The 72,089-nt window shown below is 41.7% G+C and overlaps 1 protein-coding gene across 1 annotated transcript; it reads left to right on the top strand.

Annotated features, from left to right (window-relative positions):
- Window positions 1-26,418: 26,418 nt before the first annotated feature.
- Window positions 26,419-48,231, top strand: ANXA5 (annexin A5; the record flags this gene model as incomplete). The annotated part of the gene is made up of 12 exons (XM_081999602.1): window positions 26,419-26,427; window positions 33,636-33,720; window positions 34,822-34,916; window positions 35,740-35,853; window positions 37,664-37,754; window positions 38,706-38,785; window positions 39,243-39,299; window positions 42,133-42,226; window positions 44,051-44,146; window positions 44,692-44,750; window positions 46,899-47,021; window positions 48,169-48,231. 12 exons carry the CDS (start codon window positions 26,419-26,421, stop codon window positions 48,229-48,231), a joined length of 966 nt encoding a protein of 321 aa, XP_081855728.1.
- Window positions 48,232-72,089: the final 23,858 nt, after the last annotated feature.

Genomic DNA, 72,089 nt, shown 5'->3' with positions numbered 1-72,089 from the left:
GTGCGTTTGTCCCTTACTTATTAGAAGGAAGGTGTTGCGGCTTGCATGGCTAAAATTTAGAAAAGTACTTGCCTAATACATATGCTAAAGTAATTTTTTTCTGAAAAAGGGACTGTCAGCAAATCATCCAAATACCAACTTAAAGGAAGTTGGTAGTAACTTCTGCTTCATCTACTTGCTGGATGTTTGCTTGATCATCTTTCATAGGCTAGATTTCTGAGTAAACCCCAAAATATTCTTCTTGTTTCCACCCATACTTAGCATTCACATAATCTCCTGGGTTTTATTATTCTTGTAAAAGAAGTGTTTTGCACCAAAGAGACCCGCCAAAAGTTCTGATCCTGTAGACAGTGCTGCATTCAGCACTTCCCAGCTGTCAGCAAATCCTTTTGGGAAAGTGGGAAGTATTCGTAAGGCTGGTTTCTAGACAAGCAGCAAAGTTGGGGGAAAAGAAATTACACCCCTTATTTTTTTGCTGCTGCTGCCTGTTTCGCTTTGTTGTCTTCTGAAGAGCTACTGAAATGGCCAAAATGCTGTCCTGCCACTGTGTGAGTGCCATTAATTAATCTGCATCTTTGAGTCTCAGCACAATAGCTAAATACTGAGAGGTCTGCTGTCTCTACATCCTGCAATTTCTCTGGCTCCAGACAAACTGCGTTCATGATTTCTATCCATTCAAGTGAAAACAGTTGCCGAGTTAAGTGTCATGTTAAGCCCAAATTGTTACAGCTATAGTTAAAGGCTCCGAACGTACAAAAGCAATGTCTGGATTAACATTTTAGTGTTGTTTAAAGTTTTCAAACATTTTAGAAGCATCCAAATTATCTTAAAAAGGAACAAATGTTCGTGTTAAAGTAGAAACTATAGTTTGCTTTCAAGTAGAATAGGCAAAAATAAATCAAAATTGTTGTTAAAAAAAACCAACAAACACTTTCTCGTATCCTGTAAATATTCATCTCCAAGTAAGTATTACTTGGCAGACGGGTTAAATACTGGCTTGCTACAGGAATTCCGGAGTGTGAAACTGAAGTGAATATTGATTTGGAAACTTATTTTTTGTCTATTGGAAAAGAAGACAGAAGATATTTGCAGATACCACATACGTGTGATCTCATTCCACATACTGATACTTCTACAACACAGAGGAAATTCAGAGTAGTGAAAAGCTTAAACGTCACAGCTGATCCGTAACAGATCACAGCATAGAATTGGGGGACATTTTTCTCTCTTGAAACCTGGATTATTTTGAAAAGTTCAGTTTTGTGCTACCCTTGTCACAGTCCACAGTACTGTTAGTCTTGAATGCCAGATCACGCTGCTGCTGGTGTACTGGTGGAAAAAGTATCTACGGAGCGCTCGGCTAACATGATCTGGATTTCTGCTGCCAATTAATTGAATCTGCCCAGTTTGCAGGTCCGACAAACCAGTGTCATCCCCATTCCCAGGTTCTCCAACGTACCATTGCACCTTGAGTGATAACTGAATGAATATGTGTGTTTGGTTACAGGCGTGAGGAAAATCTGACTGTGCACATGCAGCATGGCCAGCTGTAACCATGTTAGAACAGCGTGTCTTGATGCAGTTCCAGGAGGGGTGGTATCAACCCCAGGATAAGCAGCATAGATAAGAAATGATTGAGTTAAACCAATAAAGCAGAACAGCTCTTTTCAGTTATTTCTCCTGCTTATTCAGCTTCCAATTATCTGTTACAAACCAGAAATTAATCTTGAGTGCCTGGTTACTTGAAATGCTGAAAGTCATAACCTTTTCTAGGCAAGTCTTTTTCTTGTTCTATGTGGACAATGCAAAACTGAACTATTCAAAATAATCCAGGTTTCAAGAGAGAAGAATGTCCCCCAGTTCTGAGACTAATAACTCTTCATACTAAAATGTTTCTTTTAAATCAGGAGATAGATTTAGAAAATTTAGTTGCCATTGTTCCCGGGAGCCTGACTGCTGCTTTACATGAGGAGTAAGGCCTGGGGAGGAATTCTAGCATTCCCGCTTATTCAGGTTGCGTGTTATACTTTCCTGCTCAGACTGTCAGAAACAGCCTGCATTATTTAGTTATAGGATTCAGCAAAACATTTTAATAATAAAGGATGAACTATTTCTCTTCTGTACAGCTTTAAGAATTGTCAGAATTCTGTTTTGGTCATAAAACCCACAAACCACCCCAAAACCTATATATCTTTTTGTTGATTCAGCTGATTTTAAATACAATTTCACATTTATAGTTATATCTTAAAACACAGTCATTGTTAAAGGTTAAAAGCCTGGTTTAGAAATACCTGCTCTTGTGTACAATCACAAGGTGTCGTATCGCCAGTGTCTGTGCACAAGAGCAGACTGTCTCTCATGGAGCTTCTGATCAATATTCTATGCATATCGAGTTCAAGGGTTAATCTTGCCACATTTCCCAAAGATCCTAATTCTCAATTCCTCGTGAATCAATGCTGATAAGAAAACTGTGTTTTGAGTAGTTCAATTCCTCACTAGTAATACAAGTGAAATGGGGAAGTACTAATTATTGTGCCTGAGAGAACAGAGCCGGCATGCGTGAGCACTGGAGGATGATGGATGATGGCCTTTCCTTCTTCCGCCAGATAATGTTTTGTTTTCTACAGTATTGATGAAGATGTCTGAATGAACTTTTGCTGCTTCAGTGATCATTTTCCCAAATTGCTTCAAATTGTTTATTGAATGTTATTACGAAGCATTATTCTAGAGGTTCAATAAGGATAGAAGTTTCGGTGTAAAATGGTAACCCAGTACATTATTATCTCCTTAGCTCAAACTTGCCGTAATGCATATTAAGAATTTGGGAGGCTTTCTGAAGTAGAATTTATGCAATTTTTTGGATGTTTTTCTTCACAAAGTATGGCACGTTCTACAGCCCTGACAAAATTTGCAATATATGCTGCCTTCAGCAGTGCTTATGCTCACTCTGTGAAATTTCAGTTCCGATGCTTATAAATCCATGGAGGCATTGGGGATATGACTTGAGCTGAGATGAATCACGTGGGCAAGTGGACAGATGGTACCCAAAAAGTGAAAGTAGGGTTTTCGCGGAGGGTAGCAGAAAGCTGACATCTCTCCACCCCCTTCGTCTCATCTGCTCTCCTGCAGCTTCCGTGCACTAGTGGTCTTCAGGGAGCGGGGAGGAGTAGAGGGAGATTAGATGCAATAGTTTGAGAGTGTGAAATATGTCTTCATTTTGTTTTTTTCCTGATTGGTGCCACTGTCGCGAGGGGGCCAGCGAGCCACTGCTGCAATTGCGCTCCTCAGTAACCCGCCTGTGAAGTCTGGAGGCTCATGCACTGATCAGAGCATCTCTGAAAGCGGCTGCGGGAGCCACCGGCTCGTGACAGATTTAACCCTGGTGTGTCCCCTGGCTTTAAGGGTGGTGGCTCCATTACCTGACCAACAGCCAGATGTTAGCAATGACGAAGAGCATACGGTATTTTTAAAGTGTGTTTTTTCATTGCCTCCAAAGCAAAAGTCAGGGTGGGTCCATCACAATTATTTTGTTCACCAAAATCCGAGTCAAGTGGCCAAAAATCTGAGTAACTTTTCTATTCCCATGGCAATATCTGACAAGTGTTTTAGCTCCCGGCCAAGGGGATGGTTCTCAAATGTCTTCAAGGAGTGAGGCATTCTGTGATACCACCAAAGTTCAGAGCTGGTCGGCCTGTGCTGGTGGATGTGTGTGAAACGTGGGATGAGGAGGCAAGGAGGATGGATGCTGTCTGTGGGTACCACTACCTGGGTGCTTTGGTTTGGGTCGGAGGCACAGTTTTGAAGCCAGTCGCCACAGAAAGCTTCCCTTGGGGCGACGGGTGCTCTTGGAGCATCGCTTCTGTAAGAGGGGACCTGTGCCCAGCGAGCATGGCCAACGCGCCCCGGCTCGGACCACCGGCCCAGAAGTCGCAGGCGCGACGCCGCGGCCCGGTGCCCTCCTGCTGCCCGGTGCGGCAGCGGCGGGGGCTGCAGGCAGGAGCTCCGCGAGAGCCCGGCCTCAGCCCCTCCGCCCGGTGCCCCCCTCTCCGCCCGCTGGCCGCTCTGCCGCAGGGGAGGAGGCTCCGGGCGGCACCGGCATCAGCACCGGGCGGTCCGCGGGGAGCCGAGCCGTGCCGGGGGCGGCATGGAGTGGGAGCTCAACCTGCTCCTCTACCTGGCTCTCTTCCTCCTCCTGCTGCTGCTGCTGCTCCTGCTGCTCTGCCTGCTCCTCCGGCAGCTGCGGGGCTCCGCGGGCAGCGCCCCCGCCGCCCCCCCCCGCCGCCGCCCGCCGCCCCGGCAGCCCTGGGCTGCCTGCCGGGAGCTGTGAGCCGCCCGTCGCCGCCGCCGCCTCGGGCCGCCCCGCAGGTGAGTCCGCCGCTTCTCCAGGCGGCGAGAGGCAGGGAGGGACGGGGGGACGCCCTCGGGGCGCCCTCGGTTCGCCACATCCCCTGGGAAGGCACCGGCCGGACGCGCCCCGCGGCTCCTGCTCTGCCCGCTTCCCGCGCTGAAGCGCTCCCTCCCCGCGGCCCCCACCGCCCTCTGGCCCTCTGCTCTCTGGAGAAGCTTCGTTAGCAAAGCAAATTTCGGGAGAAATTTGAAGGTGAGCTGCCCTGCAGCTTTTACTCGGTAACAAAGTAGTATAAAACTCCTCTTTGGCCGGCACTCTTTGCAGAAGAGGTTTTCTTGGCTTTACTTTGGCATACGGAGATCTGAATTTGACCTGATTAGAGCATTTTTAAATTTAGTGGTTTCCAACACGGAAGATGACACTCACCTTTTTAAATGACTTTTTTCTTTTTTACTTTACCCAGATTTAATCCAGTTTTGCTCCTTTTATTCCACAGGAGTTATTCCCTCATATGACTAAAATGCTAAGTCGGCTTCACTCCCTGTAGGTGGGAACAGGCCTGGCAACATCCCAAGGCTGACCTCTCCCCATCCCCGATGTCCCCTGCGCAGCAGCTGCTCTTCCCCAGGTGCTCCCCAGTGTCCATGCGGTGTGGCCGAGGAGCCCTGAGGCATGGTGCACCCTCCTGCCGGCTGCCCCACCCTGTGCTGGGCGTCGGGGGGGGGGGGGGGGGCGGGCATGGAGGAAGCAACTCGGCCACTGGGCCTTTAGGAAACTTGCGCTTGAGGCAGACTTTTGCTTGCGCTCTCACATCATCATTTTTGATACTTCTCTTGTACCATAGTGACTTTCAGAGAGAGAGCTCAAGCAAGTGTGAGTTCTGTGGTTGTGTATGACCTGCGCAAAACAAAAGTTTTGATCCAGTCATTTATTTGTGAGAGCCTCTCACCATTCCCATGTTTATCAGTACAAAAATCGACGGGAAGAGGATTTAGGAATGACTTTTGATGGGTGGAATGGCATGTTGGATACCTGCTGGGACTGTGAGGCAAAGGCAAAGTGCTCGGTAATGCACTATGTTAGGCTTGAGGTTTCTGAGCCATCGGGGTTGCAAGTGGCAGACGCCAAAGTGAAACACTTTGCACTTATGTGGGGCAAGGAGGTAAAGCTCTCTATTGAGTTTCTGCGCCACGGCAAAGTGTGGACACAGCTATGTCCTTACAGGAAGGACACATGGAGAAGTTATGGATAGGTGCTAACAGCTATGTAGTAAGCTTGGCAAAAGAAAAATATTTTAGAAGTACTGTAGAGCTGATGTTCTTGTTTAAATGTGTGGGGTTTGGGTGGGGTTTTTTTACGTCACATTAGATGGCAGCTGTTGGGGTCGGTCTGGCTGCGGAAGAGCAGGCAGCTGGGTCTCCAGCGTTGCCGTGGAATGTATTTTACAGGGCAGAATGCTGCTAACTCAAATAAGCGCCTCTCAGTACACGGTCTGCCTTATTCACGCCTGCTGTGCATTTCTCTGTTGCAAGGCAGTGCGCTGCAAGGATGAGGCCACTGTTAGAGGCCGCAGCGCCCATACGATATTCTGGCTTCCCAGCCCTTGCTGCAGTATATCTGAGCCCTCTTCTTCTGCTTACTGCTGGGTAACTTGGCATGGGGGGAAGAATCTGTTGAGGGTGTAGGGGTAATGTTAAAAGAAAGTAGAAGAGACCTTCCTCCAGAGGGTGTTGGCATTGCTCTGGCTCTTCTTCCAGCTGGCTGTCCCTGGCTTTTCATTGCAAGCTTTTGAAACTGTTGCATACTATGTGATTTATGTTAGTCTCTTACTTGCATTATTATAGACCCTGTCATCTCCTATACAGACTGTTCCAACATGCAGTTCTGCTTGCCAGTGACTTTGCGAGACATACGATGTTTTATTTGGGCTGCTAGTACGGGAGGCTTGGAGCTGATGCCATCCTGCCTCACACACCTTAGGCCGTGAGGATTTGCTGTCTGTAGCCAGCTGGTAGGAGCTGGTGAAGTCAGGACTGTGGCTTCCACTGCCCATGGCAGCCCTTCTGTGGTTTTTGGACCCTGGGGCCATAACCAGGTCACACAAGCAGGAACAGCAGCGCTCCCATGCCCAGCATGCTCCTGCACCAGGAGGATTTCAGTATACAGGGTAACACAGACAAATTCGTCTCAGTTGAAGGAAACTGTATCTGTCAAATTGCAGATTTGGGTGCACGGGTGAGGGCTAGAGCCTCAATTCTCTCTAGTCCTGACATGCCTCCTCCTAGTGCCCCAGTTGCCTTTCTGCAATCTTGGGCGGGCTTTTTCAGAGTCATGGGAAAATGATGAGAAAACAGTACCGTGTAGGGTATTCTGCCTGTGACTAGTCAACCTCGTATCTATATGGTTTTCTTGTTCTTCCTCTGTGAAAATAGTGGGAATGACTTTGGCCTCATGTCAGTGATTAGAAAGAAGAGCGGCTAATGGTTTTTCTCAATTAATACAAGTAGCCATAAAACTGTAAAGCATATTCAGTATAAGCACAAAGAGATTACCTTTATTCCCAGCTGCCTTGCAGATGAGTAGCCCTGAAGTATTTCAAATCATGCACTTGGGGCATTGGTTGGGGCACTTTTGATAAGTTGATTTGCAGAAGCACTTCATACTTACTGTATTGCATGGAATAGATATAATCTGTTTTTTATAATGGCTCTTCACAAGCGTGACTGATAGGGCACAGGCTGAGTTACCTTTATTTGGAAAATTGAAACTAATAGATGATTTTTCTCTGACATAAATGCATTTTATACCAACACAATGCAACAGAAAACTTGGGGGGGGTACTCAGTTAAACATTTGGAAGTCAGGGGATTATCAGTTCTTTGCTTTGTCTTGTTTTGGTACTAGTACTGCATCTCAAATGTCCTAATTTCACAAATACCTGCGGTGTAGGAATAAATACCCCAAACTTCCAATGCAAGTAAGATGAGTGCTTGTTGTAAGTAATCTCCATATTTCAATGCTGTCACCTGCAGTGTAATTTGGGAGGACAAGCAGAGGAGTTGTTTGGCATCACACACACAAGTGGCATCAAACATCTGCACCATTCAAACAGATTTCCATTTCTTAATATGGATTTTAGGGGACAGCTGTTGAGGCAACACCTTCCCCACTGGTGGTATGGTCACAAGGGCAGAAAGGTGAATGGATGTCAGGCTCTTCTGTGCTGATGTTGTATCTGATTATTTGTCCAAATGAAGACTGATGCTGCTGATAGCCCCTTGTCCTTTTGCTCAGAGGAGGGCAGGTCACCTCTTGCGCAAAGAGTGCCTGTCCCACTGTCCAGAGCTCTTCTGGGAAATTTCTAAATTCTCAGTGTCCAGCTTCACAATAAAAGACAAGTAATTTTCTTTAATCAGTGACAGAAGTCAGAAGTAAGCCAAAAGCTCTGCAAGATTAGCCAGATGAATCATCTTGGGAAGACGTAAACAAATAAACTGCAGGGCAAGAGAAATACAAGGTGTGATCACTAGCAGTAAATTAATCCTGAGTTTGCAGAGCAACAAAACTGTCCTGTGTGTTGCTGAACTGCATAGGCATAGATATGCTGTCCTAGGAGGGTGTAAGGTCTCCTTTCTGTTCAGCCCTAACCTGCCAGGAGCTGTCAGCTCACTACTAGGCCATTGTTGACAATCAGAGGGAATTAAGATAAGAGCAATGAAAAGCCTTTTGGGGAATTCAGAAGGAAGGAATAAAATAGTTAAATATGTATGCGTTTGTTAGCTGGCAACTATAGGGGAATGCGATCATCGGCAAATACTTGAAAGATATGAACACTGAAGAAGACAATGACTTATTTAGCATAATCTGTAACTAGGCATAACGACACAGTACAGATAAGGACTAGTAAAACTAACAGCAGGAGAACCTTGATGATAAGGTTTGTTAAGTCAAGAAACAATCTCTCAAGGAAAACACACAAGGCTCAATGTTTGTATGTTGAAAACTAGACGGTGCACAAGAGGGAATAAAGCTGTGCTTTTATTAAGAGGCACTGACTATGTAATCACCTCTTTTCCCATCTCTAGATTAAAAGACACAAAGGCTCAGTGGACCAAAATCGTTGCCGGTGAGGCCTGAAGAATTATGCCAGAAATGTCTTACTTTGGGCATTTGCAAATGCTCTAAAAGAAATACAACAACCTGTTTCTTTTTCTGATTGTTAATCTGGTATGACTATTTTCCCAGTGACATGTAGCATAGCTCTACTCACAGCCACAGCTGTGCAAGACCTGCTCAGGAGATTTCATTTCTCAGCATTCCTGACAAACTCTTTATTCTTTTGCTTCCCTTCAAATGTTGTTGCATCTCTCAAATTTTACTTTGAAAATCCACTTCTGTGGAGGGCTATCAAAACAGTAATTTAAGACCTGTTTTGAGGTGCCTTGGTGGGACTTCAGCCAAACAGGTTTTCTGCTCAGGCGTGCTGGCACGTCTGAGCTGTGACACCTGCTCCTGTAGCTGGTGTCATGCTCAGAAGAATCCATGCTGGTTTGAGAGTCCCCACTCCTGGACTCGGGTGGGTGGATACAAATCTGTTTCCACTTTCAGAAAGCTGTCTAGATCCCATGATACAAGGAAGACGTCTGAAAGGGAAGAAGGTCATCAACCAAGGTCTTGTGGTTGCATCTTACTCCTCCTGCAGAAAAGACCTGATCCTTTTTTCAGAGAGCTGGAAAGCACTCTGAATGCACAAAGCTTTCAACAGAATATGACGGTCCATCAGATTTTGGTTTACAGAAGACTTTTTGTTGTTGTTGTTGTTAGATTGATATTTTAGCTTCCCTCATGGTAATGATTGAAAGTTTTAGAAAATGGGGAATATGTTACTTGATGTGATTCAGTTCTGTGAGAGACCTAGATAATTATTGGAGGAATTGTTTACAGAAAGCTTCACTAATCCCAATGTTGCATATTTTCAGTGTGACTTTTAGTAAAATTCAGCAGCATATGCTTCAGGCGACTTGTCTCTGAAAATGCATGTACTTTATTTTTTATTTCAGGAAAATAAACTTATTCAGAACAGCATGTCAATGGTCTTAAAATGACACTCCACTTTTTCTGGATTTCTTTTTAAGAATCAAGGATAAAATGTACATCATCAGTCTACTTAGTTTATTATTTCTGTCTTTATGGGTGTTTCTTAGAAATTAATTTTGTACTCTTTTTCTGAACCTGTCTTGACAGAAACAGCACTCTGCAAAAAGGGTTAAAAGAGTGAGTCCCTGCCTGCTGAAGATACCAGATGACAGAGAAAAACAAATTACTTTTCATTCCAGTCTTTGTACACAAGGCTTTACTTAATCTCTATGTTAGTAAATGGCACTTCTGCTCTTCCAAGAAGATTCAATATAATGTTTTCAATGTCTTTAAATGCTGAGTTAACTGTGAGTCTGCTGTGATCACCAAGGCATACTCACACCTATTTAACATCTGGAAATTGATGTGTGGTAGCATGCATCTCCTGTTGAAGTTTAAATCTTGCTTTCCTTGCTGTAAATACTATTTTTCTTGAGCTTATATTTTCTAAAGCAGTTAGTGAAATGCCTCCTAACACAACCTCTCTCTCCAGACTGCTGCAATGGGGTGATCACAAGCTTGAGGTGTTCCCATGCCAGAGGGATGCTCTGTTTAAGATAAACGGATGTAGAGTAAAAAGTACTCAGTTGCCTGCCTTTGATTTCATTTTCAATAGCACAGCTGGGAGACAGACTATGAACTGGAATCATTGTTAAAAGATGATAACAGGAAACGTGACGACTTACTTCATTGCCTGTCTCCCACCACCTGATTGGTGCTTCGGACTGGTCTCATCCAAGGGTCTTTCTCTCATCTTTAGCTTTTTGTGACCCTAGACTGCATCTGACCTGGGACATGAGTCTCCCCTGTTGAGGCTGGAGCCCTGTATGTGCTGAAATGGTATGAACTGCTGAATCGCCCACGCTGGGAGGCCACTTTCTTCTAGTACCCCAGCGGTCATGCAGAAACTGCTTAATGGTCTTCTCAGGGTGCAGGCAGTCCCTCCAAGCCACAGTGACTAAAAGCAATGCACCTTATTTTGGTTTGTTAAACAGGAACTGTGTTTAAAAAATTATCCGTTGCTTCTGACCATAATACTATCCCCTTTTAATAGTATTTTAGGTGTCCAGTTAATGATTCAAAAAAGCAATTCGGATTGTTTAAGTGAATTCTGTAGCAGCTAATGTGAGACAAGTAATTATTGGAAAGAGCATGATGGATGTAAACTGAAAACCAGACACAGAGCCTGCACACGCATGCTGCTGTTTCCCCCACATGTGATTAGCAGGAGAGATTTCCAGCGATACCAGGGCAGGAGGTAAAAAGGAGCTGTAGAGAATTGTTTTCCTAAAGCTCAGCAGTCTGTGAGCTGCACTGTAGCTGGTGGTTTGTGCGTGCCTTATTAAAATTTATGCTGCATTAAGGACACTGTCAAGAGGCAACTCCTTGTCTTAACGAAGTTTGCAGAGGTGTCCATTCTTTCACAAAAGATCATCTATCTTTGGTAGAACAGGTTTTGCTGGAGCCTTGATTGATTGCTGAAGACAAGTTTAGCTATTCTGCCTAGCGAGAAAGGATCGCTGGTGTATACTTTCCCTCTTTTGTTTTCTCTTTCTTTGGGGTGATTGATGTACTCAAACCAGTCCTTTCTACAGGACGTGAATGCCATGTAACATCAAACATGTGATGACAACTCAATATTCCCATGCTGACATTGATAAAAGCCTCCCAAAACCCAGCTCAAACCTTCATATTATGACAGTGTCACTGGCTTGCTGATTCTTTGGGATAGCCCAGGGCTGCTTCTGTGAGCCCTGCAGAATGCTGCCAGCCAGAGAGAGCCATGTAGGGACCAAGGGGTGGGCAGGAGGTGGAAGGGAGCAGGATGAAGCACAGGAGTTGCCAGTAGAGAAGAGAGGGTGGAAACAGAAGTTAAGAGGAGTGGGACAGGCACCTGGGGGGGTTTGCTGGAGAGAGATGAGGGCTGGAGAGGGGTGTCCCAGGTCTTGCCTGCTGACCTGGGCAGTAGCGATGTCCTCTGGAGTGCCTTGGTGGGTGTCTGTCTACAGAAGCAGGTAAGGATGCAGGGAGATGGAGGGGCCCAGGGCAGAGGAGATCCAGGAAGAGCAGATGGCATATATATGTATTTTGCTGTACTTGGTTTCTGATGTGTAGGACACAGCAGAGGCCCTGTATGGTGAAGTACCTCTGTGGTGGGAAGGGAAATGTGTTTGCAGGTTTTTGTTGTCTTCTTCAGCCAAATAATTTTTAGGAGAACAGTGAGATTTTGCAGAAGCATTAGATAATGAGGCCTCTTACGCTTTGTCAAATCTGGTCATGAGACAGACCCTGGGGCTGCGCAGAAGACTTGCTGCCTTCATCTTCACCCCCAGACCCTCGAAGAGGAATCGGCCACCTCGTGCCAGGAATGGGAAGGGAGGCCCTCAACACCCCTGCTGGCACATGGCGAGATATGAAGGGTTCCGTTAACATACTCCCTAGCACTCTATAGGGGTTTCGGTGCCTGTACAGAGGTTTTTCTGTCTGTCTGCGAGCACAGCTCAGCACTCTCCTGCCTGAGGGAGCTGTGTCTCGCCCTAGGGTGAGGTGTCCTCTTTTACTTTAAAACTATGGAAAAAAGAGAGTATAACTTTATGGTCTTTTTTATAAGTTTTTTGTAAGTCCCTAATGAAACAATCTCATTAAGAGTGATGTGGTAATTTGTCAGCACTTGAAGTGATGTAAACCACTTCCATGTTAAAATGCACAGTTTGGTTAAAATAGAAGTCTTTAAATTTTATAACTCTGAATTACTCAAATGTGCCTTAACTGACCTGTCTCTGTCTGTTGCCCTGATTCAAATATGAAATCCCTGGAGAATATTCAGCTGTCAGAAGATTATAGATGTTTAGCAGAGGAATTAGAGGTCTGCAATACATTATTGTGCAAAGAATAAGCATGGAGGAAAAGATGATTCATCACTGCTCTACACCAGCCCTGTACTCATTTAACTCATTCAAACTCAGCTGAATTCAGTCACCTTGTACATGGCTAAAAAAGCTGAGAGGGAAATGTGTTGCCCCTGGTCTGTGTGCACACTGCTCATCCTCTCCTGGCTGCTGTGTTTGGCAAAACCCTGTGACCCTAATCCCTTCGGTGGGGAAAGTGAGGCATAAACTAGCTCTGAGCATGCAGAAACTCAGAGTTACCGGCAGGAATACAACGCAAGCCTCTGGTGTGGATCACCAGTGTGGAGATCGTGTGCCTCCCAAAACCTGAGTGTGGGCTGAGGTGACCCACCTGCCTCGAGCCTCTTGGTGGCTGAAGCCAGAATTTTGGATCCCTGGAGACAAACTGGATTAGGCTCAGAGTTGTGCCTGCATGCACTGCTATCTGCCGCTTAAATGCCGGTCAGAAACTGGAAAGACTGACAGAACGGGCTTTATAATGCCGGTAAACAAAGCTTGCAGTTTGGCTTTCCGTTCAGGGAAAACGCAGCATTTTTTCCCCTTGTCCTTTTGCTGTGTGAAAGGCAGGTGAAATTGGTCCGGGGGGAAAAGGAGTGTTTGCTGTGATGAAGGCTTGTTTTGCCATGTGGGTGGCTGGTTACTAGGAGGTGTGTTGAGGAAACTTGCTTAAGGAACCCACAAAAGTCCCCATCTTTGATAGCAAGTTGGTGGCTTTTACTGGTAGCATTAAGCCCCCAAACAAATTTCCTTTTCAACCTCCCCTTTCTGCTGCCAGCACCATGAGTAATGGCAGGCTCCATGGAAAACCTGAAGGTAACAGGGTTTTAGAAAGTAGAAGACCTCAAGCATCAACAAATGCTTATGACAGAGCAGAGCTGTTTGATGTGAGATGATGTGTAACAAACTAATCTGTTTGCTTGTCTCAGCCTGCAGCTCTGAGAAACAAAATATTACCTGGGAGCTTCTGTAGAAATACTTCAACTTTTAAAGTAAATGCATAATCCTGGAACTGTGCAATGTTAATTTAAAGAGAAATTAAATTAAAAATAGTCTTTTTTTTTTTTAAATCTGGTATCGCCAGTTTAGTCCAGTCCTTTGAGCATAGTCAGTGCATGACAGGATTTCTCATTCACCGTTTGAAAGCAGTTTTCTTGATGTCTTTTACGGATATGAAATTAAAAAAGGTTTGCTTGACCAACCTCTGTCCCAACTGTACAGACAGTTCACTGTGGTGAAAATCCTTCCCCTTTCAGCTTTCCTTTGAAGGGAGTTATTTGAGTGCTAGAATGTAATGAAACTCTATTCAGTGCTAGTGCAGAGGGAGAAATGAAACGCTTTTATGAATTGTGGTGGTTTTGGTTGCAGTCTGTGCTGAAGTAACCTGACTGATCTATAGGCTTTACTGGTTTCTCCTTATTTGTTCACCACTACTGTGGGGTTTGCTAGTATGCAGTTTCTCAGGCATGAAGTCCATTTCCTCAATGTGTAACATATAATCCAAACTTAAATGCAAAATCTTATTAAGGACTGATGACAAAAAAATCAAAAACCTCAGGACCTTTTTTTTCCTCTCCATTGGCCCTACTGCATCTGTACTGGGCTCACTTCCAGCTCAGAAATCAGCTTTCCTGTGTTAAAGACAAACTCTTGGCATGAGATTATCTATCAGTATGAAGCGTTTTACTTACAGAAACCTGCTCATGGTTTCATACTGAAAAGAGCTGAGCTATCAGGGGATCTGCCTACAGTTGCTGGGAATGCTGAATAAACCAAAGTATTCTGGGATCAAACACTAGGATGTGTAGGGGATAGTGTAGGTAAACAAAGCCTTTCTTTTTTCCCCAACACCAGAGCTCTCCACTTTAACTTACTACAGATAACAGCAAAACCATGGTGTTTCAAAATGTGACTCCATAATTCAGATGCAGTGGGATGGCATCATGTAAACCTTTTGACTGTTTTGGGGCAGAAAGGGAAGCAAAGAGCAAGTGTGTGATATAAGAAAAACCCATCAAGTGGAATACCTGCCTGATCACTTGATGGTATTTTTTTTTATTTATTTAGAAAGGAAAATTGTTGCATGAACTCCTGAAAGGAAATTTTGCCAGGATTATTGCAGGAGGATTTATGTGCCGTCAATGTTATTCCTCAACTTTGTCATGGTCTTCATGGAAGAGGGTTTGAGGAGACGTCTCTCCTCTTTGCCGCATTTCCCATTTAGTGCCACTAGATGTCCTGTTTTCTATAAGGTTTGTGCTGCTTTCAAAATCACTGGTATTATTTTGTGTTTGAAATATGGGAAGGGATTTCAGCAAGTCAGCATTTACATTATTCATGTTTTCACTTCCCCTTTGGCTATTACCGTAGCTATTTTTGAAAAATTTGCCATTGAAAGTGGTTTAACATGGTTTAACTAAAATTCCCGAGGCTGGGAATGTAAGTCTGACAAAATGCAGGCATCCTTCTCTGTCACTGTATTCAGCAGAATAACTTGTGATACTTTGGTTTTGAATTGTTGTATGGCAGCACTGTTATACTGGGGTACACATCTTAATAAAATTCTTGTACAAAACCCAAGCCTTTGGCTCTGCAGCTACTAACAGTGGGAGGTATTTGGCATAAAGTAATTTTTTGTGGATTCCTTTGATTTAAAAATAATTCTGAGGCAAAGTTATGCATGAATTGTGCTGTGTGTTGCATCTGTGTGCAGGTCTGAGCAGAGGATTTGTGCCTCTGTGGAGCAGTATATGAACTGTACTGTGAAATACCACCAGTGCACATTCAGGTGGTGATATTCACCACTGCCTTCATGCAGATTGTATACACTAGGGCTCCAAAACTAGGCAAGCACAACCAATACAGGTTTCTGGTCTCTAGATCCCAAAGGACTGTTTCTTGATCTTCTTGCTGTAAGCCCCTGGAAGTTTGTCCTGAGACCTCTTGTAGCGAGTGCTGCAGCTATCTCTGCAGCTCTGACCCACAGAGCCACGACGTGGAGCAGGAGGAGTTGTTGCTTGCCCTTAATGACTGTGCAGATAGAGGCTGGTGTTGCTATGAAGTTTGTGTGTTTACCGATTTCCTCCTGTGGTTAGAGGCACAGCAGCTGCTACCAGTTTCTGGGATGTTCGGTTTCACAGAATCACTAAGGTTGGAAAGGACCTTTAAGATCATCAAGTCCAACCATTAATCCAGTGCCACCATGTTCCCTAAACCATGTCTTGAAGTGCCACATCCACACGTTTTTTGAACACTTCCAGAGATGGTGACTCCACCACCTCCCTGGGCAGCCTGTTCCAATGCCTGACCACCCTCTCAGTGAAGAAATTTTTCCTAATATCCAATCTAAACCTCCCCTGGCGCAACTTGAGGCCATTTCCTCTTGTCCTATCGCTCGTTACTTGGGAGAAGAGGCCAACACCCTTGTCGCCACAACCCCCTTTCAGGTAGTTTTAGAGAGCCATAAGGTCTCCCCTCAGCCTCCTCTTCTCCAGACTGAACAACCCCAGTTCCCTCAGCCGCTCCTCATAAGACTTGTGCTCCAGCCCCCTCACCAGCTTTGTTGCCCTTCTCTGGACACGCTCCAGCACCTCAACATCCTTCTTGTAGTGAGGGGCCCAAAACTGAACACAGGATTCAAGCTGTGGCCTCACCAGTGCCGAGTACAGGCGCACGATCACTTCCCTACTCCTGCTGGCCGCACTAGTTCTGATACAGGCCAGGATGCTGTTGGCCTTCTTGGCCACCTGGGCACACTGCCGGCTCATGTTCAGCCGGCTGCCAGCCAGCACCCCCAGGTCCCTTTCCGCCGGGCAGCTCTCCAGCCACTCCTCCCCAAGTCTGTAACGTTGCATGGGGTTGTTGTGGCCTTATTAAACCTCATACAGTTTCTTGCCTTGCTCAGCTCAGCCTCGCTGCATTGCCTCTTATCACAGCAGTTTCAGCCAGGTGAACACTCACAATTGAGAAAGGGAAGTCCTAATTAGCTCTAAGTATTTATTTATTTTTGCTGAAGGAAAAAAAGGTAATTTATGTCTGCAGCTGTCTTCAGCAAATAATATAACACAGGGAAGCAAATAAGTTAGGTATTAAAAGAATAAAATTCATCTGCTCATGTTAGGTGGTTTGGATGCAAAGTTTAAATGTGCTGATTTGCCTAGTGCCATTGCACAGATGTGAATGCACCATCTCCTTCCACAGCTCACAGCCTGCTGCTGCAGATCCTGCCTCTGCCAGTGGCACTACGAAGCCTGAAGGTTTTAAAGTGTTGGAGGGATCAGGGTGGAAATGCCTCCCCTTTTCCTTGGTCTCACCAGTCCAGAGCTGGAAGGTGTGCAATTATCTAGGAGCAAGAGTTGCCATCTTAGAAAAGCTGTGTGTCAAAACTTTAGTGCTCTCTAACCTCAGTTTCACTGATCTGCTGCTGCAAGTGCAGGCAAATGTGCAGAGATCTGGATATTTCTCTTTTCTCATTCTGGGAAGATGATTTGGCTGTCTCAGTCATGGCATCTCATTCCTCCTTAGCTCCACACATGTACTTGGGTGTTTGCTTTTTTGAGCAATGATCTCCAGACCTGAAATATAATAGCGATTTTATTTGTAGGGTTTTGATTATCTAGACATAGGCAAGCAAGTGGTGTTGCAGGCAACCCACAAGAAGTCATTCAAACCACTGATTGGAAATAGATGCAACAAAATGAAGATACACAAGGAGGAGGCAGGGAATGGCGTTTAACATAAGGCAGTCTGTGGTTTCCCTTGCAAATGTGCTTATCCTGTTGCATCTGAATGCCCCAAAACAGCCTGGTTTTTGGTCTGGTAAGGGATCAGGATACGTGGCAGTAGCTACATGCACACTGCGAAAACGATGCTAATTCATAGATTTAGGATTTAGTGCTTGTTGTTAGTTCTTGTGTAGAGATTTTCATCAAGGTGCCTTTATGAAGAATAACTATTATTTTAACCGTGTCACTCCTGGGAAAAGAGGCTTGGGGTTTCATTGTAGCCTAATAGTGGATCTTGAAAAAGACTCACAGCTCCAACTTTAAATTCATCCTTCTACTCTAGAAAAATTAGCATTACAAAAAGCAGTCTATATGATCAAGAAAACCACGTTTGTCCTTAAGAATACTTTACCTGAATGATAGCTAGATATATGTTCTTGCCGGGGGGGCAGAACTCCTTTAAGTAAACAGAACTGCAGTTTGCATCAGGATGTAATCTGTTACATGTGTTCCTGGACCTTAACCTGTCTCTAGTTTACCTAAAGCTCTGCTGTGATTACTGCTACTGGAAGCTGTTGGTGTGCTATATTAATGGTTTTATGCTTGAAAATGCAAATTAAGGTAACAAACTCCCACAAAATTCTCTGAGATGCAGAAGCACTGAGGCTTTTTAGCAGAATGTTACCACAGGCATTTCTCCCAAACTAATAGTTTATTTTCAGACAAACAGCTAGTTTATGAAGAACATGATGGGAGTGAGAAGTTTAAACTACCAGCAATGCAGACTACACATAAAGATTTATTAGAAGCCCATTATATTTGCTGTCTTGCTAAAACTTGAACTCCTTGAATCATATTATCACCTGGAAATCTCACCTTTCATTAAAACAAACAAACACCTACCACCACCACCCCCAAATACCCAGCATTTGTTGCTATAGAGAAGGGGATTGACAATATGATCACTTCTTGAATCCCTTGAGAGAGTTATGAAAGAAATGCATATCACACTACTTGAAACCTAGTCCTATTTTTGAACAGTAGGGCCAGTGATCCATGGAGGAAAAAAACCCTAGTGCTCGCAATGATCAAGGTGGGAACAGAAGAATGCTAAGAAACGCTATTTACAAGTGATTTTTTTCCTAGAGGTGAGGGTGAGGGTTTCAGGCTGTGGCAGGCCCTTCAACCTTGTATGAGAGCAAGTGAGAGAAGATTTATGGAATTTTGTCCTATACAGGACTACACCCAAAGTCTCTTGTTTGCATAGCTTTGTCCATGCATAAACCTTTGAGTGACTTGCTCACCTTTTAAAGTTTCAAAATTAGAGTAAAGATGTGGAGAATTTTTAACCTAGGGTGGCTGTGACTGGGCGCAGATTGGCAATGACTTATCAGGAACTATTAAAACAGACTTTACTAGTGTGCTGGCAGTTTGGGTAGATTTGTCCTAGAGGTGTCAAAATGTATCGTAGAAACCAGGAAAGGGGCTTTAGAGGTCTTGAGCTAAGTGCAAAAAATGTTTCTTGTGTTCACAGGAGCACTAAACATCCAATGTCAGGGGAATATATGAAAAGTTCTGGAAAGAAAGAAAGGAAGTTAAGTTCCAGACCAATTATTAAAGCTCTGTAAGACACTAGTGCCTCCTGATAAAACTGTTGGGTTATTTAGGTGGTGGTGTGGGCTGCACACAGTCTGCAATTTAAGTACTCTTGTTATACGGGGGCTTGATGAATAGTGGCTTGGAAGATTAAGAGCAAAATGTTTTAGAAACTTAATGAAAGGATGAAGAGAAGACAGTTGATGTAGGTATTGTTTGGTTTTGCCTCCAGACTTATTTCCTCATAATCATAAAATTTTGTGGGCCTGATTCTGCTTTTACTTATGGAAGTCAAGGCTTGTGCTGTTTCAGGTGAGAACACTCGTGTGGAGGTGGGAGAGTGCTTCTTATCCCGGCACCTTTAGAATAATTTATGAATTCTTTTCTTCCTCATCAGTGAATACGTAAACCAAGGAGGCAGTTTTCAGTGACACTGAGGCCCTTTGGCAAAGTAAAGAGAGAAAGAACAGAGCAGGGCAAAGTCGGTAGCTTGTGACTTGAAACCTGGGTTCAGTTACCAGTCACCAGCTGTGACCTTGGGGAAACCACTGAGCCTCAGCTTACCTTTAGTCTCCATTTGAAAATGAAGATAATAGTGTTCCTGTATGTCAAAGACTCTCGTGGGGATGCTAATGATAGGTCCTTTGATGAGAAAAAGGTCTTGTTACAGGACCTCAGTTAGAAGTATTTGGGAATCACAAATGCAAAAGCCAAACTTGTTTAGTGACATTATGCCAGTTCATTTCAGCTAAATTGATTCTGATTTTTCTTCCCCACAGAGAGGAAGACAGCCACTCATGGATGATTTTTATTTTCTTCCCTCAGATTTTTCAAATTTCCATTAAGCTATCAGAACTGAGTTATTTTTCTCTCTGCTTCTCTTTCGTAAGTAGAACTAATGGCCTGGTTAAAAGACTGGTTAAGAGAAATATCTTTCTGAACTTCCATTGGTTACTCTTGATAGTTACTTAGGGCTATCGCAAAGGTTTGCGATGGTTCTTAAAGTCTCTTAAATTCTTCATACAATGGAGACAAAACAAGTGTTCTGCTATTATTGATGGGCTGTTCCCTCATACACCATCACTGTGTGCAAGTGTGTAGTGATGTGCTCAAGATAAACTGTAGCGCAGAAAAGCTGGAAATGCAGAAACAGAAGCAAAGCACCTGGTTCGTTTTCTCTCCCTTTGCCCCAGAGGAGTTGTCCATATCACTAGTCATCAGTAATGGAAATTCTGTTTCTCAGGAAGAATTGGGCAGCCTGGAGAGCTCTCCCTTAGCGTAGTGCTGCCGAGCTGTCCTAGTAATCAAGATTAGCATCCAGGGCCTGAGAAAAGTGCTGGAATCTGGCTCAAGTGATTTAGCTGTGCTTGAATTGAAATTATTGCATTGATGACATCCTTGTGATGTGTCTTACTCTAAGGACAATTTAATAAAAACCCCACCTCCTGTGACTAAAAGCAAATAAAAATACTTTTCCAGTAAGATTAATTCAGCTGCCTGATGCTGTAATGGGTATGAATGCTCTTAGCTGCTATTAACCTTTTCACATTGTACTGGTGTCCCAAGAGAAATCAAGAATCTGACAGAGCACCGCTCTGTAATGAGTTGTGGATTAGAAGTAATGAATCACTTACAGGAAGTTGTCTTTGCTGGCATATAAACCAGTATTTAGTCTCCAAAGCAAGTCCTAAAGTGCTTTTAAAAAAAAAAAAAATCTTCTACTTGGTACTCTTAGCCTGTCCTTCAGCAGCCCCCTGATGCTGGCACATGCAGCATGGAAAGAATTTTATAAAGTTTCTCTCAGTATTAAAATCTGAACTTTTTACTGTGCCTGTAAACCAGTATCAGCCTCCCCTCTCCTCCGTTATTTTAAGTGTTACTGCTGGGTGTTCTCCTCGTACCTTCCACCCAAGGTGCCAGAGTGCAGCACAAAGCTCTCTTCATTTGTGCTAACAGCTGAACTGTTTTCTGTCCTTGTTGTAAAAATGGAAGGCAATGGGGCACTGAGAAATTGCCATCCGCTGGCACCCAGTCTGGAACAGAACCGATTTCTTCTCTGTTGGTATTAATCAATGCATGAACTTGAAATTGCTCTTTTTTTCCCTTCTCTCACCTTTGCTTCTGATTTGCGGTTCATGAAGCAGTTTTGACTGTTTCACTTCCAAAGAGACATTAAAGTGTGGAAAAGCATTTAAGATTGAGCTTCAGTTATAATGTCATAAGGAAACTGTCTGCTCCATGAAATTTTGCAAGCCAGAAAATCTCCTTTGGTAAGCCTATTGCACTCTAGTGCCTCTACAATAGGCTTTTAAAATATTTTGCAATGGGGTTTTTCTTTAAGAGAAAATATTTTAACTAGGACACTAACTGTCCTTGGTCTTTCTGTGTCAGGTGAAAAGGGCTCTAATGTGATTACTGTGCTCCAGCTCTGTTAGATAAATTGAAAGCCCTTTCCCTTTTCAACAGCCAGCAGATACATGGCAGGAGCAAGCTTTCCTTTAATATGGGCCTAGCTCACTTTTTCTCTTCTGTGATGCACTTAGAGGTAGCTATGAAGTGTCATGTAATAGCCCAGAAATATTATTGGTAGCAAAATGATGTATGGTGCTTTTGGGCAGGAGATGAGGACACCCACTGGAAGACTGTCTTGATACAGCAAACCATCCATCTTTCTATTTATTTATTTTTTAAAAATTGAAGTTATTGGTCTTTGTGATCTAGCAGCCTGCTCTTGACAGGAGCTGCAAGAGGGCATGCCTTTGAAATGAGATGCTTTTGTGCTAGCTTTTCATCTTATAAGACTTCTACATCATTTCTGGAAATACATGCAGAAGCATTTTAGTGCTACAACCAGACTTTGAAAACATTTTCCAGCCCCTTATTAGAAACACCATATCAAGTTAATTATTTCACATATCTGATGATTCTTGCATGCAATCTTTGCCTCCCTTCTACAACTGTAGTGATTCTGTTGTGTAGCTGTAGCGTGATGGCAATTTGTGGCTTTATACTGTGGTCAGTGTTCAAGGAAAGCTTGCTTGCTTATTTATTTTAAACAAATATGCCTAGATCTACTTGCATATCTGAATTTCATACAGAAGTGAGAAGGTTTACTGAGATGACGCTTCTTTGGGTGGTGTGTGAATAGTAGTTTTGTCCTATGTAACATGCTGTCCTGCCTACAGGCTCTTGAACCAATGCCAAGAGGTGCAGATTATACTGAGGGTTTGGATTTTGTTTTTAAAAGGGAAACAGTATACAGAGCAATAACCTTGAAGAACAAAAGGTGGATTTTGGAGTACTACTTTGGCAGGCAACAAAACCTGTATTCTCCCAAAAGCGGAGGAGTGTTTGACAAATGAAGATGGGTCCCCATGATAGTCTTCCTTTCTTCTTTCCTGTCACCTCCTCTGCAGGAAGATGCCGTGAAGTCCCATAAAGTAGGGTTTCAGGATAGCCACATGTCTCCCAGCTCCTCATCTTGTTGGGAAGAACAGAAACACACAGTGAGCAAGCCCTGATGCAGATTAATCATCTCATTTTTTTTTGTCACAATGCAGTTTTGGATTAATGTATAGCTTTTAAAATCCCTTTTCAAGAGCTTAGGTCAGGGAAGTGATAAGCTGTGACACAGCAGCACTAGCCGATGTAACTCCAGAGCAGAAAACTAACCCTAGAGTGTATCCACAAATGGATGCAATCCCATTTTTGCCTCCTGAGGAAGTGCAAGGTTGCTAATGTAATCTGTGCTTATGAGGTTACTTTGGCTTTCTGGCTGCTCAACACTTCCTGGTTGCTTAATCAAGGCACTTTCAGACTCAGTGTGGTATTTCGTTTCCCTTTGAAAGTGTGACTTTTAGACAAACCCCAGAATTTCACTCTGTGGACAAGACCTGTGCCTTGAAGCAGATTGGGAACTGACAGGGCCCTGCTTGCAAAGTCGCAATGTATGCCAGAGCTAAATACGTTGTTAAGGCACTGCCACTCTGTTTCTCATCATATTTTATTGCTTTTTATTGTTCCAGGTATTTGCAGCTCTGTGTTAAGGAAGGATTGGAAGTGCACTGTGCCAGCAGCAGCACTGGGAAGCAGACTGTTACATCCTGGTATGATTCTGCTGATGTTTGAAGGTGCAAAGAGCAGGGAGGGGCTTGGAGGGAAGAAAGACTGCTTTCACCTAATGTGTTTTTTCCCTTGTGTGAAAATTTGGCTTAATTAAAAAAAAAAAAGATAATTATACTAAATCTAGCAAGCTTATTTGTGGCTTGTGGGTGAGCACTATTGAATACTAGAGCTGCGGTCAGGTCAGATACTGGCCCATGGTGACTGTGAAGGTCCTGTATCTGATGCTTGTAAGTCACCATCTGTAACTATTTTAGCCTAACTTGAATTGTTTCCACTGAAGGCAGTCAGTGCAATATGCATTTCCCTCCAGTTGCATATTCATGTCTTCAGGTTCGTTCCGGATTTGCTGGTATAGCTATTTCTGCCTTTTCCCTTTGCATTCCAATCAATGCAAAGACAAATTCTGTGATGATCAGGAGATTTATTTTTCTCAAACATATGCTCTTGCCAAACTGACTGGCAAATCTTTTACATGGTTTTACTCTAACATTTCCTCCTGCCCCCCCAGGCCTCCTTGTTTCATGAAATTGTGCAAATATTTGCTTGCTTAAACAAATGGTGATGACATTTTAGATTGACTAGAGTAGATTTTACTCCGAATTTTATCTGTTGGCAAGAAGATCGTTCTCTTCTCAGTTTAGCCTTTTTCTACTCTTGCAGTTCATATTGGATCATGTATTTCAGAACCCCTCCAGAGCAGGAAAATATTTTGTGTTTCATGTCCAAGATTCTTCTCTCTGTCCTTCACCATTTAGAAATCCAGAGGTTACCTTTGATTGACTGAACATTACCTCATGTTTGGCTGAGGGTAAGAGTGTGCAGATAAGATTAGAATAACAAGCTACTGTGTGTAAGCTGCTCAAAGGTAGAAGAGTGGCAAAACATTTCAAATGCCTTGAATGGAAAGAAGGTAGACTTCCTCCACTAGAAATAAGAAGCAAAGTGTACACAGAGACACTGTGGAACAAATGGCATGCATTAATTTGATTGCAAGTCCACAACCTCCAACACAAAGTTTAAAGGGAAAAATGGAATTAAAGACATCTGTTTGATAATTTCCTTAAATTTGAGAGTTGTATAAATTATTAAGTATACTACATAAGGCATAGGAAACAAAAATCCTATAATCCAGAAAAATCCATCCTCCTAAGTCAGAAGGTATGAGAAGAGGTGGGGAGAAAACAAGCTTTTCCCCCTGCCTCATAATGTGCATGACAGACTTGCAACATTTTCATTAAGCTAGCAGAAACTGTATGTGGCATTGCCTGGTTTAAACTATACTTGGCATTATAGGAAGCCAAGAATTCAAAGCGTGTATTGCAGCGCTGGGAGCCAGGAGGGGCTTATTGCAGCAGCAGAGGGGAGAGGGAGGCACTGCTGAGGCAGTGCAGTTGTATTCCAGGTAGTCAGATGCTAACTGCTAAATAATTTGTTAGGCAAATATATGCCTTTTTCCAAATTATTCAAGGTTTTGTTTTATTGGTGCAGTTTAATAGATACCTTTGTACCAGTAAAGGTAATGTACCAATCTTTGTGTACACCATTTGCTATAGTAGAGAGGTTCTATTAACATACTTCAAAGTGACAAGGACTATAACTTTATTAGTTTCTAGACACCTTATTAATTGTTCACATGATACCGATAGAGCATTTTTAAAACTTTCACGTTACCCAATAACTTTTCCTTATCACACATCTGAGTCACTAACGAGGTTTGAATTCCATTTGGCTGTGCTCACACCTGTGTCATCTGGCGCTTGGCGCGCAGTTACTGCTGCGTTTATGTGCCTCAATCTGATTGACAGAATTTTGGAGTGCGTTAAAGAGGGCGGATTTAGATCCCACTGCATTTCTTTGTGTGTGCATGTGTGCACTTTATAGATGGTAAAGCTTGAAATGTGATCACAGAATGGCCTGTATCTGTCCTGGATATAATCTGTAAGGAGAAAAAGACTTACTTTTGCAGAAAGAGGTGGTTGTGTGTAAGCAAGGTTGTGCCTAAACTAAAAACAACCTGCCTGAACTGTTTTTAAACCATTTTAGAAACTATTTTTTAAACCATTTCATAACCCATAATGTTTTCTTAAATATCATTATTCTACATCTAATCCGTATGTGCATTTCCACATGTGTATTATGAGCAGCTTGCTGTTCCCTTCATGTATCTTTGAGCATGGGTGGAATGCCACTTTAATGGATTAGATTCTAATTAGACTTTAATAAGTAAATCAGACCATTTTAGCAAACTGTTTGATCCTTGGTCCTGCAAAGGAAGCCAGCTGGGTGGATCTCATGTTTTTGCTGAACTATATGTGCACTTCTGGGGCAACAAGAAATGATGGACAAAATATTTGAATTTCCTTCATGATCTGCATTTCCGTCTGTATTTTCTGAGGTAAATACAACTCGCTTGAAGACAGAAGTGACCGTTACATGTTAAAATGCTCTCGTAGTGAGACTATGGTTCATGCCTGATTTTGGCAAAGATACTACATTCCATTTGTGTTGCAATCTCTTTTCCTTCTTTCATCTGATGCACAGCTGGATTGCATTTGTGTATGGGTGAGGGAGCAAGTCTTTTCAGCTTGAGATGAAAATGGGCGTTGGATAGCCATGCAGACTGCATCCTTGTTGCTCTCCCAAACTAGATACATCTTCTCTATACCTGGGTTAGTGAAACGGTCCTGCTGTAGGAGGTTGAGAAGTAAAAAGTATCAACACCCAAAATGCTTAGTCTAGAACTGATAGTCTAGACTGAATGCACCAATAGTCTAGAACTACAGCCCTGACATTGCATTCCAACATAGCGCTTATTTTGCTAACATAGCTTATGTGGCAGCTAACTTAGGTCAGCTGGTAAAATGCCTGCTTTAAAAGTCAGTACAGACTTGCCCTTTAGTGATGGGATATGATCCTCTTCAGATTAATGGGAACTGATTTTTGTACAGATTTCGTCAGGAGGGGGCTTGAACACCTGTTGGAGGCTCGTCTACCTGCAAATGTAATTTTTCTTTGAAAAGGTTTATTATTACTAAGAAACACAGCGCTAATTACACCCTTCCCTGGCCTAGCAGAGATGGAGGAGAAGGCAATCAGCTAGAGGGGACGAGCCCAGGGAGGCGAAGGGCCGGAGGGGAGGCTTTTTCTTGGCTCCGCCCGAGTTACCCGCGCTGACTTGCAGGGGCCCGGAGGGGCTCAGCCCCGCGGGCTTCCCCTTCAGCGGCCAGCGCGGAGGAGCGCGGCCCGGGCTCTGCCTGCCACGGGGCGCTGCAGCCTGTAAGCCGCCGCCCGGCCGCCAGCCGGCCCGGGGGAGGCGGCCGTGGCTCGCCGCCCGCCCGGGGTGGAGCCTGGCCCAGCCCCCGGGTGAGGCAAGCAGCGGCGGGGCCCCCTCCCTCCTGCCTCACTCACTGCTCCAGTAGCTCTGGGCGGCGGCGGTTCGGCGGGCCGGCTTGCGGTGAGGGCGCTGCCCCGCAGCGAGGGGCGCCGGGAGGCGAGGGGAGGGTGGCGGCCGGGCGGGCGCTCACTCACTGTCGCGTCTCTCCTTGCAGATTCGGACTCGGCTCGGGCCCAGCGGACCTCAGAGATGGCGAAGGTGAGGGCGGGCGGCGGCGCCGCGCAAACGGCCGCCGAGACCCCTCGGCGGGCTGGGCCCTGCCCGGCTGGTCCCGGGACATCCTCGTCGTGTCTGTCTCCTAACTTTGAGTCCTCACTGATTTATTTTCTGTCTCCCTTAAGTCAGCCCAGCCCCAAGCCTGGGGAGACGTGGAGGGGAGGGGAACGAGGAAAGCAGCTCATCATGTGAGGCGCACGTCAGGCACAACTTTTTTTTTTCCTTTTTTTTTTTTTTCCCCGTCAGTTTCCACTAATTTGGCCAAGTTTACGGGACCGTCTGTTTATATTGTGCCTGGGTGGAGGCTCCTTCCACTGGAAGAGGAAGGAGAAAAAAACCACCACCGTGGCTGTGCCCTGTGGAGGTTTGGGCTCAGTACTCCCGTCCCCAGCTTTCCCGTATCTAACTTCATCTTTCTGGAAGCGTTGCAGCTATCGCACAGTACTTTGTCTGTTTTGGGTTTCTCTTTTTCTCTTCCTTTGCAGCCCTTGTGTCACTGCTGTTACTCTTGAGCCTGGATGAAGGTTTGGAAAACAGGGCAGATTCCAGTGTTTGTTTCTATAGCTGCATCAGGTGCATACGCTCTGGGAAGTAAAATAAGAGTTTAATAGCATATTTATGGGTTTTGTATTGGTGTAGGAAGTGAAAGCCATCAAATTGTACGAGTGCCTTCACAAAGGTCAGGGTAATCGCGCTGTAATGTAGTGGAGTAGTTTCATTATTTTAACTTAATGAGCGGAACGATTCGTGGTGTTTCAACGCTCCTGTGAATATTTACTCATATTCTGCCTGGATTTAGTTTTAAAAGAAAGAAGAGGTACTTAACTTAAAAAAAAGTAGTATTCCACGAAATTGTTAAAGTTTTGGGTTTTCTTGGGGGGAACAATGAGGGAATCTTTCTTTCTTTAAACATCAAGCCTAGTTTGTAGGATGCATCTTAGGAAAACAGGGACCCGTGCCAGTGCACAGCATCTGACTAGACAGATCTACTTGGACAGCATTTTATTGCAGTACATGTAGCATTACTTATAGGCTTGAGGGTAACTTCTTTTTAGTAAAAGCATGGAAATTTGAAATTCTCTAGTCTATTCCACACAGACACAAATTTTAATTCTTGATCTTTGTGAAAGGAGTATTTCATTCTTCACTAGTGCAAACCAGTTACTCTTGTCTTCACATAGTAGAATTTTCTACTGCCTGAGGTAACAGTTGGGGCTAGATTACTAACTGTGGTGGATGGTGGTAGGTTGAAGTAATTGGAATCATGAGGTCTTGGACTAGGTAGGCTGTGACCTGCAATTTCTATGTTCAGAGGGCTGCTTTCCACTTCAGCAATATTCTTTGCCTGTGCTATTATGCAGCCATGAAAGACTGGGAGTGTCAAAGCGTTGTAGCCTGTAATTCATGTTAGAAAAATAAAAAAAAAGTTGAAGAGTAAGCTCTGCCCCTCATGGCAGGTGTCTGTTCTAAATTTTGTTGTGCCATGAAGTAAAGGTAAGAAATTAAAATGCCTGTTAATCATGAAAAGTCGAGTGTCAATTGACAGTGGTTACTTATATGTGCAACTAAAGGTTCAGAGTTCAAAAAGGCTGCACAGCACAGTGTACTGAAGTCCAATTTAGTCTAGATATATCACTGAAGAATAAAATCTTTGAAAAAAGGTAAGTTATCTTTGGAGTCTTGGTCACTGAAGTGTTTGGTTTTGCTCAGTTTTTGGAAGGTTGGGGTTTTTTTCCTCACAGACCTGAGGGATTTTTTGTCCGGAACAAAAAGGTGCATTCATTCTGTGCGAAAACTACAGCATGCTGTAACATGCTGTGCAGACTGGTCTTTCCATGCCTGTGTTTATCTGCTTTCTTTGGAGGAACACTGCGGTCCTAACAAGCTGCCTTTTCTCACACATCTGTGTGCATAGTGCTCGTTAATGCATAGATGCACATGGTACAACCTCCTGTTTGATGAACTAACTGCCTTGGAAATGCTACCCCATGTTTGCTAATTCAGAAATCTGGAAAGAAACAAACAAGAATATTTTCTGCTTGCATGGTGTGGACTGTCTGTTTTGGTCTGCTACTCCCAAGTCTTTCCCTGAACATGAAGTTGGGAGCATTTTGTGTATCCATTTGTAAACTGCCAGGAAAGGATTGCTTGCCACTAGTGAAGGTGTGGCTGCGGTGCGCTATATCTGGAGTTCCTCTTGTGCCAATGTGCATGTGTGACTTGGAGCACAGGAATAGTATTGCCAACTCCATCAGCGTTTCAGAGGATTATGTCTCACATGCCAGAGTACAAACGGTTTTTCAGAATCGGGTCCTAAGCAGCTCTTGGTCTTTTTTGAGGTTACTTATGAGGACAGGTTCTTTAGGTGTTTTTGCAAAGGTCCCTGCATTGGTTCCTATGTTGCTGTTGCTTGCTCTTCTCCCTCTATCCCACCTTCTCCCTTTTTTTTTCCTTTCTTTTTCTTTCTCTCCTCTTTATCTTTGGTATCTCCATGGTGTACTGACTCAGGGTTCAATGCAGTTGTGTAATTCCGGTTTTGTCAGGAGTTTAAATTTAGTGGGACAGATGTGAATATAGTCTGCTGACCAGAGCTTACTCGTTCCATTTAAGTGGATAATCTGAAGCATTACTAAACTTAGAGAGGTGTTTTGTAGAGGCATCTTTATAGTTGTGCATTTGCATCATCTCTGTGCCTATATTCACCCACTCACAATGTAACTTACGTCCTGCTGACCATGAAGTTTTGGTACGGATGTCATGAAATCGTAATCTGTTTCTTACATGATGTTGGTTTTAAAGCACAGTTTGAACTGGGATCTCTGTGTGGTCTTTGGTGGCCATAAAGGCTTTCGATTTACCAGTGAACACTGTGTTATGCTTCAGCTGCAAGATGTCTAGTCTTGTGTAAGAAATCTTAAGGCAGTCTTTAATTTAGTCTAGCATGTGACCTTCTGGGCTCTCTTCTATCTTCTGAAAATAGCATACCTTCCCTGTTTGTCAACCTGTGTGCTGGAAAACATTCTCCGTTTCTATTCTTCCCACTCCACAGTTTTCCTGTGCCATCTTGTAAACAGATGACTGCTGCAAAAAAGTCACATACCACCTTTTCTGCGGTAGACACTGGGCTCTCCAGTGGCAAATTGGTGAGACCCTACTTTTGTTGCTGCAAAGCAGCAGCATGAAACAGGGTAGCTCTTCATCTGTGGGAAATCTGACTGGTAAGAGCTTGCTGTGAATAGATACAGAGCAAGGGTAGCCAGCAAGAAGTCTGAATCAGTTCAAGTATGCTCTTTTGTTTGCTGATAACGAATGCTTGGTATTTAACAGCGGCTAAACATGGGATCTGGTGGGTGGGAAATTTTTTGTGTACTTGGTGGGAAAAATTAAAAGGAACCTCATTAAGTGGCTATTGTTGATCTTACAGATAATGCTGTTGCCAGGATATGTGGCCACATGACATCAAATTGTGAAGCCAAAGTTGTCTCTTGGGAGAAGTTAATGTAGCTCTGAGGTGCTGGTTAGAAACATCTCACCTGATGAGATTGTATCTTCTCCTTCTGCAAACTTTTGCTAGAGCAGAATAAAGAAAAATAACAAGAGACTGTGAATTTCCTCATTTGGAAGGGCATAAGTTCTAAAGCAAGATCATCTCTTCCTTTGAATTCTTTTTTTTTTCCTTGCCTTTTTTTTTTCCTCTGCCTGTCCTCTTCATGCTAATTTTGTGTATCTAGGGCCTTTGTTGGTAGGTGTCTGGAGAAAATGGAAGCTGCTGTTTATTTCTAGTGTATAATCACAAATTGCAGTTGCACTACGCATGATTGCAACAGTCAGTGTATTGGGGGATGTAGAAAGAAAAAATGTAAGTTTTGAGTGTTATAATCTTGTGATATTCTTTCTGTCGAGGTCTTGCATGTTGTGCTTCTCTTTATATTTTACTGCCCGCTGTTGGGTGTTGCTGTTCAGTAAGGGATCACTCCAGATTACAAAAGGATTTATATCAAAGACTATTTGTGTTCTCCTTTCCATTGATATGCTTTGGGTTGTACTAGGTGGGAAACTTACTAACCAAAATAAAAATTACCTATGAAGCTGTACTGTTACTGTGTATCTTTTTGCAAAAATGGCAAGGAACATTCTTAGAGATACTAAAAATAAGATAATTTTTTTACCTCTATAAAAAGTTAAAAAGTTTGTAAATAAATGTTAAATAATTGTCTTTCAGTTCACTATTTTTCACATTAGGTCAGGATGGCATAGCAGTGGTGATGCTGTGACCCATCTTCAAGAACCAGTTTGCTTTGATGAATTTTAAACTCAATGTTGAAACTATAGCTGAGTTGTCTGATAAATGAGTGTCTGACTTTTGTCAGAAACTCTTTTGTATGGCTCTATTATTTTGTTAGAAATGTCTGGTTCGCAGCTGGTTCAGGCAGCAATGATGGTTTAGAATAGATGCTTGGCCTCTCTTTCTCTGGCCAAAAGGTGCCATGTTTGGGAATGAGGAGACAGCTCTTCCCTATGTAGACTGAATTTGTTACCACTGCAGAGCTTTCTGCCATTGTCCGTTCAATTTGCAAATGAGAAATGGGAACTGGAATAACTAATAAGGGTGCTTCTGGACAGTGGGGTGTTCTAGATGGGTTCGTCATCGTTAAGCGTGGTGTGCCTGAGTATTTCCTGCCATACCCTGATTGCCGGGCCACACTGCAGTGCTCTCAACAGCTAGGTGAGTGGTTTCTGATGTGAAAGTTAGGGATGGCTCAGCACTTCCCTAGTGATGGGCCAGCTGTTGCCAGTGTCACATCTGACCACATGTCTTTTCTGAAGGCAGTTAGACTGTAGGTCGGACTTGGGTCTGCAAAGCTATATCCAAGCTTGTCTTATACTAACAGCCCCTGCTGTGGTTGTGCTCTGTTTGTGCCAGCATTTAGTATCAAGGGCAGCAGATGTAGCTGGAGATTCTGCCATTATAGCTGCTGTCTTTGTGGTACCCAGGTGATGTGGATTTTTGCTATGCTGGATGGCAGAGCTGCAGCAATATTTCTGGTTTGCAAGCTACGTGCAGCTCAAGTACTGATCAAGGGTGATTGTGGCAGGTAGGTAGCCAAAACCCAATAAATGCTGTGCATCAGAAGGGAATGCCTGGAATGCAAGGGGTGCCCAGACATCAAGAAAACTCTTTCAAACTACAGCTGCACCAGAAGAATATCAGGAATGTTCATCAAGCTTAGTGTATGTTGAGGCTTTCTACACTGCTTTGGAAAAGAGTTATGGGAGGATTCTTCTCAGTTAACAAAAATGAGAAAGATGATGCAGAGATAAATTTAATCTAGCACTTAGTGTTCACACATAACGTTATCCAAAACATCCACAGAGGAATGTTGGGCCGGTGTCACAAGACTTGGGAATTGTGAAGGGGAATTGTACTCGCTTATAACAAGATAAGCAAGGGAAAACTTTAACTTAAAGATCAATAACTGTTTCCTCTGAGACCTGTTAACCATTAATCATGTCCAAAGGAGAATTGTGGTAGTTCTATAATATTAGTTGTGTTAAGATGACATGAAACAAACGAGCAGGAAATACAATTTTAAATAACCCCATGCTGAATGGTATGGTCATAAGGGAGGAGGAAAACAGAGGCTTTTCAGTCTTTATCTGTTTTACCAAATTAAATTTGATTTATAAAATTGAGTCCCAAATCCTTGAGATTTTTTTCATTATAGTCTTTGGAATTAACTAGGAAATGACAATAAGTACATGTTGCTCTGCCTAAATTTGAAGCGCTGCCTAAAAACTTGCTTGTAATGGGAAAAGCAGAATGCTTCAGGGGAATTATCATGCCTCTGAAGTATGCTGGATATTGGAAAGCATCTACCAGAAAGAAGTTTGTTGTTGCTGTTAAACACCATGATACTTCATGTTGTGATTTCCTGAAATACGGCGGATGTAAACCTAACTCATTGCTGCTGCCGCAGTGGGAGGAGTGGGGAGTCTGATGGCAGTAACACACAGCTGGCCTGAGAGGCAGCAGTGCTTCAGGATAGTTTCTGGTTAGTGCTTGCCTGCTCTTTTCTCTCTGCTTTTCTGGCTGACCTATCTTGGATGAGTGCATTGACTTGAAACCAAAGCACTGTGTGGCTGAAATTGCTGACTTGAGGGAAAGGCTGTATTGCAGAGGCCAGATGGCTGTGCTACCCATAAAATAAGCTGGTGCCTGTCTCACTAAGGGTCTTGGCACTATTCTTTCACGCTCTTTCTTGAAATTGGAAAAATGCCTTGCCTGTACTGATTACTGCTTCAGTACAGTGATGCTTACAAGAAATTTCCCTTCAGCTGTTAGAAAAACCTCTCTATTCCCAAAACCCAGCTCTTTCCACTTTTGGCCATTGCTCGACTTTTAGAAGTTAACTACTGTGCTATACACACGCAGATTCTTGATCTGTCATGTTTAAATAAAGGGAAGACTTTTCCATAAGGCAATGAATATCCTTTTGTGTTTGACCCAAAGAGAAAGTCCCTGAAGAGCCGTGTTCCATGGAAACCTAGTGGAATTATTTTTGTGTTTGGATGGGCTGATCTTTTATCCTCATGTTTGAACTGTTATTTCTTTTTAGCTGTAAGCTACTACGAGAAACATAGTTGAATCACTTGGCTAAAAAGTTGCTTATGCCGAAAGAAACATGATGAAAAATTGAAAGCCATTGCAGGGGTCAGTAGGTCTCGTTTTAAACATGATGGAAAAACTCAGTGTGATACCAGTTGAGAGCTCTAGTAGGTTTTTCTTGAGGAGAGGAAGTTCTTATTTCCAAATGTGTCTTGGATCTTTGTGCAACTTTTCTAGCATATGTGATTTGTGCAATTAATTCCCCAAATTTTTTTTTAACAAATTATAATTTCCTAGTCTTTTTCCTGTATTCAGGCTCCAGTGTTGTAAATACCAGTCCTGCAAACTATTATTATGTAGATATACCTGAACTTAGCTGGTGTACTGCTGAGTAAAACCATAGTAGTACCTTTTGAGTGAGAGCTGTGTTTAAATACCTGCAGACTGATATTTAGTCAGACAATTGCAAGAAAAATGCTATCATCTTTTGGATTGTGGATTCAAATTTAGTCTGAGCTCATATATGGGGAACTGAAAGATGCTATTTTCCGTTTCATGGATTTTTCCCTTTTGCCTCCTGTAGTACACGAGAGGCACCGTGACAGCCTTTTCTCCTTTTGATGCCAGAGCTGATGCAGAAGCTCTTCGTAAGGCCATGAAGGGAATGGGTAAGAATAATTCATTTTACGAAAAGGAAAGGGCTCTCGCTCCTTTGAAAACATCCTTTCTGAACTCATTTCTTATATTAGCAGATGAGGGTAGGGCGTGTGTCTACATGCCATGGAATGACAACCCCAGGACTGCAGGAGTCTGGGCGTGTCCTAGTTTTGACTGCTGCTTTCAAGGATGTTTATTTTTAGGTTAGCATAAGGGAAAAAAGAAGGCAGTTTGCACATACCCCATTAAAAATTGATATTCCACGGGCTTGTCTGCACAGAGTTTTACTGCACTGTAAGCTAGACTGTGGATTTACAGGTTACAACTGTGGAGGGTTATGACAGTATAGTAGAAGCTCTGTGCTTGGGGAAAAAAGCTCTTGTGAGCCAGTCCCCTCGGTCTCGAGCTGCGTAAGCATATTACAGTTACTGTGAACAAAGAATACAAGCACACAGCATGAATGTAGACTAACAAATGGTCTGTAAACTCATGCTGTAGCTTTCTGCCCCAAAACTTCCCTGTGAGAACAAATCTTAATTTGCTGCTTTCTTTGAAGCCGCCTGCGGGAGGAAGCAGAAGGAGGGGAAGAAGGGAAATGTGATACACCTCAGTCTATTGACAAATTCAGTAGGGCTAGCAAGATGCTGCATTGTGAGGGCTACCTTGCAACCTATAGTGTATGAAATGGATAATATCTCCGCACGTCTGTACACTGGGGTGTTTGGGTTTACTGGACTGAGTTTTGCTGGGAGTAGGCAGATTGTTTATTTTAAAATAAATCCCTTGGTGAGCCCAAAGGCAAGGCTTCTCTGTAGAATACAGACTGTGACTAAATGTTACAGCTGATGCCTGGGGTGCTGGGAGCAGTGTCTGGAACAGAGCACTGATGGAGAACAAACAACACATAGGTCTTCCAGTCATATTTTTGCAAGAGCAGAACACCAAACCTGGCAGCTCAGCTTGGGACATGGTGACATTTGTTACTTAAACGCTTCTGCTGTTTGTCAGTAGACAAACATCTACATCAAAGCATCTTTCATTGCCTTTTGAGTGTGTGCTGCTGCTGTTTGTTTTTTAGAGTGTGTTTGTAACTCTGTTCTTTTTAACTTCAGGGACCGATGAAGAAACCATTCTGAAGATCCTTACTAGCAGAAACAATGCTCAGCGTCAAGAAATTGCATCTGCTTTTAAAACCTTATTTGGCAGGGTGAGAAGAAGAAAAATACCTCTAGAAATGAGCTGAATGTGGCCTATGATGATTACTTAAAACTGTGAGGCACATACATCACACTCGCTATAAAAGGTTCCTTCGAAGAAAATCTGCTTTTGCTTCTGTCTTCCTCTGTCCCTGACCCTGCTCTATCCTTAATTGCTGGCGAGGTTGGAGTATTCCTTTTAGGCTAGCACAAGGAAGTTGCTTCCTTTTTCTGTATTTCGGTCCAGTATGTCAGTATGCCTTAGGTTTTTGTGCAAAAGCTCCTATTAGTTAGTATGCTTCTAGTACTGACTTCTTTCTCAGTATGGAAGCAGTTATATTTCGATGCAAGGTCTGCAATGTAAGGTCGTAGCAGGAAGATAATTTTCTAGAGCTAGAAAATGTGACAGAAATAAAGATGCCTAATACTGCAGGAGAGAACAAAACCAAATATATTGGTAGATAAAGCTATAAGTGAGTTCAAAGCAAAGGCAGTTTGTTTTTTTCTTCCAGCATTGTTGGATCCTTTAATATTCTGGCTGGTAACCTTTGTTTCAAATAGCAAGTGCAGTGAACAGCCAGGGTTTAAAGACTTTCTATATTGAAGAAAAAGAAATAAATCACAGTATGTTTCAGGTTTTCCAAATGCCCACGTATCCTTCTCTTCTGCCTTATTTGCCTACATTTGTTTCAGTTCAGATACCTATTAAAACAAAGAGAGCCCTTTCCCTTCCACTTTTTGATGTGTCTCCAGAGTCTTCTAGCTTCCAGACACACATGCATCCATTTAAAATGGTTAGTCCTTGTTCATACAGCACTGTTTGTTCTGCATTAGGATCTTGTAGATGACCTGAAATCAGAACTTACCGGCAAATTTGAAACATTGATGGTATCTTTGATGAGACCAACATATATTTTTGATGCTCATGCACTGAAGCATGCCATCAAGGTAAGAGGAGCGAGGGAAGGGAATTAATGCATTATATGAAATTATATGAAATGTTTGTTAGTCTTTTGTTGGTTTTTAGGAATGAACTTTTGGTTGGTAAGGGGAATGCTATTTCTCTTTAGCTGAATACATGTAGCGCCTTTGGGAAGGCCAGGTAAACAAACAAGTTACAATCTGTATGTGTAGATATTTTGATGTGTTTTCTTCTATGTGGTCCTATTTAATTCCCCCCCCCGTCACACCTGTGTGATATTATCAGCCTGTGCAAATTCAGGAATTGGATGTCTCTGGATTCTTCACAGAACTTGTTGATTCAAGTAGAGGACACTGAACTTGACTAGTGTCAGGTAGTGCTTGGCTGAGCGGCACTTAACATGTAAAATCCCAAGATCCTTGATGACCAGCTGGTTAATATGTAGGCTTTAGTCAACTGTGCAAGCTAGTGCTCATGAACCCATGACCCAACAAATGGTATCTCAGATGACAGCAACTTTAGTCCTGGAAATTTTCTGTAATGTTTTATATGCAGTGGGGGAAGGGGAGATGGCACCTGGCAAAGAAACTGATAAAGGCCTTGTTGACTGAAAGGAAAAAATGTATTACCAGGCTCTTCTTGTTGACTTAGGAGTTAAAGACTGACAAGGAAATGACAGAACAGATAGATGTAGGAGGGAAAATGGGCATAGTGAAATGAGTGGTTTTGTTCTTGTCACTTAAAAAAATGATATTAAACACAAGATCATAGGATTTCAGAGAATGTGTCTGCACAGGAAGAGATGTCAATACTAGCTGCAGTTCAGCTAAGGTGGAAAACAACAGAAAAGAAGATGTGATAGCAGAGACTTCAGCGCAAGATAACAACTCAGCTAAGAGCAATAAGTCTGTGCTGAAGATTGTCCTATCAGTTTTCACTGCTGCTACTTAGATTAGAGCTAATAAAATTGTGCCTGCCCCACTTGTTGAGTAGGCATGTTCTTGAAACAATCTGTATTTTGAAAATGGTTAGATGTAACCTGGCAGATTTGTATTTTGGATATCTTTGTATGCAGTTGGATATGTTTTTATGCCGTTAGTATTTGGATTTTCCTTACAGAAAAGGTTGTAAATAACACACTGAAGAAAAAAAATACACGGTATTGTATTTCAGTGTTGCTTTTGTGAAATGACTCCTTTTAAAGAGTAAAGAGCAGTGGCTTATTCTTACAAGTAGACTGAGACTTGTGGAAACAAGATACTGGCTTGGCTTTTGTAAATTTTATCCTTGTAAAAGTGAGGAGTGCCTGTTATCCCTGCTGTAATTAGAGTGCAGCAGCTTTAACTATCTGGGTTAGCAATCCTATTGTAAAATGTGTTTCCAGTGGAAGAGAGAATGGGTTTAACATAGCACAATTCATAGAAGGGTGAAGATTGTTGCTGGTTGGCTCTGTGTTTATCTGTGTACTAATTGATGAAAGACAGTATATGAACTCGAGCTAAAATGGATACTGTTACTCTATTCATTCACTTACCTTGATGTCATTGATTGTAATAGTGAAGAACTGAGGCGTATCTGGGTGTGCTTGAACATGGAAGGGCTCATCTGAACACTGCAGCAGTGAGCCTTTATGAAGTGTCGGGTTGGTTTTGAAAACAATCAAGCTGGAACTGGAAGAAATTCTTTCCAAAACCCCCACAAAATACCAGAAAGAAGAAAATGATTTTTCTTTATTTGGTCCAAGTCTATAAGCTGATACTTGCTTTTGATTGTCAAAGGGAATTCTTGTTTTCCTTTTGTTATTCCATCAACTGATTTATACTTGCACCCCTTCAGGGCGCGGGAACCAATGAGAAAGTGTTGACTGAAATTCTTGCCTCCAGAACACCTGCAGAAGTGCAGAATATTAAACAGGTTTATCTGCAAGGTAAAGTTCTGTATAAAATAAAGTTCTAGGGTCTTCGTTCAGTTCTCAATATGATTTTTAGCTCATCTTTCAAATAACGTCTATCTCTGAAGTGATGAATGTGTCCAATAAGTGGAATTTCTTTCTGCTGTGTTGCAAAACTTTCATCTTGAAAGAAACTAGAGTTTGGATTGTAAACTACAAGAGTTTTTATTTTGGGGCTATGACTAGAGGTTATGGTGTTTTGTGCTTTATAGTTAGAATTCATTCAAATGCATTTCCTTCTTTCACCCATTATTTTCATCCCTTTGACTGAAAGAGATTTTTTAATTATTGTAGACTAGAAAACAGGTATCACATAAAAAAACTAGAAGTGATTTTTTGCCTTTTGCTCAGTGTTCTGTTAAAATGCATTTTCACTAAAGCAGGTGAAGCTTTTTGGTTGTTCACAGGAGTATGTGCTTTTACCCTGTGATTCTGGGGTTGTTTTTTTTTAAGGCAGCATTTAATTCAACACATTTCTTTTACCTTTAGGCAGATTCCTGCCTCACAAGAAATTCTCAGGTCTTAATAAAGTTCGAGGCAAAACTTAAGAGTCTCCACTAGCAAAATTTATTAGTACTAGACTTTTCTGGGCTCACAGTTGTACAGTTGTGAGACTGCCATATTTTAGCATAACTCCACATCTATATGCTCTTTAGTTCCTTAAAAAGCTGAATCTATGCATGTTACCTTGTATTTCAAAATATTTTGAATAATCTGCTCCTGATACTAGGTGTGAGGTGCTATCTTTTCACCTCTTTTACAGTTATGTTACGTTATAAGCAAAAGCAGAATATGTCCTAGTGGTTAAAGCTGTTTCTGATAAATGATTCTACAAGCTGTGAGTCAAATTAACTTTTTGCTTTTCATTGCTTTATCAAAATAGTGAGGAAGTCTGTAAAGTGGTGAATGGGTATTGCTCTTTTGCAGAGTATGAGGCCAACTTGGAGGATAAGATTACAGGAGAAACATCAGGCTATTTTCAGAGACTGCTGGTGGTCCTGCTGCAGGTCAGTATCTCTTTGTGTGCAGGCATTTGTGTATGATTTTCACATCTGTTTTCCTGTCTGATGTACACTTGTCACTTTCTGCCTACTAAGCTGTGATTCTAGCTAGATCTGGTAATAGGCAGGATTGGTTCTGAAACTGAGTCACTTCACCTGACCTGCAGGGTCAGCCTTGAGCTCATTATGGGTTATTTCCACATCACTGAATTAAAAAAATTCTGTGATGCTCATGGGTATAACAGAATGCCTGCTACATGAGGTTTTGAAGGCATTAGAAGAAGAGAACATTTATTTCATAAAGACATACACAAGCAGAAGGGAAAAACAAGGTGAATTTGGAGAAGATCAATTAGGACTTGACTTCTCACAGTAACTCTTACAGGCTCAATATAACAGATAAGTTGTTTTTTGATTCAACTTTTGATTCTTCAGTTTAACAACTTTTAAAAATTCTCTTTAGGCGAATAGAGATCCTGATGGCAGAGTTGATGAGGGTCTTGTTGAGCAGGATGCTCAGGTGGGTGAATGACTTGTTTTTTTGGGGTATTTCTACAAGTTACCTTGCAAAGAGAGTATACAGCTAGAATTCAAATGTGAGGGAGAAATTGTTAATGTTCTCTGTGTGTGTTTCTTAATACATTTTCCTGTGCTTTTATACACTCTGGACAAAAGAAGTGTCAAAACCTGAAAGATTGGGATCAAGATTTTTGGCACTTTCACATTTTGGTGTAAAGCATGTCTTGTTTTGCTTATGACTTAATGAGGTACCTGAATGGAACAGTGATTAGATCACTGGAAGAGAGAATTGTGATTTCTGAGACTTTGAAGCTGAACAACACTCTGCTGGAAAACCCAGAGATGTTAACAGTTCATTCCTTAATATCTGACTTGAACTTCTCTCTGAATTCAATCCTTACATACCACGTGTCATATACATGTCATAGTGAAACGTTAATGCTATTCGGCGAGGGTTGCCTCCATAGAGGTTGAAATACTAAAAAGAGAAAATATACCAAATATTCTGCTTTACTGTAACCAGATGACAGTCTTAAGAATTGCCTCTAAAGAGTTTCTAGGGACTCCTGTGTTACCCTCTGCAAGTATTGTCCGTGATGTTGTCACCGATCACTAAACCTGTGTTCTAGACAGGAAGAGAAATGCCAGCAGTAAATTAGCATCCTTGATGCAGTCTCTTGCTGGATGCTGTTGGCTTTGTTGTTAGTCATAGTGATGGTCAATATTTCAGCGATTTGACAGCAGAACTCATTTAATGCACGTTTCTTCTCAGTTATTTCAGATGACTCTGGGCTAGACATTTCTCTTTCATAAATTGTCAGTTGAGATGAAAGAAAATACATGGATTGCTCAAGGTGGCAAGGAAGAAAAGCAGAATACCAGATCAATAAAACATTCTCCTGATAGCAGGGCAAGATGGAGACAGACTGGCAAAATGTATTTTATTGGCACAGACCTATCCTGTGTTATGTAAATTCAGAAAGCATTGTTCTCCTGCTATTAAAATTAATCCTGTGGAAACTAGAGCTTAAAAATTAGTGAGGCAAATGTTTGAGTCATGAATTGGACTGTTTCATGAAATTGCATCAGTCCTGCCATTAGCTGCGCTTATGTAATTGAAGAAACTCATGAACCACAGGCCTTGGTGGGTAGATTCCTTTTGGCCTCTTTAATTGATTTTAAATGAGCATCTAAACTTAGCATGCATGATACCTAGATGTAGAAAAAGTCCTGGCTTTCTAAATGGTCTCTGTGGTTTGTTACGTACATTTAGTTTGAGCTGGGAGCCAGAGAAGTGTTCCATTACATTTCTCTTCACCAATACCTTTACATTCAACATCTAACATAGCTGGAAAAGATTCGGGGAATTTTTAAATTATTATTGCCGGGTACAGATGGTCAGAATTGAGGTATGTGACTGTGCAAATGTAAGACTATTTTTGGCTTCACAATGTTTCTTTTTATTAGTATGATATTCTGGGAAGGATTTGATACATTAGAGGGCAGCCTTTTTACTTATTTTTAATTATTTTTTGCCGGTGATTCCTGAATGAGAAAGTTTAACTTTTTGGAAGAGATTTTGTGAATATCACTTTTTTTTAAAGTTGTGCAATTGACATATGTTTTGGGTATTGCACAGTGGCAAGGCAGGTAAAAATGTAGAGCTTACATAAAATGCCATTCACAACTTCTAGTATCTCTAAAGAAATGCACTCATGGCGTTTGAAGATCTTAGCATATGTTATTTGAAATAAATAGCCTTGCGATGCCATAATACTTCTCCACGCACACTCTTCTGTGCTCTGTACCGCTACTATTAAAAAGAGCATGCAGCAGTCACAAATATATTTAGAATAGGATTGTGGGACAAACGTAAATAGGAAATTCATAACATCCCATTCAGGTTTTACAATATGGACAGAAAATGGCCAACAGCATTGCTATGCAGCACATTTGGTTGTGGGGATTTTTCTAAGAAATAATAGATTGCCTGAATATAGGTGGTAACCTGTTTGCCTGTCCTCTGGTCACTGAGGGAGAAAAAAATACTATATAAAACAATATGTACAAACCTTTCTTCTTACATGGTGATTAGCATACAGTTTGGAAAAAACCTGCTGAGTGTCAAGAGAAGGAACTAATGTAGTTTTCTGAAATTTTTTTTCCTTTCTCATTTTTTCCCCTTATTCCAACTTTTAGAAGTGCTTTACTTTCCTAAATGCTGCTAATGGCCCAGTTGTTGTTTGCATTGAAGAAAGACTTGCCTGAAGAGCAATGAATGTGCTAAAATGATAAAATCTGTTACAGATCTGGTTTCATATGGCTAAGAACAGCCCACAAATCCTGTTTCTGAGAGCTTCTAAATCCATCTTTCCCTCCTTTTTGGAAAACTCCCTCCTAAGCCAAGTTAGCATGGTTCTCCCATTGATATGAGTCATCATGTAATAAAGTTTTGCTAGTCTGATTTGAAAAAGGGGAAATAAGAAAAAAACCCCAACCAAACCCCAGAAAAAGCAGTATTGGGAATGGTTTTTATCTCCTGTATTATCACAGTTTCAGAATAATTCAGGTTTATGAAAGAGACTATGTGCACAGTCAATTTTAGGGCCTTAAGCTGTGTTCCTCATGTAAATGATTTCAGTCGATTTCAGAATTTACCATTTGTTTCTTTCTAAAGTCAGTTCAGTACTGGGCAATTTTATTTCATTTTTCCCCTCCAGCTATCGCTTGTTAGTAAGTTTAATGCTCCTCAGAGTGAGTCAAATAGAGCTTTTCAACAGGGAGTGTGGACATCTAACAAATGCTGTTGTTTTGATCTCTTGAATTTACGATAGGTTTTGTTTAGAGCTGGAGAGCTGAAATGGGGAACAGATGAAGAAAAGTTCATCACCATCTTGGGAACCAGAAGCGTTTCCCATTTAAGGAGGGGTAGGTGGTACAGTTTGTGTATGCTTGAAAACTTCTGCTTGAAGTCTCAGTGTTACCCAGCTGGTGGTAGAAATGGTAGAAAAGTTGTTTCTGGTACCACATTTGTCCAACCCAGAAATCTTTAATCGTCTCTTCCATCTACTAAATACATTTAAGTTTGTTTCCTGTAGTTCAGGTCTCCCAGCAGTGGTGATCTCCTGCTTGAAGGAGTGAAGGAGTGGTGCAATAGATCTGAGGGACAGCTGGGATATTTCTTTCTGGATGCTTATCTATTTTTTTTTTTCCCCCCTTTTGAAAGAGGTCGTGGCAGTAGAAGTGATGCTGAGAGTCTGTTATGAGTCATCATAGTCTAATGGAGATCCAGCCCTGAAAAGATCAACCCTTTTATAGGTCCATACTTTATTAGCTGTTAATAAAGAGACAGTAATTTTTTTCCCCTGCTCTTTACCCATTCATAAGTCTGTTTTACCAAGCTGTTTAGGCCATTGGAAATAATGACCAGTAAGTTTTGCTTTGATTCTCCAATCTTTCTGTTTTCCTTTATGAATCTTTGGATTCATTTGGATTTTCAAAGGTCATTGGATTTGTGATTTTACTGTTTGTTTTTTTACCATTATTTGCATTAAAGTAATCCTAAAGTTTGTTTTGATGCACCCAACATGTACTTAGCACAATAGAAATGCAAGATTTCACAGAAAACTCAGGTCTTAGGGATAGTTATGAACACAGACTTGAACAGACTGCCAGTAGGCCAGTTTGTGTGAAGTTGATTTGATGCAGTAGCCCAGTGTAGACAAGATCTTAGCTTCGGGCTAAATGATAGCTGCACCCTGGGAAAAATGATCATAATTTCCTAAAACTTCCCTTCTCTCCCTTTCCCTTTTCTCCCTGCACCCTTTCATTGGATGTGTTCACAGAATCACAGAATGGTTGAGGTTATAAGGGACCTCTGGAGGTCATCTTGTCCAGCCGTGCTTGAGCAGGGCTACCTAGAGCAGGCTACCCAGCATGTCCAGCTGGCTTTTGCACATCTCCAAGGACTCCACAACCTCCCTGGGCAACCTGTGCCAGTACTGAGTCACCCGCACAGGAAAAAAGTATTTCCTGATGTTCACAGGAAACCTCCTGTGGCCATTGCCTCTTGTCTTGGCACTGGGCACCACTGAAAAGGGGCTGGATCTGTCTTCTTTACACCCTCCCTTCACATATTTGTACACATTGATGAGATTCCCACTTGACCCTTCTCTTCTCCAGCCTGAACAGTCCCAGCTCTCTCAGCCTTTCCTCACAGGAGAGATGCTCCAGTCCCTTAGTCATCTTAGTGGCCCTTCATTGGACCCGTTTCAGTTGCTCCATGTCTCTCTTGTACTGGGGAGCCCAGAACTGAACCCCACACTCCCGTTGTGGCCTCACCAGTGCTGAGCAGAGGGGAAGGATCCCTTCCCTTGACCTGCTGGCAACACTCCTCCTAATGCAGCCCAGGACACCATTCACCACCTTTACCACAAGGACACACTGCTGCCTCATGTTCAACCTGGTGCCCACCAGGACCACAAGGGTCCTTTTCTGCAAAGCTGCTTTCCAGCTGGTTGACCCCCAGCATATGCTGGTGCCTGGGGTTGCTCCTCCCCAGTTACAGGACCGGGTTATATAGTAGCAATCTGGTAGGAAGTAGGTATTTAAAATGAGGCAGAGGGAAGAATGAGTGGATGATAGCGCTTGAGCTGTGGGTAATGAGATACAGACAGCATTAACCTGAACTGGGGAGGATACTGGGAGAAATGCTGGCTATATACGTGACTAAGCACACTTTCTCTTTCGCAGTATTTGACAAATACATGACTATTTCCGGCTTTCAAATTGAAGAGACCATTGACCGTGAAACCTCTGGTGATTTGGAGAAGCTGCTTTTGGCAGTTGGTAATTAAGTCTTAATAGATTTAGAACTGGCCTTCTTCATTTACTCCCAGGCCTCCTTAAATTGCACTTAGTACAGGAAGTTGCATGAAAACATGGTTACTTTTTAAAGTTAATCGCCTGGGATCTATTTTTCTATCTAGAGAATAGGCCTTTATTCTTCTTTTAATAGATGGGGGGGGTGGGGAAGAAGTGGGCCAGGGGATGGTGGCAAACTGCGTTCTGTTGGGTCATGTGCACCTCTGTCAGAAAGTGAGACAAAACTCTGCCCTCGTTTGTCTCTCTGGCATCTCATTTAGGACAATGTCACAGATTTGTAAGTGGGAGTAGAGTTTGACTGGCAAAGTCTCTTTTCTACTAGAAATATATGGTGCATTCTAACTCCTAGAACCCAAAGAGTTGTAGCAGAGGAACAGACTAGCTGGCAGCTGTATACTTAGTTGTCCACACTGGAGAGAATGATCTAGTGACACACACCTTGTCTTGACAGTGAAAGGTTGTCCTGTATTGAATAACAATCAGTAATTTAATCCTTTGTCTTTTTTCAGTGAAATGCATCCGAAGCGTGCCTGCCTATTTTGCTGAGACTCTGTATTATTCCATGAAGGTATGCAGATGTTCTCCACACGTCACTTTCCATCTCCCCCAGCTACAATTCCTCTCCCTTTTGCTTGTTCTTCACTTCTTCTTTCACTGTAAATGCCAACAGGATACTCTGTTGCTAAGCATCTGCAAAAGGTTTGGGGAATGCACATCTGGGAGAGGATACAAACAATTCATAAGCTTTACTTCGAGTTCATCGTAAGTTTGTCAGACCATAAATCTTTTACAGGAAACATCAGTCTCACCAGCTGGTTTTGGACTTGGTCTTGTTACATTGGAAAATGTCTGGCTAGATCCACTGGGCACCTTCAGCTAAATAAAGACTACCGTGTCGTTAGGTGGTGGATATATTGAGGAAGTAAAGACGACCAAAAACTAAATTGTAGATTGTTCAGATTTAGTGCTTTTTGTTTTGGAGATGAGTATTTACAGACTGAAGATGTAGTTAGCTTTGAAACATGTTTTGATGACTATCCATTCCATTTTGAGAAGGTAAAGAAACTTGTCAGAGGAAGAGGAAAGAGGCTTAAACAGCTACAAAAGACCCTGCAGGGGAATCCCATCAGCAGCACAGCTGTGTTTCTGTTGGCTTTGCCTTCTCTTGGATGGGAAGAGATAAGCAGGGAAAACTGTATTTTTAACTCACAATGGCTAATGTTAATTAAAACCGAGGTAGGTAGTCTATTGTTTTCAAGGAAGTTAACAGCTTCCCTGAAGAATTCCTCCCTTCCCCTTGCTGAAAAGCACTGAAGTATGTATGTCACCAGATGGTTGTGTTGATGAGGTGTCAGCATGAGAATTAGTGAAAAGAGATGAAATGATAGCTTAATTTTTAAAAGCTGCCTTACAGCTTTTGTAGTTACCAATGTAAAATGGTTCAGATGGAAAATACAAAATATTATACCAGTATGCAGAGAGCTGTATGAGGAGGATTACTTTTTTCTTATTTATCTATTTATTAATTTTTATTTTTAAAGAATGCGATAGAAAGCCTTTTGCTGTAGGTTTTAGAATGTTTTACATTTCTATTATGAGGGTCCTGATTAATGTCTGCTGGTGATATCCCCAATTATTTTTTTAATATAAATAAAAATCAAGCACTTGAGATAAGAAAGGTCATAATTTACTACTTTGGCAGAAGAGTTAGTACTTCTAATTAATCAATTTGGCATGATAAAGTTCTACAACACGCAGGGTTTGCTTTCATGATTAGATTGGGCAAACCTTGGCTTTTACCACATTCTAATGTCAAATGCTATTCGGAAACCACCGGACTCATGGCATAACTTTTGAGCAGCTTTAGGGCATTTTTAGATGTAATCCAAGAATATTACACCCAGTCGAAGGATTGAGTGACCCTGGACGTTAGGCTGAAGATGATCGTGGGGGCTCTGCCAAGTCCTTCCTTGAGGTGCATTAGCAGGTCAGCATGTGAAAATTTGCATTGCTTCAGCTTGTGTGGAGTCTGACTTGTCTGAGCAGGAGGGGTCAGGATGTTAGTCTGGCACAGCCTGCCAGCACAGGAACTTAAAATGTTGAAAGCAATAGAGATAAATAAAAGAGTGGAGCATGTCTGCGTGGTTGGAAAAGGTTTATGAAGTTTGCCTTCATAATAAGCAGCTGGATAATTTGTGGAATGAGTTGCTCTGCCTGTGTCTTGCTGTACAATGTTACATGCTTTGTATTAGTCATCGTTAGGATTTATATACCCAGGCCCGGAACTGACTGCAATTCTACAGTCTCAGGCTGCATTGAAAGGGTGATTTGCATGTGATTCTGATCGTGGTGATCAGATGTACTACTGTGTAATCTTGGAACTGGATTATTTGAAATTTATATGGGTGTTCACAGTTGAAGCCTGTGAGATGAAACATGAAATAGGAGGTCTGACCAGATGGCACTTCGTAGAAGTCCAGGGGATTAGAGCACCTTGCATGGTCAGTCCTCTGTGCTCCACATTGCAGTGTGAATGTCTTGTGACAGTGTGCCAAATGTTCTCTGTTTTGGAGTAGAAATGTAGTGCGGGAGTGTTTTGAGACACCACTTGTTGCACTTGGTGCTTTCATGTTGCACTCTCGTTGTCTATTTGTTGTTTTGCTACACCATCTAGAACAAACTCATATTTTAATATTATTTAAACTTTTCTCTTTAGGGGGCTGGCACTGATGATGATACCCTGATCAGAGTCATGGTTTCAAGAAGTGAAATTGATCTGTTGGATATTAGACAAGAACTCAGAAAGAATTTTGCAAAATCATTGCATCAAATGATTCAGGTAAAATTGCTGTTCCGTTGTCAGAGAAGACGGGGGTGATAGAGATGTCATTGTTTCCATTGTTTATTTTTATGGAAGGGGTGGATGTTTTAAGGAAGGGACCAGTAGAGCTGGACAACACAGTGTACTCTGAGAGCAGTGGTGGCTGGTCTGCAGTTTTGTGAAGTACCACATAGCGTCATTTAAGTGGGGGACACTTCCTATGAAAAGCTAAAGGTTTCTTTCCAGTGTTCGCTATGAGAGCAGATGTGGTTTTCTGAATCATACACCATTTTTAGCTACTGCTTCATTTCCTTTTTCTTGTCTGGGTTCCTTCTGATTTTCAGTGCATCAGAGAGGGTGCTGGCCCTAGAGAAAGAAAATTGGGGTTGGGAGTTCAAATTATCACAGGGTTGAAGTTTAAATCTTGGACTGTGGTGGGGAACCTTTTGCACCATTTCAAAGTGGAAAGCATTTCACTGTGGAATCAGCCTGAATCATAATCTCCTTTGAGTGGATGGGAAGGAGCAGGAAGGGAAAGAGCCAGCAAGAAATCCAGAGCCAGCTGTTGCTGCAGAGTTAAAGTCAAAATGCCTTTTTTTTTTTTTTCCTTCCACTAGGATTTTTTGGGGGTGTTTTGTTTAATATTTTAATTCTGCTTTTTATGATTTTCCTGTTATAATTCCTAACATTATGCTCTCTTAATTAGGCTGGGTGGAGTTGCTTTTGGCACTGTCGGTCAGGCCCATATAGCTGTCCTGTGGAATTAGTAGCGGAGCTCCCTATTAATTACAGGGAGCAAGGCTGGGGCCTTTCTAGGTGATGGCAGGTGCACTTTGCACATTTAAAGGCAGTTGCTTTTGGTGCTGCTTTGGGCTTCTGCTTTGTTTGGACTTTCTCACTTGCAGACGAATGCATTCTAATAGGTAGCTCGGATCTAGTAAAGCTTTTGGAGGCTTTTTGTGTATCTGAAAGTCTGTCTGTGTAAATACAGCTCTCAACGTAAGAGACAGAGAATTTCCTTGCGTCATTTCTGAGTGGAGAGTCATCCAAGTGGATTTCCTGTGGGTGGGACAAATGTATAATCTGTTGGAGTCCTCCTTGGCTACTGCTTGTCTTCACATTTCTGTGGTTGTGACTCATGGTGACTGGTCTGTTATATTAACAGAAAGATACATCTGGGGACTACAGGAAAGCACTCCTGCTCCTCTGTGGTGGAGATGATGAGTAATGGTGACAGTGACACGAAGGATTTGTTGTACTCCAGCTTTGCAGCCCTTTAGTTAGCATGTCTAGCTAAGTTTTTGTATCTTAATGCTTTGTGGCTGTTTGAATTTATACTAGTATTGCACTTATTAAAAATGAGCATATTGTTATCCAAGCGATAGCTGGTCCCTCCTCCTTCTGACATCCCAACTTCCAGGAATTTCAAGTGCCTTCTGTGAGTATGAGAGAGTCATCTTCATGGAAGATGGGTATTGAGTGCAGAACCTAGTTCTTTGCAAGTGTTTTGCTGAAATAAGAAAAAAAAAAAATCATGTATTTCACTAATAATTTGAAGGTTATCTTTTTTTGCTTTTATTCCTTACATTTCCACTGAATGTTAAGCTAACTCTAACATTGCAAATGAAGAAAAGATATCCTTTGTATGTAATATTTGAATGAGATTTGCTGAAGATAATACAAGCAATCATTGGAAATCTAAAGGACCAATAAATTTTTTCCCTCTCATCAGTTGTGTGTGGTTTTTAATGGGCAAAGATCTATTTTCCCTTTCATACGATTCCACTGCTTCAAACTGTTGGTATATTTTTCCTACTATTATGCAGGCTTTTAAGTATATATAGTGTTTTGCAGCTGTATGTCTTTGATGTCTAGTATATGGGTGCTGTGGTGATGCTGCTGTTCAATATAGTTCGAATACCAAATTATTGGTACTTGCTGGGCATTGCATTCTCATTTTGTGCTGCTTTGTCTTTTTCTTCTCCTCCAAAGCTGGGGGAAGGAAGGAGAGCTGTTTGCACAGTGCCAAAATAGAGCAGATACGCTGCAGTTGTAGGACCAGTTGAAGATTTCTGGGATGGAAGCAGGTGAAGAAGAGATGGGAAGACAGTGATCTGTACTTCAGGGACCTCGGGTGAAAAGAAGATGGTTGCAGCTCCGCTCTCTCATCAGGTTAGCGGGGAGCAAAGCGGAGTGTGAGAGAAGCACCAGCCTGTTATAGAGGCTGCCTTAAATTCATCACGTTAGTTTATCATTTATGGCTGGCTCTGAAAATTAAATTGACATGTGTGAAGGAGAATAAAGAGACTTCTGTTTCATGCATTGTAAGGTCTAAACATCATGGTTCTAAACTTAGCTTATCGGTTAGTCACATATATCAGCTGTAGAAACTGCACATTTTAATAGTCCTGTTGAAATTGATTCTTCACAGTTTATTAAGAGCTTTTAAATTTTCATATTAAATAAATGTAAAGTTTTATTTTTTTACATTATAATTCTGAATTATTACTGTCATGATCTCTTGCTAATAAGTACTTGGTTTCCAATGTAAAATATGAAAGCTCTTTTTATAACTAAATATGTTAACTAAAACCTAATCCATTCTAAAACCTTCGTTTTCCATTCTCTTGCACACATGCACTCACTCCTTCCTGCTCATGCACTCTCACTTTCTCACTTTCACTTTCTTTCTCTTCCCTGCTTCTTTTTGACCAAATTTAAGATAGAGACTTAAAACCAGCACAACTGATTTGTAAAATTTTTTTTAATGAGGCAGTTAAATGCCTTTCTCTGCTCCTCCTGGACAGTTTACTGAATTCTCCATGTCATTGCTGTATGTGGGGCTGGCTGTGGATGTGGTTTGCATCTCCATCATAGTTTAAACTGATCTAAATGGTGCTGCTGTAATCCTGCCCTGCCCTCCTCTTCAGGCTACATGTTCCCACCTCTCCTACACGCTGGCACTGAAGCTTTTCTGATGGACCCTTTGGGTGAACTGATCTGGGGCCCTGGACTGGCAGAGTTCAACCACGCAGCTACAGCCTGATGCCCTCAATATCTCACTGAGACACCCGGTGAGGCCACTGCTGGTGGAGGGAAGGGCTAGCAATGTGTGCAGGGTGAGAAGAAATTTTGTGGAAAGGGAGGTGGGACTCAAGCTGGGTTACTCTGGATTGGTGTCTGCTGTAACAAACTGCACCTGGGATTAAAAGAGCCTCACAATATTAACAAAGGGATTCTTCAAATTGCTTTCTGTAGGTACAGACCCAAATTAAGAAATTCAGACTGAATGTGAAGTCAAAGGTGGTGCTTGAAATCAGATTGCATGAATCTCATGACTGTGCCTTAATCATAACATTTCCTCTTCTACTTTTATTTGGCTGTGAGGGAGACTGGGGCAGAAACCAGAAGTAGAGAAGCTATTTAAGAGTTAAACCAAATGTACATAAAATATATTTGAGACTTTATGCGTAAAGACATGAAGTCAGTCTAGATATAGCTAAGCTGTTTGTGTGGTTTGCTGCTGTACCAGTTACAAACCTTGTCTGTCTATATTGTGTTTACCAGCTTGTCAGAGTGGTACAGTATAGTGTTTTGGAATATGATTGAAGGTTTTCCAAATAACATAATATAACGGTGATAATATTCAAGCAGTAATATTTTTATTTAGGTCTTTAGCTGTTTAGCAGAAGAAAAAACTATATTATGTGTTAGAATTTTGTTTTCTTCTCCTCTTTCCTGGGATTAACTTTCAGCATTTGTCAGTTTTGCATTTTGTCATCTGTTTACAAAATGTGTTAGCAAGGAGTGTTAATTTGCAATTAGTCATCCTTGAATAGCATGGCCAGCTGCACACACTATCAGCTTAGCATGACCACTGCCTAGAAATATCTTGTGATGAGAGAAAGTTGTTGAGTTGGTTTTTTTTGCTTGTTTGTTTCTTCAGTGCGTTAGTATTTGCTGACGTAAAATCATGCACAAAATAATTGCTGGTGAGCAGCTATGAAGGTGGCTGTGTGGGATCAGGTCTGCCTAGAGCTGGTTGTCTTCCTTGTTTGTATGCTTATTAACCTTTCAAAAAAATTTGAATTGATGTAGAGGGCAAGACTTTCTTCCCCCAGAAGCTGTGCTGGCTCTTCTGTGATGTATCACATTTATCATCTTCTCTGCTGGTATTCATTATTATGGTTTTTTTTTATCCCTTTGTTCAGTGTGGATGTCGGAACTACTGCTCAGCCCTGTAGATCCCTCTACAGTCTTTGCTAAGGTGCCACATTTGCTGCTTTCTATTGCTCTGGAGACTAGACACTATATTTATTTTTCAGCTTCTTTCAGTTTCTTTAGAATTCTTAAAAAAACAGCATCTGATCTTCATGATTTGTTACTGGTCCTTTTGTAGGTTTTGTTGAAAATTTTCTGTTGACACTTGAGATGCATCCTTCAGCATGTGCCGTCTGAAGAAGACTTCCGCTATGTTTCCTTCCCCAAAGGCAGAAGAATCTGTGATGATTGCTTCGCACGTGAAGCTATTCCGGCAAAGGTTGACCGCTGTCACAAACCTGATACTCATGGCTTAAATTGAATGAATTACTGCCAGGATTTATAAATAGTAACTCTGAACAGGAGTTGTGTTAGGGGTCAGTATAGCATCAGTCATCTACAGAAAGTTTTAAGATGAAAATGGTGCAGAAGCGTTTGGAATTCCCTTTTGAAGTAATTAGAGCAAGCAAAGTCTGACAACCTGTGCTTTCTTTAAGAAGTCTAATTACAATGGAAAGAAGTTTACTGAATTATAATATTTCTAGTATTTTGTATGTAACTTCCCTGTAGGAATACAAAATATGGAATCTCCAGTACAGTGCAGTCCTAAAATAACTTTAAACTACAGCTGCCCATGCATTAATTACTTACTTTGTAGCAATAGTTAATCATTGGTGTGTTTGGTTTCTCTCCACTTTCTGATTTTGATTCATGAAAACTTGTGTTCAGTTCATTTCTGGCACAATTCTGATGTGTTCATAAGTCCTACCAATCTCTTTGCTAAGTCAAGAGCAAATTGTAACATGAGCAGTTAAATCAACCCTCTTACCTATGGAGAATCTATTTTAAAGCAAACTTCAAGAAATCAAATATTGTTGGTTTTGCCTGAAGAGCCTACTCTCTCTCCTTTTTCTCCCCCCGTGCCCCCCAAGTGTTTTAGGAGATACTATTTTACTACTAGAAATACAATATCTATTTGTTTTCATCGCAAAGTGTTTATCTTAGCACTGTTACATACAGTGTATTGGACCAAAAAAAGTAGAATTTACTACTTTATTGATTTGATATTTTTGCTCAATTTTTTGTCGCTGCATATAAAAATACTGTTTTGTTTTATTTGGTTTTGTGATAAATGCTTGTTAAACTAAACTGAGGTGCTTATTTTCTTGTTAGATAATCCAGCCATTTAGATAAAATATTCTGGTTGACGCCTTTTAAATCTGAAACTAAAATAGAAGAAAAGACTTGTGCTGAAGTATAGAGTTAATTTTAAGAATTAAACAGGATTTTGTGGACATGTATCACTGGATCACCCAATGTGGTGCTGTTCATATTGTTTCTTTATCGCTTTGCTACTCCATGACAGCTGGAATTGCTATGGGCATTTATTTACTCAAATCTGTCTTGAAAGCAGTAATTTATGAATAAGGCAATACTATGCGTGAAAAGCCTAAGCAGTAATAACATTTCTTTTCTCCTTTTTGATTTAGTGTACAATAAAAATCGTAGTTTAGCAAAGTATGTCCAGCGCGTTGGAGAGTGAGTCATTACCCTGAGGAGTGTAGAGAATAGCTTTTGTGTAATCTATAGGTATTTTTGGTATCCTTTAGAAATGCAAACTTGATAGCTTTCAGAGCTGATGTTTTCTTCCCCTTCCCCAGACCCTCCAAAGAGGAATGGGCTGGGGAGAGGTGGGGCTGCCGGACCAGTGACAAGGCACAAACGTTTTTACTGCATCTTCATTTCAAGCTTGTTGGAGACTGAATGTAGAGAAATGAGATTAGATTAGTCCTTAACTAATTCAACTCTGCTGAAGCTGTTAATAAAGGTGCTGACTTTGAGGATGGTTTTTGTCTTGTCAGAAGTATAAAGAAGTGCCTCAGAAATGGAACCTTTTCAGAGCTCAGGTTTTTTTTTCCATTTTATCACTGTGACCATAGCTATACATTTGCCTGTTCTTTAAAGAAATGAATTACTCTTCATGTAAAATCCCCGCTCCAATGCCTAGGACAGGCAGAACAGGAGGGCTGTTATCTTCCTCCATTTGGAATTCAAGCAGAGGTGAGGTGACTGGTGCAGAAGATGCAGCTGCTCTGGATTGCTTTCATCAGAAATAGTAACTTTCTTCTCTGAAATGAATCCTTTCTGTGTCTTGCAAGTTTTAAATAAAAAAAAAAAATCTTCAAGAAGGGTATGTTAAAAATGATGATGTTGAAAAGAATCCAGAGCCTGGAATAGGTATGTGGAATGTGACAAAAAAGCACTTTGTAGGTAACTTACCTGTCAAGTATCTGTAGTTCGTTACTACTGACATGGCGTTTCTGACTTGTAAATGAAAGGCTTCATCTCTTTGACTCAGTAAAGCTTTTAATCATATGGTTACTTTTGTGCCCGTTCAACAAAGCATCTACAGAAATGTTGACAACTCATGGAGGGGTCTCTGGGCTGGTCATCTCGTTGCTAGGGGTGCCTTCCGGTCACAACCCCGTGAATCTGTGGGCCCCATCTGTGCGAGCAGGGCCTGGGAAGATGGTGAGGACTGAGCTGGTGCCTGCTGGAGTGGCTGCAGGGACGTGCTTGGTGGTACTGTATGAAGGCTGCCGTGTGGATGGACTTGTTCTCTCCACACGGTTTTCTAGTCACTAATTATTTTCAAAAATGCAACTGCTGGAACATGCTGTGAGGCCCAAGTTGAGTCCCGAGCATTAATGATTGTGATGTTCGTGTCTGGCCGGGTGCAGCTCTCATGGGTCTCCCCCTCTCAGCTGTACCTGGCACCTGAGGGAGGGCACCTGTAGCCTCCTCCCTCTCTAGCCAGCAAGAATTCCCTCCCTGCCTGGCAGTGTACTTGCCTCCTTCAAGAAGCAAATAAACCACAAAAGGTTTTTCTAGTTGTGACTTCAAGAAATATGTCCCGCTGTAATCAGCAAAAAGAGCTAATTGGAAAGGCTTGTTTCCAGTCTTGTAGTGTCAGTAGTTAAAGCGCAAGTTCCTCTGTGTGTCGGTGTGGGGAGTGAGTTCAATTCTCATTTCCCGAATGGGACAGGAGTGTCATTTTCTCCAGGTGGTGCCTGTGCCATTCGCCATGTGGGCAGTGGGTGGTGCTGCTGTTCCAAGTAAGCTCATGCAGACGATGGTGCTCAAAATTAATCTCTCTCAAATCACTTGCTTAATATTTTGGTTTTGTTCGTTTTTCAGATTGCTTTCGCTGGTTTCCTCAACCTAAAGCGTGGGTCAGACAGTTCAATTTTTTGTTGTTATATTTTCAGAATCCTTTAATATAATCTTGTTTTCGGTGTACAGTGAGGGCACTGACGTGGGGAATAATGAACAATATACTTTATTAGAAATAGAAGCTGGGTTTATGTACATGACATCTTTCTTAACGTTGAACGTTTACCTTCTGCAATCTGAACATACACAATATCCACTATTCCTCCCCAGTCAGAGTTATGAGAAGTTAGAAAATAAATTTTTGTTAAACTCATGCATTTACAACCTGTGAGTTTAGTGGAACAGATTTTACTGCGTAGTATTACAGATTTCTAATGTCCGGTCCCTGAATTACTACCATGTTTCAGTAAGCCTGTGGCATTCTTTAGACAGTGCAGGGCAGTTACAGAGAAACTGAAAGGCCATGGAGGATCTGATATTTTAGAAAGTAGCTCTGTAATTAGGAGGAAAAACCTCATTACTGTCAGGGAGCAGAAATGGGTGGAATGATGAGTTCTTGAAAAAAATGTTTTTTTTCTTTCAACTAGTTGTGGTAACAGAGATGTCAGTTGTGTGATGTGAGGACAAACTCTTGGAGCAGGAAAGAAGGAGGATGCCATAAGACACGAACTAATTTAGTCTGCTACCGTAAGAAAGCTTTGGCCATTTTTTCTTAGGGGCTTCTTCAATTGTCTGAGGAATTGTATGCCTGATTTTTTTTTTTTTTCCTGTCAGATCTAGCTGCTCATCACCTAGATCAGAGCTGCTGATCTATGCACTAGCATAACTTCTGGAGAGTTTTTGATGCACAGTGGAAAAGGATCTGTCTCCTACCAGAAGGAATAGTAAAATAAACATCCTCAGGTTTTTCTACAGTTTCTTAGCAGATGTTCTAGATTCAAGGTGTTAAATACTGTGATATTCTGAGTGTGCAAAAGTTTCAGCCCAGGTCTACAACGGTGGTATTTAGCATTTATCTTCCATTGCTATTTACAGGAAATGGGCTCCTAAATCCTCCTGGATCTAGACCACATGCTAATAGAATTTAATCCACAGAATAGTCTAATAGTTTTAACTTTTTGGCATCTTCTAGCCTTAATTTCAATAGGCAGCAGTATTTTAGAACAAGAGGTCCAAGTCTTGGTCATTCTTTTATACGTGTCTGTGAAGCGTGTCATGACAGTGAGGTAATCTGAAGGAAGAAAAAAAAAAAAAGCCAGCCTGTGTAGGTGGTTATTTCTACACACCTTGCAGTAAACGTACTTTCTTTCCTCTTATCTTTCCTGTTCTAAAAGCCTCCTTCAGTAATAAGAGGCTACAGGCTGCATATAATGATGCCTAAAAGGCACAATAATATCTCTGAAATCTAGTGAAAATGTCATTAGAAGTCTTGCTCTATATTAGTTGCCAAGTATTCATCCCGTCTTCTGTTCTTTCACACTGACTGTGTTGTCTTTGTATGCAGAAATACTAAATCAGTGAAGTTACTCTGTGGATGCCTTTAAAGCTTCATTAACTATGTTTTACCATTTTATCTGTGCTCTCCCTTCTGGCGTTTTGTATTTACTTTCAAAAAACGGTCCCCTGTTGACAAGGATGGATGGAGGAAATTGAGAGTTTATATATCCTGACTATGCTGGCACCACAAAGTGAATACGAATACTACAAAAAAAAAAAAAAAAAAAAGCGCTTTAATTTTATTGTGTTTCAGCAATGGCAGCTTAGAAGTAGAACTGACTTGATAGTGTTGCCATGCACTGCTGCTAACAAATAAGCTCAGTAGGCCAGTTTAATCACAGCTTACACTTCTATTGTATTCACCATCTCGGTAGCACTGCTTGCATTATATGCAGACCCATATGCGGACTTTACTTGAAACAGGCTCTTAGGTTGTTCCGTACTAGACACAGCCAAAATTTCCCTTAGCAGTGATATAGACATAGTTGACATGACCTGTGAAGAGAAGAATGAGGCTGGTTTGTTTGTTGGTTTTCCCTTGCCCCCCTTTTCCTCCTGCTTTATGTTAAGATTTTGAAACATTTTATGGATCCTGTTATCTTTAGGTAATCTAACTTGCTGCTTCATGAAGAGCATATGCAGTGATTCTCCCATACAGCTGGATATAAAACATGTGTTAACCTTAAAGATACAATATAACAGCCACCTCATAATGCTATTTACAGTGAGTAAAAAATATACTGATATCCATCAAAGACATCCTCTGGCTAGAGGAAACAAAAACCAGTCAAAATGATTGCTTAATTATTTAACCTGTGTACATAATGTTTTGCCTTGGCTCAGAACCCACTGTGTCATCTTCACTCGAGGCTGATGTATCTTAATCTGTTTTTATTTGGAGTCTCTTTCTCTCTGATGTATCTTACTAGACTCTTCTGTTGCAGAGTAGGATCCAAGCAGCCCTCCCAGCATGTGTGGTTCAAGATACCTGTTGTCTAAATGCAGTGTTAACTTGTCACAGTTGGCTTCAGTCCATGTGCAGGTAAAGCCTTGATGTTATTGTGGCCTGTAAGCTATATATGCTGCTTAGAGACCAAAAGGATGCAAGGACTGCCACTGAGAAGAAAAATGACTGGTGGGGAGGAAGGATGAGAGAACACTACAGACTGATAAATGACCTGGAGAAGAGGAGTCATCATTGTTTACTGTTCTCACACTAGAAGAGCCAAGGGCCCCCAGCAACATTGCCAGGTAGTTAAGTTTAGAAACAAAACGGAAGGAAAAAAAATTCCACACGGCATGATTAAATTAAGGAACTTGCACTTAAATGGTACTATGGAGACCATGACTGTAAATGACATTTATAAAAAGACAAGTTCATGCTGCTAGGTCTGTTGGTAGGTTTTAAACCAGATACAGTGTCTAGCCCACACTGTTCCCATCTGCTTTTTCTGGGAGCTAGCAGGGAGCCCTGTAGTTCTCTGGTGCTCTTTCATGATGGTTGCTGCTGGCAACCAATTACTGGATTAAATGGCCCATCCCCTGACCCAGGTGGCAGGTTTTATTTTTTTTCCCCTTAACTCCTTGGTTAGCAGTTAGCTTGTCTTCCCCATGGCTGCCTGCTAAGTCACACGTTAAAAAAGCAAAATATTCCTGTAAGACTTTCTCAACACAATCAAGTGCTGCATTTGACAGGAGGTTGTTAATTAATGGCCTCTTGGGAATGACCTTGATGAATGCTTAAATGAGCTGAGGTGATTCAGTGGAGACAACTGTCTGTCAGGAGTGTTGCAGATGTGGCTGGTCAGCCTTGGGGAAGGGAGAAGACAGGGCAGTGTTTATCAACCTATTTCAGCTGAAGACTCACCTAAACCTATTGGGGAAAAAAAAAAATTATGAAAATGATAGAAAGCTTTGAACGTGCATCTGTTTCTCCTGCTCGTCCCCTCCCATTTTAGTCATTTGCATGGGGGTGTATGTGTGTGCAGATGAATGAGACCTTTGTAATAAGTGTTTGTTAGGCTGTATTCTGGCATCGGTAAAATAACGCTAACTGCTCGAGGGGCCTGCCTCTTCGGCAGAATGAAGGGGGACAGCAAAAATCCAGTGGCCCATCTGTTGCAGTGCAGAGGTGGTGGTGGCAAGTCCATGCATGTGTCACTTGTGAGCACCTGCAGTTTCTGGACACTGGCTCTTAACCCTTCAGTCCGTCTTTCCCCAGGCTCACTTGCAGGACTGAATGCAGCGTTGTAGTTTTCTTACCGTTCACAAAATGCACTAAGTGAAGTCTCACTACTAGTTTTTTTCCAAACTATACTAAACTGAAAGAGATAAGTATCGTGACTGCCTTGTCTGTTACTTCTTTTCTGAATGCAGCAGGAAACACCTCAGTACAGAAGGAGTTTTGTTGTAAGCAGACTACTGCCAGTTGCTAGTCTCAGAAACAACGGATGAGCAGAGGTATCCCACCCACTGCACTGTCATCCAGGGCTTGCACTTGTCTGGAGCAATGCCAAATACTGATGGACAGTAAAGATCAGACATCAACAGAAGCAGGTCTGTCTCTCTTGTTCTCTTGTTTGCACATTTCAAAATGCCCGTAGCTGTCAGTTCAAGACATTCAACTTACCCAGCATCTGATGGGCTAGCCTACAACAACCACCTAGGGTATAAATGAACACACTAAATTCTACTTAAAACTGCCAATGGGAACAGCCACATTTATTTTTGACCATGCACATGCTAAAAGCCATAACCATTCCTCTTCAGTTGCATTCCGTTCTTTCTCCACAGGCTGCTTGCTCAAGAACATACTTACTTTTGAAGGCCTGACAATTGAACGATTTGGTCTTTGAACGACCTTCTTTGAGTTTGTCAGTTCAGCTCCCCCAGTAACAGCGAGGGAAAGGTCAAATAGTCAGCACACAGAGCTTTCAAAGCTTCCTGAGGCAAGGGACTTGTTATTCTCAAAATGAGAACGTTAAACTGATAGATGTGAGACTTGTAGTATAAGAAGAGTAATATTCATGTAGCCATGTTCTCTATTCATGTTGTCTTTCAGCATTGGTGGGTCTGGCTTTAGGGTATTTGTCATAGTCAGTACTGATAACACCTAAAGTTACCATTGCAGCAGATTGGTTTAATACAGTCAAGTTTATACTTGGCCATATCAAGGTGTGCCTTTTTTATTCAGATTATAACCAGTGATTTGAACATACAGTCTACATTTTCAGTCTGAAATACTAAGTGCTTAGAAAGGACAAAGAGACATAATTGTGTGGTAGAGCCCACGCTATCTCTGCTGGACTACACGAGCTCCTGACAGTGACTGCCCTCCAGTTGCTGTATTCTGCTCCCTAAAATTATGTTTTTGCTGTACAAAACCTGCCTCTTGGAGCAGTGTATGATCTGTCATACAGCAAAAATACAACAGATGTCTATTTCCCCAACAAGGTTCTGTAGACTGGGACTCCCCTGGCATCTCTTGGTAGATGTTTTGAAGGACATTCCTGTTCCCGGTGGTGGGAAACCAATCTTTTCAAAGGGCGTTCCCACAAACCCTGTGGCCAGTAGCTGCGTGGCAACACCATGGCCTTGGAAAGGAAGAGGCAGGAAAGGACTGCCTGCCTGAGTGTCTTGGGCCAGTGGCTACTGGCACTGGCTCGTACGGGAGGGGAGTGTATGGGTTTATATCAGTTACCTTAAATTTCTGAGAATCTTGTGTATGTTGATTGCAATACTTCAGCAACTTCCACAGAACCTCTACTTACACAGTCTGGCTTGTTGTCCTCGTGGATTTAAGAGCAACATTCGAAGACTCTGATGTGATGTAGGCTTTCAGACACCTTGTTACAGAGTCCCACATTGGAAAGAGCAGTTAGGTTGCAACATGCATTAAAGATACGGGGTTAAAAAGTTTGAGCTTCGGTCAGAGCCCTCTGCCCAGAGGCTCTGAGGACTCTGGGGTTAAGTGCTACTGTAATTGACTGACCGCCAGAGAGAGATTGTCTGGGCTGTAATTCTTACGCTTACTCCAATCGAAAAGGTCTGGATGTTCTTTTCCGTGGGAGCTGTAAGCTCTGCATTCCCTGAAGTCAATGCAGAAAGTGTGGCTTTCACAGTAGTGGTGGAAGAAGAAAGCTTGAAAATAAGTGGCTTGCTAATTTGCTGTTCGGAAGTTCTTTTGTTTTTTGCTCCTCTGAAAATAGCAAAGTCTAAGTAAACCTTGTCTGCAGATTCAGAATTAGCCTTTGTTCATAAAAGGACCTTCAAGCACGCCTAACTGTGCAACTCTTTCACCTAAAATTTCCTGGAAGATTGTGAGGTTTTGTAGATAAAAAGAATGTCAACTGCAATACTGTCAGTGCTCGGTCCACTCTTGTGAGAAGTTGAATGAGCAGAGCAACATATAGCAATGGATTATCCCTCTCTACATTCTGGAGGTGTGGTTTGACTTTGGCCTTAGATCAGAGCAATTAGGGTGTTCGGGCTATTATGCTACCCTGAAGTTATCCTGGGAAACGCTGACTTGGTGAGACATTTCATTCCTTCCCTGATGTCTCTTTCTCCAAGGGGGGATGTGATCATTTGCTGCTGGCTTGCACAGAGACATGGCGATATGGATGAGGAGAGGTGGTTTTGATTCCGTAAACATGCCGTCAGTCCTGAAGAAAGCAGTGTGGCAAGGTGGTTACAGGGACAGAGCCATGATTAGGGTTAAATTGTGTCGAGTCACAACCACTAAAAGCTGTAATGTGGGCAAGTTTCATCAGAATAGAGTGATGGGAACAAATCAAGACTTTATGGCACTTTAAGAGCAGTTTTTGATTGCCTTTCATTCTTGTTTGATCCTCAGATAATGAAAACCTCACAGAATACCATGGCTGGACTGAAAAAATTGCTTTTGGTATTGGACTGAGTGAGCTTACTTTTTTACTCATCTTTTTCTAACAAGAGTTACACTAACAAAATGAATGTTATAGAAACTCATGGAAGGGAACAGGGAGAAATAACATCCATTCTGAACTATCAATCATTCAGAAAAGTACTAGTTCACTGTTGTGGTTTAGTACTTACAAACCAGAACCCAATGCAGTATCTTGCAATGAGAGTATGTAGGTAGCCTAAGCAGCATAGATGCGATTTATTATTTCTTGTTCCCTGCCCAGGGTTCTGTGGCTGTCCTGTGAGCTTGCTGCTTCAGAAACCAAAATGATTGGAAAGGGGGATTGATGCTAAAAGCCTGGTTACTGTTTGTGTGAAAATTAGTGACTTTTAGTGCAAGAAGAAAAATAGTTGATGTAATGGCAACATGATCATATCTGAACCTCAGGCTGACTTTGGATTTCAAAATCGAAGTAGATAATGATTTTAAGAATTAGTGAAATAAAGGAGTGAGTGGGATCCTGGTGGGTTTGAAAGAACAATGCATGTTCGAATTGCAGCCTGATCCTGTTCTGATTCACTCCTGTGTTTATCAGTGGAAAACCCACTGACAATCCCTGTGATTATTCTGCAGTAAACTGATGTAAATGTGAGATTCTTCTTTAATCTTCTGTATTTCCTTCTGAAGGTGTCGCTACCTGCATCTTGATCCTTTCTTCCAAATTTGTGCTTTCTCTGTTGCTAGTTGGGGTTTGGCATTGTTTGTGTTTACTAAGAAGAAACACACAATTGTTTGAAGAGATACACTTTAAAGGAGTGAAGACAAAGAACATTTTATCGGTAATGTCCTGTATAATTAACAGAACTTTTAGTTGTAGTCATAATTGCTTTAGAGATGCACTGTCAGCTTCAGAAAATTATGTCACTGAAGGGAACCTTTAAGTTAGTCATAGTCAAGTTCAGAAAATTGTCTGTCATTCTTAGGCAAATGCAGGGGGGGGAAAAGTGAATACTGAAAATGTACAATGAAGCCTCTTAAATGCTTACTATCTGTTTTTGGGCATGCCCAGAAATGCACCACTCCTGTCATAGCTCAGTCAGCTCTCTCACCAAAACCCAAACAGAATTTGCAAGAAAGATGTTTAGGCTGTCTCGTGGGTTACGCAGATGGATAAACATCTTTCGCAAATGAAAATTGAATTTTGTCATTTTTGTGGTTGCAAAAATGAAAGCAAAAGCCAAAGTATCTTGTCCAAGTTCAACACAGGAAGTCAGTGACAGTTTCCCCCTCTCTGGCACCACGGTTACTAAACCAACAAAATGCTTGGAAAGCTACAGAAATGTTAATTGAGGACTCATGGGGTGGCAATATTGTATGTGAATTGCTAATGGTTGTATGCCATGTGGGAACTCTGATTGAAAGTATGGAAGATGGAAATTTTTGTCATCCATCATTTTAATGACAATACTGTTACACATAGTTGAGAAAAAACTACTGAGCTGGAAAATGTACTGAACTGATACTTTTTCTGCATCAAGTCTTATTCAGCTGTTGACTCACTTTTGACATCGGTTCATCTGACTTTATTATGATATGTAATTTAGTTCCTTCTATGTAATATACTTAATAGAGCTTGGTAAAGCTAAATGGATCTTCTACTTTATGGATCTCTGCTGTGTACAACTGGAGAGAGATCTTAGCTAAGTGTTGAATAAAACTCATAAATCCCCCAACAGCAAATTCTGTAAATTTTTATCTTAAGTCATGTTTTTGCAAGCAGAGGAGGGCCTTGAAAATGGGGCACTATCATATGGACAGAGTTTCCTTAGAAAATTACTGATTGGTAGAAGTCACTCTGTGCCCCTAGCCAGGCCTGCTATGGGGCTACCTCTTGGCTCCCTCTTTCAGGGTTGCAGGCTGTTCACTGTAGTGAATCTACCAGCTTTGTCCTTCCCACTGTGGAGCCATCTCTTCTCTGTGGCAGTTTTCCGGGCTGTAGAGATACTTGGGAACTTTCTCTCTGCCCAGAATTGCTCCCTGTATTTTACTTCACTTACTGCGAGTTCAGTAGTTCAGGCTCTGTGCCTCATGTAGTTATTGGCATCAGAGCACTGAACAGCCAAAGTCATCTCAAATACGATGACGACTTTTCGAATCTGTGGCTATGTCTATAATAGCAACTTCCTCACAGTAATTGAGAGCAGAAATTTAGCCTGCAGCAGCTGCAGTTCCTCATGACTTCACTATGATTGGGGTCCCTCAGGCTAATTCGCATTTAAATAATCACATGAAATAGAAAAGTGGCTGTTCTTGAAAAGGTAAGTGCATATAATCAATAAGGTCGTTCCTGGCTGATGGTTGAATTCAATTTCTTTTCTATGACTTCTAATATGCCATCACCATTTATATTTTAAAGAGATTTTTAGGCTGTAATGCAACATTCTTATTCAAATATATGACTATTTCCAGGACCTGCAGAGAACAAAGATGGAAGGAAACGAGAGAAGAGATGGTAAGTCATGAAAACAGTGAAAGAAAAGAGGAGACCTGGACTGCATTAACTTTTGTGTCAGGTAGGTAGTTACGTATCGTGGAGTATCAGGCACATCTGTTATCAGGGGGAGTGTGACTGCTCTGTCATCAGGTGCCTCCAGGTTAATCAGCCTGACAGCCATATCCTGAAGCCACAAAAATGAGGTATGAGCACAGAATACACTGTAGCATGTTCCAAATGGCTGTAAGGAGAGGCATAGGCAGCACCAGGACCTGGTGCTGGTAAACCTGAGCCCTGTGAGAAGGCTACCTGCAGCAATCTCACTTGGTTTACATAGCAGAGGGAACTAAGCAAGAAGGGTGGCAGCCTTGGCAGGCTATCGAGTAGCCGGGAGGAGGGAAGTGTTAGGGAAGAGCTCTGCCTTCCAAAAGCAGAGCTGAGAAAACGAGTCAGGAAGGAAAGGGACTCACTATGACAATCCTGTATTGCCTTATGCCAGTCTCACTCTCAAAATGTATTTCTAATGTCAGCATTGAACGAGACAGCTGCTTTATTTTGAGAAGAAAGGTGAGAAGTTTTTGGGGCAGAGGGTAGAAAAAAATTAATGCGTGTATTTACATAATGGTCTGAAAAAATGTGGTTGAATAATGAATCAAAATTGTCTTTTTTTGTTTTGATGATTGTAATGTGCTTTCCACTCTAGTAATCTCTATGAGTTCCAGTGAAATACATGAGGCTGTATGGTGGTACCACAAGAGACTTTTATTCTTTAGCTTACATCCTTCTGGAACTTCAAAAAAGAAATAATTTAATGGGTGACAGATATTCAGCCTGCTTTGTGAAACTCAGCTCAATAAATAAGTACAGACAAAAATGAGAGGGAGGCTTTAATGGAGATTAAGGAAATGAGATATTGTTTGGAATGAAAAGTGTTAGAAAAATGTTAAGAGGTATTGGTTTTTCTAGATCGTTATATAAAAACAGATGAAATAAACACTCAGAAATGCCAACGTGCTGGTACAAAATGCTAACGTGCTGGTACAATGCATAATAAGCAAGATTAAATTAGATTTTATGATTGAATTTACATGAATTAATACAGTAGATATTAAGAAAGCCCTTGGAAATCAAGGACTGAAGTTTTCCTTCATAATGTAAAAACAAATAAATAGACAGAACATGGTACCCTTGGGCTATTTAATTTCTTCTGTATACCAAGGTTTGGAAAAAGACCTTGTTTTCTTGCAATGTTTTAGTCTGTCTTCCTTTAAAAAAAGTTTTTTTGGGGGATGTGGGGGGTGTTGTTTCTGTCTTTCTAGAATTTAGATGAAGCAAATGAAAGCCACGTGGAAATAAAAGCAAAAGGCTGAGAGATATTTGTTGCTGGCTCAAATTAGTCTGAAGCAGAATTTAACTGGTGAATTAGTCACTCAGTAGACCACAGCAAATTAGTTTGCTAGTTTAGATATATTTGAACAGATGATTCTTAGATTTCTTGGCCTGATTTTATGGTAAGCTTATGCAGAGTTAATTAATTGTTATCGTTTATTGAAGGGTGAGCTCACTATCTCTGTAAGAGAAGGCTTGAAGCAATGATTTTGCGCAGTAAAAACTTGCTTGCAGTAATATCGTAAATGCAAAATGACTTTATGACCTTTAGCAGAATTATTGAATGTCAGCTGATTCACAGGACGACAACTGAAGAATCCAAAAGGCTGAAAATGGAATAGTTAAACAGAAAAGCTATGAGAAAATGCATGTAAAATTGCTTGAGTCATGTCTGGCCGCTGAAGGCAGGCTGATTTGAATCTTGGAGCTAATTGGCACTCAGGAGCTCTGCTCCCTGCAGGGTACCTCAGTGGCATTATGCTGTGTCAAGTAGTCACCGTAACAACAGATCAGTGGGTAAATCTGAAGTCTTATTTGACAGAGAGGGCTGTAGCTGTGCCTTCACTACACACAAAGGACGAGTTCCTGTGTTAAACAGTGAAGTCTATTGATTCACTTAATGGATCTGTTGAATTTGAGCTAAGTTCTCAAAGAAACCCAAGTGATGAGGATGGTTATTCAACTCTGCAAGACTGCTGTGCATCTACATGTGGGGAAGGTCCAGCATGCTGAACGGCAGCTGGCTAGCTGGTGGTAGGGAATCCCGAAGAGAGGGGTGCATCTGAAATCTTGCAGCGTTAAGAGTCTTTGGCCCCTGAATTTGGACTGGAGCCTGATGCCTTTTGGAGAAAAGGATGATGTGCATGATTTGGAACCCTCTCTTCCAAGCGGGGACTCAAGTAACTGTTTTGGTGAAAACCAGATGAATCCCCGTTTTAAAGAAGATTTCGCATTTATATGACCTTGAAGTAGTTAAAACTTTGTGCAGCAGAGGGAAACCCTTTACTCGGTTTCTTCTTTGTGCAGATGTGTTTGTGTTTGTAAACTCTGAACCCAAAACCATCTCTCTCCTCAACAGCAGTAAAATGGATCTCACAACTTGATTTATATGAGACTTTCTTGTTTACTGTGGAAAGCTGTGTGTAGAAGCGGAAAATGGCTTCCTGCAGGTAAACTGGGGCTAATAGCTTTCTAGAGCTTTTGCATTTTTCCAGTACATTCTGTAAAATATTGTTTGTTAGACACAACATCAGAAGCACTTTAGATTTCTGGAACTCTAAAAGGAAAGGGACTTGTCTGTGTTCCTTGCTTCTCTAATACAATCAGCTTCTGATCTGCTTTTTAATTACTTTTTCAGGGATTTGGATTGTGGACCCCTATTCAATGAATTAGTTTCTCATGAAGGAGCAGGAACCTTGAAGATTTTTTTCTTAGGTGCCTTGTTTAAAATACCATTTCTGTCTGCATTATGGACCACACAAAAAAACAGCAAAAGCTGCATATTAGCCTAGTGTACCATCTGTGCTGATGTAACCCTCCTGGTAATAATAAGGGACCTGTCCTGCTGAAAGATCATGTGTATATTGCAGTGCAATTATTTTTTCTTGCTCTACTGAATGAGACTCTTTCTGGAGGTTTGGGGTTTTTTTTTTTCTGTTTTAGAAAATATTAGGCATTTACCAAGACATAGGAAGATGTAAGGGAAGTTGACACATGAGGAGGGAAAGCAGCAGATATGCATGGACTAAATCCTCGTTCTCCTGCCCATTTTTTTTTTTTTTCCTTGGGCTCCTTAGATACCTCTCAGGTACAGCCTTATCCTCTTTGTCTCACATCTTGCCTCAGTGCTGCAGCCAACTGGCTCTGCTGTTTGCTGTGGAGAAAGGCAGACGGGGGTGGGGAGGGAGGTAAAGCCACTAAATATTATAAATGCATGCAGAAGCTGTTGAAGAGCAAGAGAGCGAACTGTAACTTTGGGTTCTTTATTATGCTATTACAAATAAAAATGTAAAAATATTTCATTGGCTGTGAGCAAATGCTATGAAAAAACGACTTTTTTCTAGTGAAAAGCAAAACAATAGAACTGTTTTGCTTAAAAAATGAGTAAGCAGATAGATATTAAGGAGGAAGAAACCACCTACAATGTAAGTAGCAAATGAGGCTGTAAAACTGGGGTGGGGTCCCTGAAGTATTCTGTGCTCACATTTGCACACTGTCTCTTTTGCTCTCATCTTGGGCCCTTTGGGGTGGGTTATGTGCAGTAGTCTTTACATAAGTTACTTTAAATGATACCTTTGAATTGTCTCTAAGGCATTTTTGACTCTAGACTTTCTGAAATGGAAAGAATTCTGGCAAAAGTTTAAAAGAATCAGACTAGGTAATTCTGGATCTTGAAACAGGGAAAACTTAACACTAAAGGAAAAGGAATCAATCAATCCCATTTCTCCAGTCTCCTCCCTGCTGCTGTGTGGGGACCTAATTCAGGATTTTATATATCAGTTTGCAGCTGCTTAGAGGAAGAAAAAATAGTTCATACTTTTTTTTCTGGAATAAATTAATGCTGGCTTTCTTAGCTGTCACAATTTTATGGATGCCACATAAAGGTATGAGTAATACTGTAATAATGGCACAGTAGGAGAAAGTGGTGAGAAGTATGGTGGTGACAATATAATGTATATTCTGAAAATGCTGTTACTGTAAGAAGGGAAAAAGCTGCTTTTTTACCCACACATCAAAGTGTCTGACATCTTCAAAAAGGTCTGTCTGGGTCTTTGTTTTTCTTTGTGTGAACGAAGATGTCAAATGCAAAAGCGTCAATAAGTTCTTTCTATTGCCTCATATTGGCTGACTAGTTATCAGCCAAGCTGCAATAAGCATTACTAATGAATAGAGAGAAATGACTTTCTGCTTGGTCTGTATCCAAAGCAGACTGCAAATAATGGTGAACATTTTATTTTATTTTCTCCACTGGAATTTCATTAAAACTTTTCACAAATTTGTGCAGATTCCTATAACGAAACTGAACACAAATGATGCAAATTCTTAATGATCATAATACAGAGTGCTAATCTGCACAGTGAACTTACAAAGGGAAGTAACGAACGTACAGCTCTAACTGATAGACACTGTACCCTAACAATAAATGGCAAAATACCTGGTGACCAACGAGACTCTTTTTTTTTTTTTAATTCCAAGATGTTTTTTGACCTGTCCTTTCAAACCTGACTGTATCAAGCAAGTTCCTAGCATAGCTGCAAAAGAACTACTCACTGTTTTTCTTTGCTGTAGTTGCCCCCCAACTCTGTGTTATGCCATGCACAGTTCTCTTTTTGCTGGCATGCTGTTGGCAGTTCCTGTAATGAGTACTATTCTTGTAATGAATAATCCAAAATTAAATTCCAGATAAAGAAATCTGTTTCTTTGGGCTGTGTGTAAAGGCAGCTGTTATAGTGGTTCGTTTTAGGTAGACACCGTAGGCAATTTATTTTGGAATTGGCTGGCTGGCATAGAACAGGCATAAAAGGATGAGGATAGAAGAGGTCTTGGTGAATCTGCAGGATTTAATGCTATTAGTCTGAAAAGATGTCACGCAAACTCCTAACATCTCATGGAGCAATGAGCAGCCTGACCAGTTACCCGTTTCCTTACATCTGCTGTGAAAAGGGCAGACTTTCTCTTGTGCTCCGCTCCCTCGCGCAGGCTTTCTGTAGAAACTGTTTCAGTTTTGCACAAAAATAACATTTACTTAAGTCCTGCACTTCTGATTGTATGCGTTTCTTTGGTTCTTAATCAGCAAAACCTTATACGCTTTTTTGTTTTCCCTGGCATTTATATTCTGGTGCATAATGTTAATGGAAGATGATCTGGAATTTGTTTATTGAAGCAAAGCTGTTTTCTGGAGAGCACGTTCTGTTACGCTTGCTAGTGTACTGAAAATGTCATCCCAGCTGGTGTGAAAGTAGTGTGGCTTCAACATCCTCTTGCTATTTTAGATGCTTGCTGTGTCTTGTACCTTTCTAATATGAAGAGACTCTCTGATCTGTGGCAGGTCTCTCTTCTTCATGTGGCGTAAAATAAAACTGCAATAAATTATTTAGTGGCTGGATTATTTGTGTCTCTGTGTGCCGAGTTTGTTTTTTGCTTGGTTGTTAAAGTGAGGATATTTCCTGAGACATTAGAAAGCTGTGATCAGATACTCAAAGACAACTGGTTTGCCAGCACTACAGAAGGAAAGGAGAGTGGCTCTGTTGTTTAAAATTAGCCCTTGGAGTTTGCATCAGAGCACTCCTGAACTCCTTCTGTCGGTCAATAAATGACTTCGATGTTTCAATTACCTCCAGTAATATTTGTAGTAAAACTATGTCTCTAAAAGGAGTGCAGGGTATTGGAAGCAGATGGACATCTGTAGGTGGGAACTGTCGGTTTATGAAAGGATAAATGATGCCAGCGTGCTGTGTTCAGTGAGGTGGGCTTCAGGAGACGGAGCTTCCCTACACGTAAATAGCTGGGGTCTGGCAAAATGGCCCTTTTAGCCCATCTGCCCTTGGGGATACTGGCTGTAATGCTATTGCGGTGTTAGCCTGCATGGTCTCTGTTTAATCTTGCAGGGATTGAAGGAGTCGGGAATGTGACTGTTGGAGAGAAATTAGGTATTTGCAGATATTAAGAACAAGTGGAGGTTTGAATGAAAGCAGTCAAAATTAAGACATTATTTGCACTAGAAATTGTATTGTACTACAGAGGTCTAGTACAGCAATTCACAAATTGTGTCTACCTTAGAGAAAGTAGTGCAGATCAATAGCAATGAAATAATGTATAGTGAAGAAGAACTGGTATCACTATACACCTTTTGGGGGATCGTATCCTGGCTGCGATCCCTTTCCCAGTGAGGCCAGCATGGTGGAGATTCATGGTCTAATGAGAACAAAGTCACAGGGTTACTTATGAGATTGATTGATTGAAAACACTCCAAGGATAAAACTTTGCAAAATAAGTTGAAACTTGGGCTCTTGAGATATCAACCTAGTGGAAAGTCTGAACACTGGAATATTTGTGAGTGTTCATACTCTTTAAAGGCACTGGCAGCGAAGTATGGAATTAGAGGCCAAAGTTCAGGCTCATGTATATAAATTAATACGCCTTCAAGAAACAATTACAAGGTGGAAAAAATATGCATCAACTGTATTGCTTAAACATCTTTCCAGGATTTTTCAAATTATTTTCCCCATAACATTTGTCAGAGCAACATTCAAAATCCTAACGAATCACTTGAAAATGTAACACCGAAGCTATACCCAGTAACATCATCATAAGGCATGCCTACAAAGCAAAAGACGGGTATGCTAATCTATCTTTGATTTTAATTTAGCTTGCAAAGCTAAATGGTGACGAAGATGTCATATCACAGATTTCCATGCACAGTAGCAACCAGAATATGGATGCAGATGCCTTTGTGGCTTTATGATACACATCACTCTCTCTTCTCTACCCGTGGAAGTTTACATTAGCTTTGCATGAATGTGGTCTTGGTAATTTGTTGCCATGCCATTCAAAACAGCTGTCTGCTCTGGAATTACCTGGTATGGCCAAAGTGGTGTCTGTTAGTTACTTTGTCACGATCTACAACTCCTTTAATCTGGTGTTTTGCCGTTCCTGTAGCAGCTTCTTTAGAGATCAGGGCAAGTGGTGGCTGGGATTAGGTGGCCTTTGGTGCTCTGGTTAGCATGATGCAGCAGTATTCACAGTCTAGTATGTAAGCTTTGGAAAAGCTCTGCATATAACAAACATAAAAGCTGGACTGTAAGATGTTATCCTATGGTATCTGTCCGCAGTACTTTTTTTGACTGATTTTGAATGAAATTCTGGCTCTGGAACCCTGGGCTGCAATCCATTTTGAGAACAATAGGAAAATACAGCAAGCTTTTTTCCAGCCTTTGGAAAGCAAAGTGCAGCACGCTTAGGATCTGGGTGGAAAGGCTCTGCGGAGGGAGCCGAGAGATCTCCGCTTCTCAAGCAGAAGGTGTAGCCGTGGGAGTTACAGGCTGCTGCAGAAAAACAGCTCTTCTCACGTAGTGTGTTCTGCTGTGCTGTGGTAATTGCCTCTAGTAACTGTGCTAGCTGGTGTGCTGGGCACACCGGGATGTGCTCTAGGTCTGTATTTCTACATGCGTGGTGAGGTCCTGAGCTTTTGAGCTTACCTAGGCTTACCTAGACCTTAATGAGAGCAAATTGAGAACAGGCTTTTAGATTTAAAAGTCGACGTTTATTTGCATATAAACAAGAACCATTAACATTTTAAAGTAAAAAATAAAGAAAAAGTTCAATGGCAGGTAAAACAATAAAGCCGGAGTTGTAATACTATCTTCTCTATGTCCCAACACAGTGGGTTCTGCGTTTGTTCTGAGCTCTTTTTGCTGACAAACCCCACACGTTCCCTTTCGGCTCCCTGTGAATTTCTCTCTGTCCCTTCAGACACCTGATTCTGTGCTTGCTTTTCTGTTTCCCAGGCTCCACTTGCGCTGCTGGCTGGATTTCAGTCGCTTTCCCAGCCTAAACCACTCTGGTCTTTAAAACCTTTGTTTGCCCAGATGCCGCCAAAACCGATGCGTAATCACAGTTCCTTCTCGAGGCTCCACAGCATGAGCCAGGACTGGGCAAAGAGCAACGTTTTTTGCTGCCCAGTGACAGCCTTTAAAAGGAACACAGTTCTGTGACTTGAAACAAATCGAACAGATGCTATCTACCATAGCACGTTACTCTTCTTTTATAATGCATTTTATGTTTCCTTGAATCGCGTATCACAGACTGCAAATATTTGTTTTCAGTAGAAAGTGGATTGTACTTTTAATTAGGCTGTCAAAGTCCTGCTGGTAGTAGTGTGATGGAGAACAGACTGTCATATGTGATTGACAGGAAGGTCATGGGCTCTACATGACTGGAGTTCTTTTTAAGAATAGTGAGGTTGGAGTCTATCAGAACTGAGAAATTTTAGCTGGTCCTGCCCTGAAGCTGGGGAATGGACTAGCTAGCTCTTTTCCAGGATTATTTTCATAATCTCTGAATTTGGTGATTGCAATAACTAACTGATATATCCATGCATACCAATCAGTGCATCCCAAGAAGAAATAAACTGCGTAACACATAGAAGAAAGGTCTAAGTATAAACAAGCTTATTTTCCCTACTCTTATCGTGCTGCAGGGAGGCTGATTTTTTTCTTTTGTTTCTCATATGTCTCAAGGCATGTTTAGCAATTACTTCAGACTCCTAGCTGTCACAGGGGCCTGGAGGGAGAACTGAGCTTACTCTCCTTAGCTGTTCTGCTCTTTCAAGAAAATATCTATGATTTTCAGCCTGGATAAATGCAGGCTCCTTAGGACCTCCAAGGCT

Source organism: Phaethon aethereus, assembly GCF_964289735.1.
Source record: "Phaethon aethereus genome assembly, chromosome: 4".
NCBI classification, from domain to species: domain Eukaryota; kingdom Metazoa; phylum Chordata; class Aves; order Phaethontiformes; family Phaethontidae; genus Phaethon; species Phaethon aethereus.
The sequence above is the reverse complement of the archived record's forward strand: the minus strand, read 5'-3'. Positions and strand labels throughout refer to the sequence as shown.